The sequence below is a fragment of the Sesamum indicum genome, linkage group LG2 (genome assembly GCF_026168435.1).
Source record: "Sesamum indicum cultivar Baizhima isolate 11 linkage group LG2, ASM2616843v1, whole genome shotgun sequence".
Classification (NCBI taxonomy): Eukaryota; Viridiplantae; Streptophyta; class Magnoliopsida; order Lamiales; family Pedaliaceae; genus Sesamum; species Sesamum indicum.
Genome location: NC_142658.1, coordinates 16,764,822 through 16,820,144, shown reverse-complemented (window position 1 = coordinate 16,820,144; position 55,323 = coordinate 16,764,822). Strand labels below are relative to the sequence as shown.

The 55,323-nt window shown below is 32.4% G+C and overlaps 5 protein-coding genes and 1 long non-coding RNA gene across 13 annotated transcripts; 3 read left to right on the top strand and 3 right to left on the bottom strand.

Annotated features, from left to right (window-relative positions):
* The first annotated feature begins 10,649 nt into the window (after positions 1-10,649).
* Positions 10,650-12,449, top strand: LOC105155968 (protein RGF1 INDUCIBLE TRANSCRIPTION FACTOR 1). Of its 2 annotated transcripts, none has more exons than XM_088877969.1 (4): positions 10,650-10,791; positions 10,908-11,121; positions 11,442-11,657; positions 11,994-12,449. In XM_088877969.1, the coding sequence occupies exons 2-4, from the start codon at positions 11,044-11,046 to the stop codon at positions 12,240-12,242; spliced, it is 543 nt and encodes a 180-aa protein (XP_088734095.1). In that variant the 5' UTR covers positions 10,650-10,791; positions 10,908-11,043; the 3' UTR covers positions 12,243-12,449. The 2 variants fall into 2 exon arrangements, with proteins under 2 accessions (XP_088734095.1, XP_011070268.3); XM_011071966.3 differs by having other exon boundaries at positions 10,654-10,791; positions 10,933-11,121.
* A 7,339-nt stretch (positions 12,450-19,788) lies between these two features.
* LOC148789229 (uncharacterized) lies at positions 19,789-26,774 on the bottom strand. The gene is made up of 10 exons (XM_088877927.1): positions 26,757-26,774; positions 24,496-24,734; positions 24,361-24,440; positions 23,692-24,149; positions 22,890-23,591; positions 22,647-22,742; positions 21,031-21,723; positions 20,636-20,888; positions 20,045-20,536; positions 19,789-19,970 (listed from the first exon to the last, which is right to left on the bottom strand). Exons 1-10 carry the CDS (start codon positions 26,772-26,774, stop codon positions 19,789-19,791), a joined length of 3,213 nt encoding a protein of 1,070 aa, XP_088734053.1.
* A 345-nt stretch (positions 26,775-27,119) lies between these two features.
* LOC105156288 (Plant VAMP (vesicle-associated membrane protein) family protein) lies at positions 27,120-34,335 on the top strand. The gene is made up of 7 exons (XM_011072384.3): positions 27,120-27,331; positions 28,152-28,222; positions 28,746-28,827; positions 29,549-29,664; positions 29,944-30,063; positions 32,770-32,844; positions 34,085-34,335. The coding sequence occupies exons 1-7, from the start codon at positions 27,274-27,276 to the stop codon at positions 34,217-34,219; spliced, it is 657 nt and encodes a 218-aa protein (XP_011070686.1). The 5' UTR covers positions 27,120-27,273; the 3' UTR covers positions 34,220-34,335.
* Positions 34,336-39,266: 4,931 nt separating this feature from the next.
* LOC105155966 (Protein kinase superfamily protein) lies at positions 39,267-46,476 on the top strand. Its single transcript, XM_011071964.3, has 15 exons — positions 39,267-39,922; positions 40,057-40,118; positions 41,475-42,404; positions 42,503-42,569; positions 42,662-42,724; positions 42,924-42,987; positions 43,095-43,188; positions 43,285-43,368; positions 43,458-43,547; positions 43,677-43,704; positions 43,920-44,444; positions 44,545-44,606; positions 45,640-45,749; positions 45,821-45,908; positions 45,987-46,476. The coding sequence occupies exons 1-15, from the start codon at positions 39,472-39,474 to the stop codon at positions 46,242-46,244; spliced, it is 2,976 nt and encodes a 991-aa protein (XP_011070266.1). The 5' UTR covers positions 39,267-39,471; the 3' UTR covers positions 46,245-46,476.
* LOC105155965 (uncharacterized) lies at positions 42,044-46,637 on the bottom strand. 7 transcript variants are annotated; one of them, XR_016064056.1, is made up of 7 exons: positions 46,472-46,637; positions 46,078-46,187; positions 45,807-45,878; positions 45,570-45,727; positions 44,516-44,994; positions 44,238-44,392; positions 43,759-43,988 (listed from the first exon to the last, which is right to left on the bottom strand). It is a non-coding gene; the product is annotated as an uncharacterized LOC105155965 (long non-coding RNA). The 7 variants fall into 7 exon arrangements; XR_016064057.1 differs by having other exon boundaries at positions 46,351-46,473; XR_016064055.1 differs by lacking the exons at positions 46,078-46,187; positions 46,472-46,637 and adding an exon at positions 42,044-42,183 and having other exon boundaries at positions 43,875-43,988; positions 45,807-45,945.
* Positions 46,638-48,856: 2,219 nt separating this feature from the next.
* LOC105155964 (bax inhibitor 1) lies at positions 48,857-51,758 on the bottom strand. Its single transcript, XM_011071963.3, has 6 exons — positions 51,551-51,758; positions 50,688-50,831; positions 50,507-50,598; positions 49,470-49,656; positions 49,216-49,371; positions 48,857-49,111 (listed from the first exon to the last, which is right to left on the bottom strand). The coding sequence occupies exons 1-6, from the start codon at positions 51,665-51,667 to the stop codon at positions 49,061-49,063; spliced, it is 747 nt and encodes a 248-aa protein (XP_011070265.1). The 5' UTR covers positions 51,668-51,758; the 3' UTR covers positions 48,857-49,060.
* Between the last annotated feature and the right edge of the window lie 3,565 nt (positions 51,759-55,323).

Sequence of the window (55,323 nt, the reverse complement as noted above, 5' to 3'; positions counted from 1 at the left end):
ATCTGAAATGTTCCAAATGAAAAATCCTGAAACAAGACATCGGAGGTTCTATAAAGACTTGCACTAAGAAATGCATCAATTAGATGGGTGTTACGTTTATTAGCGACAGATATGGAATGTCTATACATTCTTAGTGGATGATTGACATGGATTGTCACATGACTGAACTGACTTGCGATGAATCGTCATATGAAAGCTCGTGGGGCTTGGTCAGTATGACTAGTACTCCTCGACTCTAACAGTACGGGATTTAGTCCTAAAACTTGAGGATGCAAGTCTGGCAAAAGATGACTGTGTTTTGATGTGGTCATTATAAGTCTTGTTCAGTGAAAGTAGTACATGCAGTGAGGAGAGAGAGTTCCAAGATAGAATCCATTGCCTATCGTGAAATTACAGCGAGATCTCCGATGCAGACGATCAAGTAGAAAAAGGTTTCCAGATCGATCAATAGAGTAACACGATTAGATTGACTAATATTAATTTTGAATTAATTTGGCTAGGCTTTTGATTATGGACTTGCATTAAATTAATGAGATTAATTATATATCCAAACTCAAGTTCATCATAAGCCAAACCCAAGCCCACCAAAGACTTAGTCAAGAGTGCAAGGACGAGTTACAACTGCTCCAACATAAAAAGGTTATTGACTTGCACAATGACTCTAAAAAAAATGATTTTTTTCAGCCAAGAAAGGGAAAAAAGTGGTTGAAAATTCATGACACATTTTCTCAAACTTTAAACTACATTTTAAGGCTTGAGAATTGAAAAAACCAAATTTAGAAAACAAGTTAAAATCAATTAATTTTGTAGATTTTTAAAAAATTGAGGTTATTTTGGATCAAAGTTTTTCGTATTTATGGACAAATGTGTAAAATTATATACGATCCCCCTCAAGCAGGTTTGGTAAGATAATAAATCCCACCAAAACATGGTGAAATTTAAATCATCTTTTTATCATTATCCATCACGCTCAGATCAGCCTAAATACAAGTAAACAAGATATTAAATTAGATATAGCAAAATATCCGGTCCAATCCCCACAAATAAACAAGACCTTATTATATGAAATTAAATAATTTAAATACCATCACTTAGTTGTTATCCCTCATATACTCATTTTTTTAAGTGGATACAAGAAAATTTGAGTTGTGATTAGGAAAAGATAGTAACCAACTAAGGTAATATCATAGAATTATGAATAAAACTCAAATTATATTAAAAAAAAACTTATGAATAAAAAGAAACCATTTAAAGATGTTCTTTGTTATCAACGAAATCAAAATCATCATAAATTAGTATGGGTTCAAAATTGACTCAATCATTTTTTAAATAAAAATGTGATATATAAAATAGGGGTGAATAAGAATTTATTCCTATGTGATATTTAAAATGAGCACATTACTCCCTTATAAAAAAAAAATATAGCAATTTACCTCCTTATACAGGGAGGTAAATTGTTTATTTTAAAAATTATAGGACGACAAATTGTTCTACTTTAAAAAATATAAGGAGGTAAATCGCTATTTATTTTTTCATAAGGGGACAACTTGCTCATTTGCGATATCACAAGAGGGTTGCTTGCATTTTTCCCTATAAAATAGTATAGGGATGATATAAATATTTGGATTTGACCCACTCCTACGATTAATCCTATTTTATGTTAAAATAGAATTAAAAATCATACATATAAATAATAGGTATGTAGACAGGAACTTCCACATAATTAAACACCATAAATGAAGACACATATCATTGAAGTGTGTGTGTGTGTGTGTTTTTGGATAACTTTGATGTCCATGTTATGTCCATCTACTATGTCGACACTTATGAATTTGGATAAGCCTCTAACATTATTAAATATAAATATTCTTTTGCCCAACAATTTTATATTTGACAGGAAAGATGCTCTTATTCTCTTTAAAGGGACATTATTGGATGCCTTTTAATCATTTCATTCACCTCTCTTTTACTTGCAATTCCTTAAGATTCATTGTTATTAAAAAAAAGATTAATTATATTTTGCCGTTCGAATTATGATCGGTTTTATATTTTGGTATTTAAATTCTTTTGTGTTAATTATTATCTCAATTTTATAGAATTTTGTCGAAAAAATTCGAATGCAGTGGACATGTGATATTTAAGGGTTATGCGATGTGATATTTTTCAAATGTACATAAAATTTTCCTGTAAAAATATCAACAAAAACTTATATATGGTAAAGTGAAAATTTCGCAAAGTTGATATGATAAGTTGACCAAAAAAAAAATCGATGGCAAAGTATAAAAAAAAATATAATTCAAATGGCACTTCGTAATTTACCCAAAAAAAAAAAGCTATGAAAAAAATAGCAATTACTCCCCTATATTTTGAAATTACGCCCCCCCCCCCTCCCAACTATGAGTGGTTTAGATAAAAGGGTAATTTGCTTCTACTTTTTTTTCACATAAATTTTTTTTGCTCAGGCGCAGAGGGGTAAATTGTATTTTTTAAAAAATTAATTTAATTAAATCATGTTTTAATATTTCAACTTGATTAAAATGTTGATTTTTCTTCTAAAAAAGAAAAGGGAGATATATGTGAACTCAAGTGACTTGAAATTGACATTTATTCATAACTACTTGTTGATTTTAGGTCTATCTGAGCTCTTATAAATAATAGAATTTTCGAAATATATTATTAAATGAGTCAAATTTAGGTGTGCTGATATGTAGAAGTAGTAATTTGTGATGATAATTAATAAAAGGTAACCCAATCAGCAAACTATTGGACTAATTAAATATTAGTGCATGATGGCTTAAAGTCAATGGCTTTCGCTGTTGTTTATCATAATCACATCATTGTGGAATATCACCATTGGTGGTTGATCCCACCTCCAGGTGGGTTGTTGGAGCACTTTCGATTTCGGGGTAAATAAGTATTTATTGTGAAAAGACTAAAATATCCTTTCATTAGGCGAAATTTACGAGGTAAGATAGAAGACCCACGTGCCTACCACCGGGTTGAGTTCGACCCGACCCAAGACCCGAAAGTAATGACCATCTGCCTTTGGCCACATGGCTGGCACATATCAGGATTTACCGAATTTTTTTTTGCCTTTCCATCATATTAATATTTTTTTTTTTTTTTTGCCATTCCATCATATTTTTTTTAATGGTGGGACTACTTTTACAAAAATATTAATAAAATGTCAGACTAAATTTGGCTATTAAAAAATTATAGAATTAAATTGCAAAATAACTTATATTGTGGGGCTAATTTTACAATTAAACTCTATGTTTTATGGCAGCGTCATGAGCCTGCAGCTCTGGAATTGCTCATACCCCTGCAACGTGAAAATCCACTTACTAGAAATTCCAGCTTCCGTGATGCTAAAGTAAATTTCGGCACGCAATATAATCTCTCTTTGCGAATTAAGATTTCTGTATCAAGAATGTTAAAGTATTAAATACTTTTTTTCTAATTGTTTTAAACTTTTAAATAAGATAATCTTTTAACCCCACACCGGCATTTTATCAAATAAGGTTTTCGTTCAAATCTCATTAGCAATTATATACAAAAGAAATATTTCACATGCAGGGCTTGCATATGGTGGGGCGTGTTAAGATATTAATTATTAAATGATTCTCCTCTCTAATAGTTTAAATTTTTAGATGAGACGGTCGTTTAACATTGTATCAAAGTCAGGCAAACAATAGGTTTTAGCTTGAATCTTATTATTACCAATTAAGGGAAAACAAAATTAGCATGATATCAGAGTCAAGTCAAACAAGAAGTCTCAAAAATATTAAATAATTTTTCTCTATAATAATTTGAATCTTCAGATAAGATGGTCGTTTAGCATGATGCCAGAGTCAAGCTAAACAAAGAGGCTCTAATTCGAATCTCATTGTCATCCATTAACAAAATAAATATTTCACATGCAAGACTTGCACATAAGGTGGCATGCTAATATATAGGTTTTAATGTATTTTTTGTCTTGTATCTTTAGGGGTTTGGCAAATCCATCTTTTATCTTTCTCAATCGACAAATTGGTCCTGTCTCTTTTTGAACGATCGCGATTTTGATTCTTTAGGCGAATTACGCTAAATTAATGTCAATTTTGCAATTCTATTGAAACTGCTCTTCTAAATCCATACACATGCTCTTAATATGGCCCAACATGCTTCCGCAATAAAATTAAGATTTCATAAATTCATACCTTATTTCGACCGTTTTGCTTTCGGGTATTCCAAGTCCTCGGTTTTACGGGCTTCCTCCAACAACACAACCGCAGCTAACGGTTCGCAAGCATTTGGCTCATTCAGTAACAAAACAACACAACCCTATTTCATTTTCTACCTTAGCCTGAAACGATATTCAGAAACAGAGTCTCAATAGAATTTTAGAAAAACAAGTGGAATAGAAGTCTTTCTTTATTGAAGAAAAATTTGAAATATTACATAGATACTTCTTCCTCTATAAGAATAGACAACTGTTTTGCTTCTCATATAGAGGACTATTTTTGCTAGGGAGATCCCCATAAAACTGAAAATTTAAAACTACAAAGATTAAAAAAACTCATAATATAATTCTTTCAAGAGTTGGAGAAATTATTGATGATCCCAATCTACTTCATTGCTTCCTTATTTATAGGTGTCTGCGGACTTCAAACCCGAACTCCAAACTTATTTTTTGATGACATCACTGGGTTCATCATTATCTTGTCTCTTTTGGATGACGCACTCGTTCATCATCACCGCGTCCTTTTCAGTTGTTGGTCATAATAGCTTGTCGGTTATGTGATTGCTAGCTGGTTTTTCGTCTTCGCCGCGTCCTTTTAAGCTGTTGGTCATAATAGTCTGTCGGTCATGTAATTACTAGCTGGCTTTCCTACTTTGCTGACTTTTGGTCTTTGTTGTTTTTTGTCGACAATCTTATTCTTGATTTTTTTTACATGCTCCAATTTTTACTTTATTTTGTAAAAATTATTTCGTTTTTCATTGTCCTTATTTTGGTTTGAGTTTCTTTTGGGTAACCCGAATTTTTGTCTCGAATGGGGGCTTCTCTTGTTTCTCGCACAAGGGCATACATGGTTATGCCCTTGCCCAACATGCAGCATGTTGCACGTCTTCATCCTTGTTGCTTCGGTTGCTGGTAGCTTATTTTCCCATATCAACATTCTCTCTTTTTCAAATAAGCTTTCTATGAAATCAGTACTTTTTCCTGTTATGGAGTTTAACAGGAATTATCCATTCACTTTGTTTGAGAAAATTTTGAATGGATACTTGACTTTGTCCATCTCAATGAGACACACCCATAATCTTCAAGCTCTTCTAGTAGAGATATCGTCTTCACTAATAGCTGATAACAAGGTAGCTTCTCCTGAGGTAGCTTTAATTTTGTTAAAAACTACCATATCTGGTCTCTGCAACTTGATCAAATGGAAGGCTGGATGAGACCCCTTTCCTGCTATTTCTGGAGCTGCTGATACGAATTTTAACTCCAAAATATTTCCTCTTTACAAATGGGGTTTTTTTTGCCAAGAGTTATAGACTGCCCCACTAATCCATTCCAGAAGCTTTGAAATTTTTGAAAAACTGGCTGACATAGTATAAACCAAAGCCAAGCTCTAAAATCATACCATTCTCAAACATCTTCTGATTTGGACCCCTGTAAAATCCAGACTCTATTATTTTTTTAGATGTTTCAATGGTGGTCTTGCTTGGGTTACTCTTTTGCAGAAAATTTATTTTTCCAAAATTAGCTGGTATACTTGTCGAGCAGAAGAAGAAGATATCAACTCATTATGATTAATCTTAGAGGTGTCTGTCATTGGCTTAAGGCTAATCTCTCCATCTTTGACCCTAAAGGTGCTGGTTTGACTTCAGTCATCATGAGTTTGCACTTCCTGTGACCCAATTGTTGCGTATATGTTTCCCATTGCATTTTCTGGTAGCACCTTCTAGATCTGGTGAATTCTCCATCATTCTTCTTGTTCCTCCTCAGTAAGAGGGAGGATCCGGCTTTGTGGCCTCTTTAGAATTCCTAGGATGAAATTCTTTCTCTATTTTTTCAAGATCTGAAAATACTCCTGGTTATCACTTGAACTCTCATTTGATGTTTGGAGATAATCTTCTCCATTTTCTAGAATTTCCATAAAAGAAATTCCATCTTCGATTCTTCAAAATCTAAAAGTATTTCCTGTTGTAACTCGAACTCTCTTTCGATTCCATTCTCTTAAAGAATCTCCTCCGTTAGTGGAAAAAATATCTAAATACAATATAAATAAATATTTTTTCAATAAATCTAGGTTCTAATACCATTCTAGGCGAATATGGATAAATATAGGCATAAATATGTGCAATTAGTGAAAATTTACTAAAATACGCATTTTAAAGTTATAGAGGTATAAAATCGTCCAGAATTTGTCCAGATCTGGCCAGAGGACTAAAATGATGACTTTTTGAAAAGTTAGGGACTATTTTGCCAGTGCTAAAATTAAAGGACTAAAACGTCATTGGCCATAAGTTATAGGACTATTTTTGCAATTAACCCTAATATATATATATATTGAATATTAAACACAAAATTATATTTTTGATCCTATAACTTTAGGTAGTTAGCACTTTAAATCCTATAACTTACTCTATTACACATTTAGTCCTTTTTTTTGACAAATTTAGTCCTGAATATCTCATAATTAATCATTTTTTGATAAATTTAGTCCTGTATTTATAATTTTGGTCCCCTTCATACTGTAATAGATATCATTTTTTTGTCCAATGACTATAAATCATTAGGACCAAAATTGTCAACATATTATTAAATTTATCAAAAAAAGTTGATCAAATGTGAGATGCTCAGGACCTAAATTCATCAAAATATAATTGTGAGATGAACTCATCATGTTTGGGTAGGAAGTGAAAGTGTTAAATCCTCAAAAATTAATTTTAGAATTCAACTCGTTTACAACTGAACGAACAACTTATCAATGTCAAAAGATGTCTTCAATGCATTTTTTTGATAAATTTAATTTGTTCATGTTACAGGTGATGTAACTGATCTTTTCTTCCCTAGAAAAAAGGGAAAGAAAAGAAAGGGCATTCATTAGAATAAACGAGCCTCAAATTTTACTTTAAAGTTTTGGAAAAAATGCAATTTAACCCCCCTCCCCCCCAACAAAAAGGAACGAAAGAGCCTCGATTAAAAATATAAACAATTTACCTCCTTATATTTTAAAAAATAGAGCAAAAATACCCATTGGTAGCGTGCATGTATGGATTTAAAAAAATAGAGAAAAAAAACACCTCTAATGACTGTCGTACTATGCAGGCGCTTGTGATGCAATTTGACTTCATTGTAATCATTAAAATATTAAGTTCATATATAAAATGTAATACACTAATATTTATATATAAATATTAAGTTATATACACACAATATATTTATATAAATATTAATATATAATAATAATAATAATTTTTTTTCCTTTTATCTTCCGCAATCCGCGCACCTCTGCCTCCCCCTCCCCCTCCCCCTTCTCCCTCAGCCAACGCCTCCTTCGCTCTCCAATTGATATTGCCGCCTCCCCTTCCCCATCACTCCCCATGGCGGCCTTGTCTTTATAGATATATATTTATATATATTATATTTTTAATTGTATATATAAATATGTATTATATATATTTTTAATTTAATTTTTATATTTGAAAATTTTAAACCGTTTATTTAAAATAAGTAAAATATGCAGCATTGATCAACTAACTGAATTTTGATTTTAGATTCAAATCAAATTCAATGGTTTAAATGAGGTTATATATATAATTTCATAATGAAAAAAATAAAAAAAAATAAGAAGAGGCGCATGAGACAACATAAACTCGCGTGAGGGAGTTTTTGCTTTATTTTAAAAAATACAGAGAGGTAAATTGCTATTTTTTTCAACAAATAATTTTTTTGCTCTTTTTTGATTAATATAGTAGAATAAATCGCATTTAACACTTTAAATTTTATTTTCGATGCAAAGGGTAAATTTGAACGACTCTTTTTCAAGTTGCGTTTTTTTAAGGACTGTATTTGTAAATTTTGCCCATGAATAGAGGTATATATTTATATTTACAATTAAGACCTCATGATTATCTTATAATTTTACCAAAAATAGCGTTTACGTAATTAAACATAATTTTAAAGATTGTTGATGTAATTTATTTAAAATCAAATTGACAGAGTTGTCAAAAACAAAAAGGGGGAAAAGGAGGAAAAAGAAAGAAGAATTATTTACTTTAGAATTACTCTTAAGAGATAACAGTTATGTCCTTAATTTGTGATTTTTATTATTTTATCTTTAATATTTTCATGGAAATAAATTTTCATAATTATTAATTAAATATGAAACAAGGAAACAAATCTATCTATGTGTAGAACTGTCATTAAGAATATTATTACAGTGATCAATAAAATTTAATTCAATTAGCAAAATTGAAATTCCATAATTCTAAAATAATACTTTCAAGTCCATTAACATGTGTTATTTTACTTAAATAGTACTATTTTTTTTACCATAACAGTAATTAAATATAAATATTTAATATTGATATTACGATTATCAATAATTGATATCGTGACGTGATTGTAATAATTATTTTTTTTCGAAAGAAGAATTTTCTGGCCGTCTTGATCTCAGAATTGATGCCATGGTTTTCAAGTACGTTGTACGGGTGCGATATAACACATATATAGTTAGAAATTAGATTAAAGAAAATGATAAACCCTCTGACAATGACATAAATATTATAAAATTGTAAAATTCATCTTCAAGTCCACAAAATTAATGATCTAATGTACTTAGCTAAGTTTGAAACATTGAAATGTGTTTGCAATGTAAAAGAATAGTAGTGTCACATTGATAACGGAAAAAATACGGGCAACCCCTTGTGATATCGTAAATGAGCAAATTACCCCCTTATGAAAAAATAAATAGCGATTTACCTCCCTGTATTTTTTAAAATATAGTAATTTCAAAAAGTATAGGGAAATAAATTGCTATATTTTTTTCTTGGGAAGTAAATTATTATTCATAGGCTTAGTTCAGTTGGTGATATTGAGACTCTATGATTTTAGAAGTTATGGGCTCAGATTCCGTTATTTGCGTGGAATGTTGTTATGTTGCATACCAGGTGTTATCTTCTGTAGAAATCATGATTCAAACTCCGCTATACGTGTGAAATGTTGTTATACTGCATAGCAGTTGTCGTCTAATGTAATAGTAGGATTGTTTGTATTTTATTTATTTGATATTGCTGATCAGGGTATGATACTGTAATTATCTTTTAATCGAATTATTTCAATTAATAATAATTTATCATTTCAAATAAGAGGGAAAAGAAAAGACAACAGAATTATAATAGGAGGAACGTCAAGGCTATAGAATGTGTTAAATGTTGTACATGGAGCGTATATGGTAAGTATTTATAATAATCTCGTGTAATAATGATTTACGTGAATCTTTTATTTATTAATGATCCGATAATCATTGTACGTCTGTGTATACACGAGTTTAAATTAGATGAGTTAGTACCATCGGAATATAAAAGACGTAAATCTTACCATATTTTGTGATTAATAAGAGAATCAAGAGTATTTATATAAATTTTTAAGATCTTGATATAACTCCGACCACAATATTGATCGTTTTCCCATTAAAGAAAATGCGACATTAAATGTCTTCAATATATTAAATTTTTTAATTATTTAATATTGCGAAGATAATCTTAATATAATTTTCGTTATCGTAGAAAATTATGTAATATATGCCAAGTGAAAAGGAAAGGCAACAACGAAACTGCTGTTATTATTAGGGATAGTTACACTCTCTTCTGTTGAAATTTGATGTAATTATACCTAAATTTTTTGTAGTTTAGAAATTTACATCTAGCATCCTTGAGATTTGCTTACGTATAGCTAATAAATTCCTACGTGAGTTAAAATTTGCCGAATTTGCTGATATCAATAAAGAAATTGAATAAGAATTGATATTTACCATCAATTGACTTATTGCAAGTCAAACACATTTTTTCAAACTAAACTATCCTTATAACAGTGAACATAACCTCATAACATGCATTAATGTGTGAAAATGTATAATGGTTAATTTTTCATAAAAAGATTTATTTGACATACAATAAATTATAAATAAGTCAATCGGAGGTAAATATGAATTTTTATTTTATTTTTTTGTTAAGTAAATTCGATGAATTTTAATTAATTGATGAATTTATTTATTGGATGAAAACAACTTTAAAAATCTTAAATATAATTTTTTTAAATTACAAAATATTTACATGAAATTACGCTAACTTTTAGGGAAAGTATTGTAATTATCATTTATTATTATTATTTTTATTATTATTAGAAGAAGAAGATAATCAAGAAAAGGAAGAAAGGGGAAGCAGGTCGGCTCTTCCTTGCACCTAACGTATCTTCTGGCTCAGCTTCGGAGCCAGGCTCGGACTTTGTTTACGCATGACTTTGAAAGAGATAAGAACAAGTCCTCCCTCCCTTTCCTTCCCCCACCCACTCTCGCTCTCTCTCTTTCTCACCGCCTCCATTTCCTCCCTCTTTCCCTCCCTTCTACCCCAATACTTTTTCGGAAATACGCACTACTGTCCACTTTCTTGATTCAGAGAAACTCGAGCGTTAGCAGCCACAGGCGATTGTTTCGTTTCATACGGAAGAGCATATCGTTGAAGCTGGCGATTGATAATAGAGATACCGCGGTTAATGAAATCAAGCCCAAGAACAGGGGAATCATGGTACTAGTTTTTTTGCGCTTTGTGTTCTTCATTTTTTCTTTTTGTGGGTTTCTGTTCAATGTTCATTCTTCAATGGCGAAGTTTTCTCTCTCCTTCGGTTTTTTTTGATTTTGTAGCCCTGTTCTTTTTTTTTTTAAATAGGGAGCTGATGAGGAGGAGAAGCGATGGCCGCCATGGCTGAAGCCATTGTTGAAGGAACACTTCTTTGTTCAGTGCAAACTTCATGCTGATTCTCACAAGAGCGAGTGCAATATGTACTGTTTGGATTGTATGAACGGCCCTCTGTGTTCGCTATGTTTGGCTCATCACAAGGACCACCGTGCAATTCAGGTCAGTTTTACTAGATAACAGTATTGATTCCTTTCTCCTCTCTCAGCTTCTTCATCCAATTTTTCTATTTCTGCCCTTTCTGGGTCAGATTTCAGCCTTTCCATCTCTCGCAAAATCCCCGGTTTGAGACCAGTTTTTGATCATCTGGGCCTTCACGAATTCGCAATCCGGCGACTTGTTTTTACTGTTTATGACCTCTGGGGATCTGTTTTCCCAGCGTTGACTTGGAAAATGCAATTTGGTTCCAACTTTTTACATCCCCTGTTTTCACAATCATTCATGTTAATGATTTGGTGCCTGATTCGGGTTCTGATTTGCAGATAAGGAGGTCATCATACCATGACGTTATCAGAGTTTCTGAAATCCAGAAGTATTTGGACATAAGCTCGGTCCAAACATACATTATCAACAGCGCTAAGGTCGTCTTCTTGAACGAGAGGCCACAACCGAGGCCCGGTAAAGGCGTCACCAACACATGCCAAGTATGCGACCGTAGCCTCCTCGATTCCTTCAGATTCTGCTCACTTGGCTGCAAGGTTTGTTCTTATTGCTTCAGATTTCCTCTGTTGTCTGGCCTAGTTGTGAAATCCTCCACATTTTGGATTTGAATAGTTCGAAGGGGTCAGTGTTTAAGATCATTCATTGCTAAATTTAGTATCATTCGGCGATTTTACAACTCTTTTGTAATAATGTTAATTGCCTTTTACCTGCGTGAAAAGTTTTAACTTTCTGAACTTTTTTAAAGCATCTCTTTATCTCGTGTGTCGCTGCCCTTTTTCTCTCTCTCTATTACAGAGAGAGAGAGAGAGAGAGAGATCATCGTACTCAATCCAATGTACAAGGGAGTTTGACTTTTGATTCTTGATCTTCAGATGGTTGGAACATCACCAAATTTCCAAAAGATGAAGAAGCAATCACCGGAGAAGAAGAGGGCGGCATCAGCATTGGAGTCAGAAGACTCGTACAGTAGCAGCAGCAGCAGCCATGGACGGAGTAGCACCAAGTTCCCCAGCTTCACCCCGTCGACTCCTCCTCGAACCGCCGTCAACCACCGCACTGCAAAACGAAGAAAGGGTATTCCCCATAGAGCACCCATGGGAGGGCTTACCTTAGAAATATAGAATTACCTTCATATTTGACTATAATTCCCTCTCTTTTCCATAGGGAGTTACTGCATTGTATATGTACATATAAAATATATAATATAAAGAAAGTGTAATATAGAATGTGAAATACAGGAGTGCAGAAATAAGACAATGTAGAAACAGTGAAGCTACTGAAGTTAGTGTGAACATATAAATAGTACAATAAAGCTTGTTTTTCCATCATTCTTCATTTCTTCTCATGCACAAACACATGACGGGGTGCTGAGTTTAAGTCGTTTTTCCAAGAAGAGTGTAGGTACTAGCTATGAATGAGATGACAAGGACTTAACCACCGACTTGGTGATTCTGATTCCGACAGTGGTTGATTCCGAATGCAACGGTTAATGCTAGATGGTGTAAAATAAAAATTACAAATATTCTCGTAAAATTATAAATATGTTTTTTTATCTGTCATAAGACTTGTTTAGAGAGTTATTTAAATAAAAATATATTTATAATGATAATAAGTATTGGGAAAGTGTATTGTAATTTAGCAAAATGAGAAAGAGGGGTGAAGGTCATAAAAGTTAGGCAAGAGTTTGTGGTACAGGTGGAAGCGTTTGTAGTGTAGGCGTACCGGCCTTGAATTGCTACATTTGGAATGTTGTGGTGAAGTGAGGTAAGAGGGAAATCCAATGGCGGGGTGTAAGGGTGGCGGGTGGTGATTGATTGGAGAAAAGCGGTGTGTATTGGGGGTTGGGTCAGCCCGCCCTTCCCTTATTCTATATATTAATTAGTTTGTGGGTGGAGAAGGAGTTGTAGTTGCTTTGGTGGGGACGCTTTGCTCTCTGCCCTTTCATTGTGGACACTTCTCATCATTTTCTTCATTATAGTATAGATAGTAATACGGGCATGCCCAATGTATATGTACAAAAAATAAATTGAATATATTACATTATATTTGGAATTATGCTGGTTTTTTTATTTTATTATTTAATTTTTTCCAACGTATCATATAAATTAGGGTTGATTATATTACACGTTTTTTAAAAATCTAAAATTATACTTTTCTCCCAAAATAATTTAAAATTATATTTACATTTTTCGAGATTTCACAGTTTGCATCTGACTTTCTTCTGTTAGGATTTTGAAAGGAAAATGCTATTGTTAGCAAAAAAGAAAAAAAAATTGCATAAAATTTTCCTTTTTATTTAACGTTTTCATATAATAATTTGTACTTGTAGAGTAAAAACGTAATGCTCTAATCTCACTTCTTATATATATATTATGTTTATTTCTTCATAAGTATAAAAATGCAATATTAAATGAGAGAAAATAGTAAAAACATACGTGTTTTTTTTTTTTTTTTTTCCGTACGGCAACATTTTCGTTCAAATCTTGATATAAGAAGGTTATCTGTAAAGTGAGAATTTTTGAAAGATGTGGAAGTATAATTTAAAAAAATATATATTATATAGTATTTTTGAAGGAAATTTAAGTGTAATTGAGCATATAAATTATGTGAATTCACAACTTACTATGTAACCTTTATTTTTGAGTGGAATCTTTAGTCAGCAAAACCTCACATGCACTCTATATGTAAAATTGAAGGCCAATTTCTTATGTTGCACTTTACTTTGTTGAAATATTGAAAATTATTTGCTAATAAATTTTAAATGGATAAATGGTGTCCATATAAAAATAAAATTTACACTCCCTTTTTATAAAAGAAATATTTTTTTAAAAAAAATAGTAATAAGACAGTATTTGTAATTATGATAAATTTTATAAAAAATTATTATAATTTGTCTTAAAAAATAAAACAACAGATCAAAAATTGGTGGGCACAGAAGGCCCCTTTTTTAGAAGTCTTGAATAGAAATGTAGTGATTGTTTGTGCTTTGTTTTTTGGACCCTAAGAAAATTTAGGACAATTTTCGAAATTCGAAGATGATAAGGAAGTTGATGTTTACATTGGCTTTGTTTTTTATTGGACATCGAATAAAAATAATATTTTGGTTAAACTATATATATATATATATATAAACAAACAGTCATACACGATATTATTTAATAATTAAAATTGATATCTTATGAATAATTTAAAAATTATGAATCTGCATTTAATTAACTGTGTGAGTATTTATATAACGTGAATTATTGATTAAATTGTTGTATATATCAATTTAATTATTATTGATGTAATATTTCGACTCGATCGATGACGACCATTATCGATCGACCTATGATTGGGATACTTAGAACTCTTTTATTTTTTTTTTTTAAATAGAATTTGATTAGAATTTATTTATTTTTACTTTTCACTTTTTGATTTATTTTATATATATATAATTTTTTTCACCCGTAAAAAAAAATCTCTTCATTGTCGGAGTGACCTATATTTTGAAGTATTATTGAATTGATCGAATTTTGTATTTATATTTTTATTGAAAAGAATATTTTTGTTCTAGCACTTGTCGCATCTAATAATAATTTTTTAGTTTAAATTTTTTTATTCTTAAATATGATGAATTTTATGTTGAAATAAATTTTAAAAGTATTAATTTTCAAAATTAAAAGAACATCTTCGAGTCATAATTTTTAATTAGAATACTAATAATTTAAAATTTTAATATAAGTTATATTTTAAGGATTAGTGGCAATTTAAACTGAATATAACTTACATAAATTGCTCAATAATTTAAAATTAAATTAGCTTTCTCAAATTAGAATTGAATATAAGTATATATGAACTAAATAAATAGAAATAAAAAATCACACGCTTAAATTTAAAGACACACTAAAAAAAAAAAACTCTCATTAAATAAATTCAAGTATTGAACCTTAAATTTTTTTAAATTTGATCGTATATTTGTTGAAGTTAACAATTATCGTACAATCTTTATAAATTAATAATATTGGGATCAGTTAAATTTTTTTAATTTAAAAAGGTATTAATTATTTCATAAAATAAAAATTTACTAATTTAAAGAGATATATTTTTTATTCAACGAACCTACATTATTTTTCATGCAGAAAGCACTTATATTCGTAATTTTTTGTTGTAGTATGAGAACCGAACACCGAAGCTTTTGTTTGCAGTAAGAAAAGTTAGAGATGAAATACAGTTAAATTTAAAATTTAAGAAAAAGTAAACAATAATATAATCATATTTTATTAAATTGTCCTGGTTATATTTATAATTTTGTAGAATTATCAATTTGTAATACTGAAGAGATTATAAATTTATATAAGGGTCTTTCGAAAAATTATAATTTTATTAATGTAAATATTGAATTCAAGTCGGGATAAAAAGAAATTATTATTTGTAAAAATTATTAATTTATCGAGCATTAATTTATGAAGGTTTTATAGTAATTAATAAAATAAAAAAAATGAGAAAAACATAAAAAATAAATTAGTGGACTCCAAGACCACATGTGAAACAGCCACCCAAGGTGGGTGGGCACCCAGCCAGGTGGCATCCACCCTTCCCACTTCTTGTTTTGCTAGCCTTCCAAATGGTTGGAGGAAGTTTAGAAACACGTTTTCAGTTTTCAGTCTAGAATATTCTGTAATTACGCGTGGTTCCACTCTTTTATTGTTTTCCTCCTTGGGAAAAGTAATACCCGCTTTCAACCAATTCCGGATGAGCTCAGACTCCACACACTTCGTCTATCTTTGTAAATTTACGTTACTTGACATTGACTCAACCAACACATTAATTTTAGGGCTTATTTATTTTATTAATATGAAAATAATTCAAAACTAATGCAAAATTATTTGTTGTAACAAATTTAATGCAAGTCGTCATTGCTTGGCTTTTTTCCTAATTTTTAGGTTGAAGTCGCCATCACCGTTATTGTTTTTTATTTTCAAATTTTTATATTTTATTTGTTAATTAATTAATTAATTATAAATATTTAATTAATTATAATCATCAATAAGTTTATAGAACTTTTATATATCAAAAAAATAAAATCAACTATTACAAAAATTACGATAATTACATATTTTAAAATGATGGCTCGTCCATAATTTCGCCGGTTGCAGTGGTGCCGAAATCTTCTTATTTTCCCACGCACATTCTGTTTTGGCTCGTATTATTCATGATCATAATCAACCACATTAATGTGCAATCAACTTGATGATGTGACTGAAACGACGGAAATGAGATTGGTGAAATGCTATATCCTAGTGCATATGTTTGATTAATGCTAAAATCAAGGTCAAGATCGACCTGTACAGAAAAAGCTTCTACATGGCTTGGCATGTATATAATTGATTGAAATCAATCAAATTGTTATGGTGGTTGAGATATGTAGCAATCTTGATATAGAGGTTGAGGTGTATGCTCTATAAAAGGATCAACTGTATCTACTCAAATATTATCACATTCAACTAAACCAGTGAAAATTCTGCTACGACTTCTTCTTTGTCTATGGGACATGGTTGGGGCATCCTTGTGTGGCGTTGCACTTTGACAGGCCATATTTCGTATTTGCTATGATTGTGTGACGAAATCATAAATATTTTTGGATATTACCTCGACTAGATCCAATAATTGATTGAATCCTTCGATATCGTGTGGTCTAGGATGATAACTTAATAGAAGAGATTGCATTTGGTCAGCCTGGATTACATAGAAATTAGTGAATTTTAATGCAAAAGAAAGCGTGTTTAAAATAAAGTATGTTTTATTATATAAAATATCACAATTTGCAATGTGGATGAATCTCCAGATTTGTATCCACTTTGCACACGTCTATTGATAGATAATGATACAAAATTGGGTGTTATGTTATTGTACCACTGGCAACATCCAGGTTCTGTATTTATCCCATTGGAAATGGGTAGTCGACGCCCAATCGTATCATAGCATCTCTACCATCCACAAACGTATTGTATGTATTGTAGGTGTCAGTCTGTGCTTGTACATACTTTATGACAGAATTGTTGTAGGCTCATCTTGTGATCGTAAGACATTTCTAGAATGATTTGCCTCATTCTGAATTGATAAGAACCTATTTGAGATGATTCATTTCCACGATGACATAGAAGATCATATGACATGGTGACTTTCACAATGGGTTACATTCAACTCCGTGGGCTATAATGCATTATAAGTCCATGTCATGCGGTTCACATCCGTAATAGTTGATTATATTCTTTTAGCATGTAAATTTTTAAATTTATTAATATTAATCATTCGTCAAATAATTAAAATTATAATTACTAGTTAATTAATTCAGTAAAGAATAAAACTTAACAATTTGAAAAAAAAAAAAAAGACTTGAAGTCGACAACCTAACTTTTTCTTTAAAACAATTTAGCAAGTCGTCTGCCAATGACGACTTGCGTTAAATTTATTACGCCACACAATTTTGCATTAGTTTTGAAGTTTTTGCATTAATAAAATAAATAAGCCTTAATTTTAGGGTGGATTTTTTCAATATTTTTTAAATTAAATTTAATTAAACAAATGTTTTTTATTTTTTTAAAAAAATAAAACTTACATCCTTGAGTTTGTACGTATAATTTACTTTAATACATATTTAGTGCAATGATTTATACAAACAAACCTTGATAAATCAACACCCCTTATAGGGTGTATTTATAATTTATAAAAGACAATAAAATAATCAAAATTAATATCAAGAATGTTTATAATTTACTCTTAAATTGAGGATAAATTTCAATTTTCACTATGACCCTACATTGTAGTTATGCTATATTTGGGCCTCTTAAACTATGAAAATAGGCATTTTTTTTTCTTTTTAGTTAAGATAATAGTTTTTTAATTATTCCAAACATTTTGAAATATATAACCAGTGATGAGTTGATTTTTTTAATTTTATTTAATAATCTAAATCAATTAAGTTTAAACTAAATTAGTTATAAAAAGGTAAATATTAAAAATGGTTCCTCATATTTGTATTTAAAATCATTTTTATTCCCTTGTCTTCATTCTCTGATCTATCTGTCTTAGGGTTTGTTTAGTTCAATGAGGAGAGAGGAAGTAAAAGGGGAAGGAGAAGTGAAAAGGAAAACGAACGGACTAAAAATAATAATTTTTATTTAAATTGTTTGGTATACTTAGAAAAATAAATTCTAAATAGTTTTTCTTATTTGATACCTGAAAAATAAATTAGGAAGTAAATGATGTCAATCAAAATGAATTAGCCCAAAGAGGTCTAAATAGTCCACAAAACAGAAAAAAATCGCTAGAGCCTAAATTCGCAGGTTCAGTTCGAGTAAGAGCCCAAGGTGGCCCAAGAAGCCCAATTTAGGTAGAACTCCCAAAGAATTTGGCTGGAGGCGTTCCAAAAAAATTAATTGGCCAAAAGAAGCTCAACTGACCAAATTCGAGATGACCCATATTCTAAAGGGGCCTCACTATTCAACAAGGAAACTCCAGAGGTCCTACGTGGCCACTGCTTAGGTTCTCCTTAGGTGCCATGTGGAGGACTTTGAGTTTAGTTGGGGGACTTCAAGTCCCTCAACCTCCTTATGGGCCTTTGAGACTTTTTTATATCAGAACCCTTCGGACTTAAGCTGGTTAGACTTCTATTTTTGGGGCACACTATGTATGTCCCCTTGGGCCGCTTGGGCTTTTTCGAATTGGGCCCCTTTGGGGACACCATAGGCCTTGCATTTTTTAATTCTTTTAGGCCACTTAAGTCTCTTTATGTCAACTCATTTTTATAAACATCATATTTATATATATTATATATGTGATACATAAATATAATATATATATTTAACATTCACTACTATAGATATAATATGCATAGTTTTAGATCTAAAAAAATTAATTTTGAATTAAAAAAAATCTGAATAGCAAATATATAGCAAATAAACTTCAACAATTTAAAAATTATGACATCAAAATCATTTTATACTTAAGAAAAATCAAGAAAAATGAAATTAGGAAGGCGGTATGCACACTCTCGAATTTCTAGAGACAACATAAATATAATTACGTACAGAGCTCTCATGTAGAGGAAAAGATGTCGCCACTCCATTTATATATGTAAAAGGATCATGTGAAGTAGAAGCGACTGGGAAGTGTGCATCGAAGGATGTCTGCCTCTCATCCCATCTTAATGTTAGCTTTGTCGCCTCGTTATCAGATTAAGACAAAAGATTGTAATATATTTCCCAATTAATTTCCGTTACTTCTTGGCCTAATTACACTTAAAACCCTTCTTGGGCTAATTCCTCCAAAAAAAAATTTAGAACCAAGGGACCACCTCGCATTGCCCCGTTCAGTCGCCCCTGCATAAGGGTGCTATTGTTGGAATACAAAATCAAATCGACAAATGAAAGAGGTAGCAATTGGGAGAAAAATGAGTTCTCCATTTTCTGTGGACAAAATTCTGTAGAATCTGTGTTACAAGGAAGAAGACGAAGATTGATACAAGATATATATGACACATCAGTTAACTACCTGATAACCAACTAACAGAAATAATAACGACTTGACCCAATAGGAACACGAATAAGAGACATAGCACTCCACATAAGCAACTAATCATCAGTACAACAGCAATACAAAAAAACGTGTTTCTATCACACGACTTCACCCTGTATCTAGAATTCCAACGTCTTCTTCAGCCTGTTGTTCCTTCATCAAGTGCTCAGACTTCAGTTGCTGCTGCTGCGGTTCATGCTGCTGCTGGTTACTAACTTCAACAGCCCCCCCACAAGTGGGACTGGGAGCAAAAGAGACGAGGCCAACTTGGAGGTCAGTGATAAAAATGACTGCAATGGCACAGATTTGGTAAAAACGTCCGCTAATTGTTGAAAGCCAGGAACAAAGGAAGGTGACACAAAACCATCCTTGTAAGCATCTCTAACAAGATGACAGTCCAATTCAATGTGTTTAGTACGCTTGTGGAAGACGGGATTCGCCATTATATGTAATGCGGCCTTATTATCACAATACAAGTCAATCGGAAGAGAGACAGGAACATCTAAATCAGACATTATATAGGAAATCCAACGAAGTTCACAAACCGTCGAAGCCAAGCTTCTGTATTCAGATTCTGCGGTGGACCTCGAAACAGTCGTTTGTTTCTTGGTCTTCCATGACACCAATGCATCGCCAAGGAAGATGCAATAGCCAGTGAGAGACCGCCTAGAATCTAGACATGATGCCCAGTCAGCATCACAGAACGCACGAATAGTGAAGGTATTGGTTGCTGGAAAATATAGTCCCTTTGAGGGACACCCCTTAAAGTATCGGACCACATGCAAAACAGCTTTCCAGTGCGAGTCACAAGGTTGATTAAGGTACTGGCTGAGCTGCTGTACCGGATAAGAAATGTCTGGTCGAGAGAACCCCAAATAAAGCAATCGCCCAACAAGTCTTCAATAAGAATCAGACCGAGAAAACAGAGGACCAGAGCCTGCAGCTAGCTTCAAACCTGAAGGAAAAGGGGTCGAGGCAGATTTTGCTTGAAGTAGACCAGTGTCCTTCATTATATCCAATATATACTTGGTTTGAGCAATGTAAAGACCTGAAGAACTCCTTGCTATTTCAAGTCCAAGGAAATACCTCGCATCCCCCAAATCTTTGATAGTGAATAACCTGTGAAGATAGTGCTTAACTTGAGCAATTTCAGCAATGGAAGGCCCCGTGATGAGAATATCGTCCACAAACGAGTAAAGCCATGAGACCTGAAGAAGAAGGTTTCATAAATAAACAGTGATCATGTACTGATTGAGTAAAACCATATGAAGTAAGCTTCAAAGTAAACTCGGCATTCCATTGGCGTGAGGCCTGTTTAAGGCCGTATAATGAGCATTGTAGCTTGCAGACCATATTGGAAGGAATTGTGTATCCTTCAGGGGGGAGCATGTATATGTTTTCCTCAATATAACCATGGAGGAACGCATTGTTTATATCCAGCTGTTGAATGGGCCATGCACGAGCAGCAACAATGGTGAGGAAAATTAGTACAGTTACAGATTTTGCAACCGGCGAAAAGCTATCTGTGTAATCAACGCCCTCTATTTGACTGAATCCCTTTGCTACCAAACGTGCCTTATGCCTCTCCACCGTACCATCCGCACGAAGTTTGGTCTTAAAGACCCATTTGCAAGCAATGACACGTTTACCTACTGGTAAAGAAGAAAGCTTCCAAGTATTGTTAGCTTCCAAGGCCTTCAACTCTGTATCCATGGCCTCTCTCGACTCCCTATGTTTCACAGCCTCAGAAAAGGATACGGGCTCCTGCAAAACAGACAAGGAGGCTACAAACGACATATATGCAGGAGTATGTGAATGCAGTGAAGAGGGATGACTGGAAGGACACACAAAATCATTTAACCAAGTAGGCGGATGGAAAATTCTGGTAGAACGTCTGAGTGATGGTGTAGGTGCAGGAATATTTTCAGAGGTTGAGGTAGATAATTCAGATGATAAGGGTATATTTTGAAGGTCATCTTGAATGGGAGCAGGGAGGTCAACAGATGGATGGATCACTAGGAGAGGACAAGATGAAGGCTGATCCTGCGAAACAGAAACAAAGTATGGGAATATGTTCACATAAAATTGGACGTCTCTTGAGACAATGACATGATTGTTGTCCATATCAAACAATTTATAGCCCTTTTGTGTCATCATATACCCCAAAAGAACACATTTACTGGCTCTAGGATGAAACTTAGACTTCTGGGGATCAACATTAGTTGCAAAATATAGGCTTCCAAAGGTACGAATATGATGATAGGTTGGGGGATTTCCAGTAAGTTTTTCGAAGGGTGTTTTCCATTGAAGGATTTTGGAAGGTGTCCTATTGATTAGGTAGGTTGCAGTGAGTATAGAGTCGGCCCAAAATTTAAGAGGCATTGACGCCTGAAAAAGCAAAGCTCGAGCCACATTCAAAAGTTGCCTATGCTTGCGTTCTATTCTCCCATTTTGTTGGGGTGTGTAGGCGCAAGATGTTTGGTGTACAATCCCGATCTCATTGCAAAAGGTTTGACATTCTTTGTTCAAGAATTCAGAGCCATTATCGGACCTAATCACCTTAATTTCTTTAGAATATTGGTTTCTAACCATGGAAATGAAGGACTTAAGGACATGAACTACTTGTGATTTTTGTTTTAAGAGGTAAGTCCAAAGGGAACATGAATGATCATCTAGGACAGTTAATATGTAGCTGCAGTTTGAAATGGTATACGTAGTGTAGGGTCCCCAAACGTCCAGGTGAACTAAATCAAAAGGAGCTTCAGTTTGAGATAAGCTCGAAGGAAAACAGGTTCTAACTTGCTTAGCTTTGTGACATGTCTCACAAAGTTTTCACAAAGCTCAATAGAGTCCACAGTAACAGAAGTGAGAAAAGGAATACATTTCATTATTGGCAGAGGAACATGACCCAACCTGTGATGCCAGGTTTGAAGATTACAATGTCAGTTTACAACATTACAAAGTACAGAGGAGTGGAAAGGATTTTGATGAGACAACTGCCTAACAACGTACAAATTTCTGTGTATATGTCCTTCAATTAAGATGGCTTTGCTAGCTTGGTCCTGCAATAAACACTTTGAATCAGTAAAGTGAAAGACATAAGAGGTATCACGACAGAGTTGGCTAACAAACAACAAGTTAATAGAGAAGGAGGGAAGGTATAGGACTTGAGTGAGGGTAATATAATGATTTAACTGAACTGTACCAACATATGCAGCTGTTTTATATGTTCCATCAGGGAGATGAACGTGTTTGGGTTGTGAAGGAATAGCAAGTGAATGGAATAGATGAAGATTAGTGCATATATGGTTTGTAGCTCTAGTGTCCAATATCCAACAACCCAAATCAATTCCTGAGGGTGTAGAAACATTACCAACAAACTCGATGTCTTCGCTGCAAGCAAAATTTGAATAGCTGGTGATAGGATCACTAGCTGCACTGCTTCTTTGCATCAGCTTGATCAGGTCCACCATTAAATCTGTCATCTGCTTAGCATGATTAGTTTCTGCAGAGGTATGTTGTTCATTGGTCGCTGCAGCTGCAAAGGACTTAACCCCCAAGACTTTCTTCTTCTTTTCATTCAAAGTTTTGTACCAATCTGGTACACCATGGACTTGAAAACAAGTGTCTAAAGTGTGACCGGTTTTATAGCAATGCGCACAAATCAAGTTTTTCTTCTCCATATATGATCTTCTCTTAGTCTGAAACCTCTCAGCACCCTCTTTCCTGACATCCTTTGAAGCAAATTGATAAGCCACATGTTGGGGTACGACAGCCATTTCAGTATGTACTTGCCTTTGCTTTTCAACTGTGAAAATCATAAAGAATGCCTGTTCCAGAGTAGGCAGAGGATCCTGCATTAGCAGCTGGCTTCTTTCGTTGTCGTATGTCTTATGTAGTCCCATAAGGAACTGCATCAATTGCACATGCTCATTCCGTTCTTCAATCACCTTATTCACTCCACAGGTGCAGCAACCACATGTACACTTTGGGTTGGGTGCCAAACTTAACAATTGATTCCAAGATGTCTTCAATTTTGTCACATAAGCAGTAAGAGACAGAAGAGATCTCGTGTTGAATCCGATAGATCATCGGTCCATTGCTTCTGCCATATCGACTCTGTATCTCCAACCAAAGTTCTCGAGATGAATTGACAAACATAAAGGATTCAACAATTTCTCTAGATATGGAATTCCATATCCAGGAAGTAACCAAATGATCAACACGACGCCACTGTTTGAATGATGTTGATCCTATCTCAGGGCTTGGAAATGAACCATCAATAAAGCGTAGTTTCATTTTCGTACCTAAGGCAACATAGATGGAACGACTCCACGGTAGAAAATTCGTGCTATCCAGGGGAGAGGTAGCCAGTGTCAGGCTGGAATTCTCCGAGGGATGAATGTAAAGTGCTTCTCGTTCCAACTGCTCTGCCGCAGCTCTGTTTGAGCTTGATTCTGCCATGTTTTCTGCAAGCTCAATTCAAAATATCCCAGAGACCTTCATATAGAAGGTTCTGATACCATGTTGGAATACAAAATCAAATCGACAAATGAAAGAGGTAGCAATTGGGAGAAAAATGAGTTCTCCATTTTCTATGGACAAAATTCTGTAGAATCTGTGTTACAAGGAAAAAGACGAAGACTGATACAAGATATATATGACACATCAGTTAACTACCTGATAACCAACTAACAGAAATAATAACGACTTGGCCCAATAGGAACACGAATAAGTGACGTAGCACTCCACATAAGCAACTAATCATCAGTACAATAGCAATACAAAAAAACGTGTTTCTGTCACACGACTCACCATATATCTAGAATTCCAACGCCTTCTTCAGCCTGTTGTTCCTTCATCAAGTGCTCAGACTTCAGTTGCTGCTGTTGCGATTCATGTTGCTGCTGGTTACTAACTTCAACAGCTATCTCGCTGTTGCCCTCTTCTGAAAGGGGCGGCAACTCAAATTTGAGAGCGGTTGCCCATGATCTGGGCAAGTGTTGTCGCCCAGATCCAGGGTGATATCGGCCCCATTGTCCAAAGAGGAAGCTCTACCTCTTAAATTCACATGTATTCATTGTGAAAGTTTAATGAGATATTGGCCGGTTTTTCACAGCAAGGGTTTTAAGGACTACTTTGGTCAATTTCTTGAAGTTTACGATTAAGGGGTCTCTAAGGTTTGTTTTAATTATAAATACTCTTTCGTTCCTTTGAAAATTATAATTATCTTTCGAAAATTACAAACTATCCAACAACTACTCCCTACAGTGAGCTGTGTATTAATTTGTTACGATATTTGTAATTTCAACGAGGGGTATATTTGTAATTTTTCAAATAATAAAAAGGTATTTATAGTTATAATAAATTTGAAGAGAGTTTACCCTTAAATTTAATTATAAAGAAATTATAATTTATGATATTAAAGAAAGAAGAGTGTGTTAGTAACAGACTATCAACATGTTTCTATAAAAATGTATTTTGAACATTTTAATGTAATGAATTAGTTATTGGAACAACTTTAATCAAAGTAACTCTAGTCTCTACCACTACCAATGAATGGCAGGTCAGATGGGCCTACGCCACAAGAAATGACTCAATAGTTATGAAAAAATTTAAGAATTGATTATATTTAAATTTTCTTTAAAAAATATGACATTATATTTTCACTCAAAAAAATTTGAAATTACACTTATATCTTTAAAAAATTTACTATTTACACCTAACTTTCGTTTGTTAGGATTTAGACGAAAAATATCGCAGTCAGTAAAAAAAATTGCATAATTTTTTAATTTTATCTCTCATTTAACGTTTTTATGTAATAAATTTGTACTTATGAAAGGAAAAAGTGAAATTTATTAACCTCACTCCATATATATATATATATATATATTATATTTATCCTTTTATAAGTAAAAATATATATATGAGAATGTTAAATGAAAATTTATGTATTTTTTATTTCATCAATATTTTTCATCCAAATCCTAAGTGAAGGGAGTCAGGTATAAATAAAAAAATTTCAAATGGAATGTAAGTGTAATTTTAAAACTTCTTTAGGGAGAAGTGTAATTTTGAATTCTCATAGGGGATTTAAGTGTAATCAACCCAAAAATTAATGGTAAAATCAGCGTCGAGCTAATTAACAAGTAAAACTTTCGTTGTTAATCTGTATTAATATATACTTTCAAGAATTCATTGTGAAATTCATTAACAAGTGAATTTTAGTTGTTAAATTTGTTATTAAGTAAATTTTTTGTATTAAATATATCGATTAACAAGGAGATTTTTTAATTGTTACTAAATTCGTTATTAAGTAGGACAACCAGAATCAATTGAGAACCTTTCAGTAGGCGGAGAAAGAAAGAGCATGGCTTGGTGGGCTCAGAAAAAGATGGTCGGCAAATTTGCCCCATAAAGAGTAGCAATGTTCCGAGGTCTCGTCCTAAGATGAGATTTCCCCCTATTCCACTTGATGTGGATTACCGATAAAAATTCTATTAGGAAAAAAGAATAGGCTATTGAGTAGGCACTCGTAAATTAGTTTTTTCGTTAGTCAAAATTCACCTAATTTATAAATATTAAAAAACTCACAGTTACAATTGCTTATTTGCGGGATTAAATTGCATTAAACCCTTTGCTACAAAGATTAGTTCATGGTTCTAATATATATGGGATAACTACACTCCTTACTGAGATTTTGTGTAATTACACGTAGAGACCCTCTGTGATTTTCGGCTATAACATAATGTATATATATAGTTTTGTAACTAAACATAGACCCCTGTGTTTTCAGTAAATTTTGACTAACGAAAGGACTTATTTGTTAGATGAAAACAAATATCAGGAACATTAAATATTATTTTTTAATAATAAGGGGTCTATGTGTAATTAAATTAAATTTCAGGAAGAGAGTGTAATTCTCCCAATATATATTTATTGAGTTATAGCCGAAAACAAAACTTTTTCCAAGAAACTTGGTCTCCAATCCTTTACACCATGTTAAAGTGTATAAGATTGCTTTGTCCTAAACATATGTTCAATGCTAGTAAGAAATTTCTTACTCCAACGCTTACCTTTTCAACAATTGACATTGTTTCCCAAAAATGTAATAAATATAAATATAAGAAAGTCTAAATCTCACATTTTTTCTAGCTTAAAAGTTTCAATGAAATAAAAGAAGGAGTTTGTGAAAATAAAAATAAAATAGTAAGAACATACAAAAAAAGACTTTCATAATTAATTAAATTCCACCATTTGGAGAAGTTGCGCAAATTTTGAGGATGAAGGGTTCGTTTTTAACCATGTAAAGAATACTCTAATTTCTTTCTTTTTTTTTTTTTTATAAGTCGTTCACTGTCTGATCCTCGTTTTTCGTGGAGCTCTTAATTCTCGCTTTCTCTGTGCCTGTCTTCTCTCTCTCCCCCCCTTCCCTTCCTTACTCTCTCTTATTATCTTTTAATATTTTTCTATCTGTATTTTCTAACGTCCATGGTGACATGTTATCGCTTCGAATTTTACTCGTAGTTGGAATTTAAAATTTCATTTTGCTCTATTCATATTGAGCTGCGATTTGGTGTGGTTGCTACTACCATGACTGTTGCCGCTAACCACTTGATCTCTGTACAGCCGGAGGACCTAAAATTCCAATGTATCTGCTTCTCTCTCTAGTTTTGCGTTCGTGTGCGTGTGCGTGCGCCCGTACTGTTCTTTCGCAAATATTTTATTTTTCTTTTTGTATTGGCATGCGAAGTTGTTAAATTATTTGCATATGAGATTTGTGAAGTTAGAAGCCCGAGTTTGGTAAAATTCTATAATTAATAGAGGAATAATTTAGATATTTCCTAAATATGAATGAAAATATTTCATTTGATGACTTACTTAAGATTAATTGTACATGTCTTGTGTTTAATTATATTATTCAATTCATGTACAGAACTTGATTCTTCATGGGAAAGGTAAGATCCTAAAGAAGGTTTCTTAAATTCAAACAAATAAGTTCACTGCTTTAAAAACATTACTGGCATTTATGCGACTACTTTGTATTAGAATGTTTCAAGAAAAAATGCAAGCAATCTCATTGTGATATTGTAAATGAGCAAGTTGTCACCCTCTGAAAAAAAAAAAAAAAAAAGCAATTTACGTTCCTATATTTTTCAAAATGTAGCAAATTTACCTCCCTATATCTTTTAAAAATGAAGCAGTCTACCTCCCTATCTAGGAAGGTAAATTGCTTCTTTTTAAAACATACAAAGAGGTAAATTGCTACTTATTTATTTATTTATTTTTTTATAGGGAGGTAATGATTTGCCTATTTACAATATCACAGGGAGTAAATTCCGTTAAACACGAATGTTTTATATGTTATTGCTAGTTTAAATATCTTCTTTGGTTTGGATATCAAAATGAAACTTTGTATATGTGAGTAACCATAATAATACTGTCTTTGATACCATTATTTCTTTTGTTAGTTGAGCTGGAGAAACAAAGTTATTGTGATCTCAAAATTACAAGCAACACAGAGAATCATGTTGCTTTCAAGGTACCACATGCCAAGTAGTTTTTTTGTCTTTTCAGCCTTCAGTGAACGCTAGAAAAAATATGATTTTTGGTTACGGAATTTTATTATAGCCAAAAGAAGAAAATTATGGCAAATGCAAATCAACCACGGCTTTGCAATGATCATTAGCCGTTGTTTTTTGCAAGTGTGGCCAAAACATTAATTAGCCATGGTTTTGTTTTGTCTATGGCTAAAGACCATAGTGAATGTTGCTTAATCATGGTAAAAATTTAATCCGTGGTCATTTATGGTGTAGCGAAAATTTATTTTTTTGTAGTGAAAAAATGTGCATTTTCAATTTTGTAATGATTTTCGTTTGCAATGAGAATAGGTTCGGATTCGTTAATGAAATTGTGTTTTATATTGAATTGTGATGTTAAATCAATATAATTCCAACGAAAATATGTATAAATAATGTATTCTTACTTTAATTACTATTTGAAAAACTGAAAATGATTTATGCAACTTTGTTTCTTATCATTTGGTTTTGTGTTGAATTTATTAGGTGAAAACAACCTCTCCTAAGAAGTATTTTGTGAGACCAAACACTGGTGTCCTGCATCCATGGGGTTCTTGTGTCATAAGAGGTACTTCTCTTTACCATTTTATGTTTCAATAAATAATAGAGTTGCTAAAACTTGTTTCATATCTAATTGCTTTCTTCATTTTTAAAATAACTCATATTTTGATTTTCATCGCACGATAAGATTATATTTCAGAAGTAAAGATTTCAGGGTTGAAGGCAATTTATTCCCTGTTGTATATAAAATAAAATAAAAAACTCTCTGAGAAAAAAGAATTAGCAAATTATCCCTTCTGTTTTGGAAGCAAATTACCCTTACCTGTACCTTTGTTTTCTAAAATACAGGAGATAATTTGCTCTTTTCTTTTTCTCAACAAAGGATTTTTGTTTATTTCATATCACAGAGGGGTAAATTGCATTTTTTCCAAAGATTCCAGCTTCACCTATATCAACCTCAAATTCAAATGAGATATTTTTAAAGAAACATTTAAAACATTAGTTTATAGAACGAAATATTTCAAAATTCAAGTTTTGACGTCTCTTGTTGTGCATGTACTATAGTCCCGTAACTATTGTGTAGACGCGTTTTGTTAGGGTATTTTTAATTTTAGAGGGGTATTTATATTTTTTTTAAACAATGAGAAAATATCTGTGATTAAGACAAACCTTACGACAGCCCCATATTTACATTGTCTTATTTCTAATTCATAGGTTTTCTTTTATCATTGATGTGAGAGCTCTTGAATCTCTTTCGATTGTAATCTTTGCTTCTCATGTATATTTAGTAACCCTTCAAGCTCAACGGGAGTACCCTCCTAATATGCAATGTAAAGATAAGTTTCTGTTGCAAAGTACAATTGTACCTCCAAATACTACAGTCGACGAGCTTCAACAAGACACTGTAAGAACTTTTTAGATTTAGTCGAATCAAACTAATCATAGAGTAAGTGTATCACACTTGCTATGTGATTAATCATTTTTTTAGAACTGTACATCAATCATACGACAAGTGTATTGCACTTGCCATACGATTGGGTCAAACTCGGCAGAACTGGGTTCGGATTAGAATTTCCCGAACATGAGTTCATGGGTCGATCTTTACTATGAATAACTTTATTGTACTAATAGGACACTAAAATTAGTTATGTGTTTCTTTGTTAAAATTGGTGGATACATACAGTTTAACAAGGAATGTAACAATACAATAGAAGAGTGTAAGCTTCGAGTGGTGTACATGGCTCCTCACTCAGCTCATGGAAGTTTTGAAGATGGCATTGGCCTAAATTTTGATTCCAATTCGGTAAGTTTTATATATAATTTATCTTTTTCTTGTGCTGCATATAAATTTTATCGAAATAATCCAAGTAAATTTAAGGACCCTTTGTGTTATATTATTTACGGTTAATTATACTTGAACCCTTCAAAAAATATAAAATTACACTTTTCCTCAAATAAATTTTGAAATTACACTTACACCCTGATCTGAAAATTCATTGTGTGCACTTGAACCCCTTTTGTTAGTATTTGGACGAAAAATGGCAACACTAAAACAATATAAATTTCAAATTTTACCCCTCATTTAATATTTTCATATAATAGTTTTGTACTTTTGAAGGAAAAAAAAATATAATGATGTTAACCTCACTCGACATATACGTATGCTATATTTATCCCTTTGTAAGTACAAAAATATACACAACAATATTAAATGAGGGATAAAATTCAAAACTTATATTTTTTTTGCTTATGTTAGCATTTTCTGTCCAAACCTAACAGAAGATGGTCGGGTCTAAATCGAAAATTTTCAAAGAGGGTATAAGTCTAATTTTAGAACTTTCTTGAGAGAAAGTGTAATTCAACATTTTCAACGAAATTATAAGTGTAATTAACTCTATTATTTATAGTGATAGTTTCAAATGAGCTTTATTTCTTCCAAGTAATAATCTACTTTATTTTTTTGGTTTTTTCTTTAAATATGATTCATCAATCTATCAACATTTATCATATCATGAGCTTGATTTGTGCTCTTGTTTCCCTTATTTCTTTTAGTGATTATATCATTTGCTCATTTTTCCCAAAAAAAGTGCACCTACTTAAATTAATCATATGCACGTCACGTGCACGTTTTTTACTTTAGCAAATTTCGACCATTTTTTAATTAAAATTTTAAAATCTTAAAATAAAATTATTAAAATAGATTCGTACAAACTTAAAACTGCAATTCCTATTTAGTAGATATAAGCCAATATGACAGGGGTTGGTTCTTGAACTCATGATATTTGACTACATTTGTTATAACATCTACACTTAAAATTTTGTAGAAAGATGTAGCCTCATAGGTCCATAATTGTTTATATTCCATGATACATTGTGATGAGATCAAAGAGGAGGGAAGGGTATAGTGATGAGAAATACATACAAAAACAAATTCTTAGCCTTTTGATTGTGTTTGTGAATTTTGTGAGATTTCACTCCTAATGGGAAGTGTATATTTGGCGCCTGTATGAACTTTTTTGGCTTTCATTTTCTTTTTTTACTTCTGTGCTCGAATAGTTTATTTGATACTTTTGATTTTCATCTATTTTTTCAACTATAACTTAATAACGTGGACCACATACCCATAATGTAGCTGTTAAGTACTTTTGGTTGGAGAAAAAATTGACCATTCTTTCCACAGTAGCATATGTATGATCCACTTGGCTTACTTGATTCACTTATGGGGGACACGATTCTTTATATTGCTTTTACTTGGTCTCAACTTACAGAAGTATGAAAATTGTGGGATTCAATTATTATGAGAGAAGAGAGAAGTTTCCCTTTCTTTGCCTAATTTTCTTCAATTTTTGGTCTTTTTCCCTCTAACGTATGTAGTTATATTTTTCCCTGGAGTAGTCCCAAGTTGAAAGACGCGTCAATTCTCCCCCCAACCAGAAACACTTAACGGGCACGTGGCCCACGTTGTTAAACTGTAGATGGAAAACTAGATGAGAAACCAAAATACTAACTTTATAAGTTACGGAAAAATATTAATTCCACAATAAATAGGACAAAAAATGAAATATACCTTATACATAGGACCAAAAATGTTGTTTCTCCAACTTATAAGATATGACTTAGCAACCATTTGAGGATTTCTTTATTTAGATACAAGTTAGAATTACTTATGATGGATATTGTTGCAACGCGTATAGACCTTTAAGAGGATATATTACTTTAGAAAAATTATACTTTTAGATATGTAATTATAAATATATATTCATCTAATCCTGTACTTTAGGAATTATAAATTTAGTTCTATAACTTATACCCTCACACATTTGATTTAATTTTGGCACATTTGGTCCGGGCCCTCATACATTTGGTCTTGAATTGATAAATTTGACCTTGGATTATTAAATTCGGCTCTCTATTTCCGACAAAAATATTTTGCTGTGAAAATATATGACAATTACAAGTCAACCCACATGGCATTCGACAATAATATATTGGCCGAAAAGTTTATGGAGGTACAAATTTTGACAATTCAGGACCAAATTTGCGATGCCTAAGACGAAATATGACAGATTTTAAACCAAAAACGGCAAAGTTATATAAGACCAAATATGTGAGGATGGTATAAATTATAAGACTAAATTTTGTAATTAGTAAACATACGTGACTAAATGTATCATACCTTTCATAGTTAGAGGACTAAAAATATAATTTTATTTTATTATTTTCTGAAACAAAAAGTTATACTAATTTAATTTTTAATCATTCATGGCATTAATTTTTTTCCTTGATCCTTTATTACCTTTTTGATTTCATTTCTTATAATTCTCCTCCAAATGAGCCTACCCGAATTAACCAAAACTTACATTTGACATTACAATATACAAGCCCTTGATGTTATATTCTTACGTTTTAGTATTTAATATAATAAAATCTAACACGAAAACCCAACCATGCATGGGACTTTATTAATTTGTACATAACTACTTAGTTTTTGTTAATTATAATGTTGCAGAATCAGGGTTTGCAACGCCTTAAAGATGAAAGGGATGAAGCTATAAGGCAAACAAAACAGCTACAACAAGATCTGGTTGGTATACTTTACAGGGTATATTACGATAAGTTCCTTTAAGATTTGTCATAATTATAAATACTTCCTTATTATTTGAAAAATTACAAGTACTCTAACAAATACCCCCTTATGACAGCTCATTGTAGGGGATATTTGTAATTTTATGGGGTATTTATAATTTTTCAAACAACGACACGATATTTATAATTATGATAAATTTCAAGAAAACACCCTGTAATTTACCCTACTTTATATACTTTCCTTTTCACTACCAAAAGGAAACATTATTGTTTTCCTTGCTCCATGCTCTTTTACTTGTTTTTCTTGTGTGGTATAGGCTACTCCACATAGCAATACCAATATTCAATTTGCAACTAAAAAGTTCATTATTGTCTCCTATGCTATTTTTGGACCTTGTATTCTAGTACAAGAAAGAGAAAAGGTATCAAAAGATGAAACATAATATGTTTTAATTTAAGAGTAAATTACAACCAGCTCCCATAAAATTCGTTATATTTGTAAATATCTCTTTATTATTTAAAAAAATTATAAATAACCCCTAAAATTATATGTACCCTAACAAATACCCCCTTGTAACGGCTCAGTGTATGAGGTATTTGTTAAATAATTTTGTAAGTTTAGGGGCTATTTATAATTTTTTGTGTAAGTAAGACAAACCTTAGAGGAACCCTTTGTAATTCACACTTAATTTATAGCTAAAAAAGCATTCCAAGTAGCATTTTTCTTACTGAGATCCAAGTACCAAATATACCATTAGTACTTGTAAGCATAAATTCTTTCATTCCGAATGTATGTAAAAAGTAAGAAGAAACTGCATTTTTCATTCTATATTTTAGTGGTCAGCACACTTTTTCATCCCATTAGTTACTACTTTTTTTATTAATAGTCCGATAAGCAACAAAACAATTCACTCTTGGTCCTTTCATCAAATTCTATTAGTATTTAGATAGAAAGAGCCGCATGCTTAGTACGTGGCCGTTATTTAGAAGGCCGAAGAGCTAGCGGTCTTTTTCTATCAAAATACCAACAGAATCTGACAATAAAACTAATAGTGAGAATTTTCATAACTTATAGGACATGAATCTTGCAACTAATGGGACGAAAAGTGCACTGTCCCTAAAAGATGGGACGAAAACTGCTACTTCCCCTAATAAGTAACAATACATGCAGCTCTCCATGTGTATCTTAGTCTTTTGTGATTGTTGATTCCATATCTTTTTCATACTTGTATTTTTAGGAAATTCTTAAAAGGCGAAAAAGTCGCAAAAACATGCCAGGGTTGTCCATCAAATTTTCACTTCTTGTGGGACTCATTGGAATCACAGTAGGTTTCCTGTTGAATTTATTGGTATCCTCACCTTCTGCACAATAAGTTGGTTGGAGGTGTTGAATGTTGTGGATCATAATTTTCATATGAAGATATGCGTTTTTTTTGTTTTCTTTTCCTTTTTTCTGTCTAACTCTGTATATTTTCTTGTTGGCATAAGTCTTTATTAATTAGTTGGTTTATTTAAGTTTCTTTAGCTATTGTAGTGTCTTTTGATGCTTTTCAAAACAAAAAAGCACTTTATCAGCTATGATTCTTGTTTTGTTGATCTTGATTGTACAAATAATACGTTGATTCTTGAAATGTTGTGAAACGTAAATGATGGGCGGTAATTGTGTATTAAAAAGTCGCGATATATAAGAGTTGGACTTTTTACTTTTAAGACAATGTTGGCCTGCACTGGTGGTAATGGTAATTTCTCTTTCAAAATTTTTTGAGGACCAACGAATCAAAATAATATTCTGAACCCTCTCAAATAAGAAACACTAGAATGTTTGCTATTACAATGAATGATTTGAATTTGATTTTATTAAAAAAAGATGGGGATAGGTGTGGCCTAATTTATAGAAATTGGAAAGGTGTCATTGATTGAATATGTCCAATTGAAAAAGATGCTTGTAAAAATTTGTGATTTTTCATTTGAATGGCACGTCATTTCACCCAAAGGACATGCAGTTTCACTATCAAGACACATTAATTCAAGGGAATTACACTCCCCTCCCTTGAGGTTTGGGGTAATTACTCGTAGACTCCCTGTTATTTGAAAAATTACATCTAGCACCCCTGAGGTTTACTTCCGTCTAACAAATAAGTCCCCTCCATTAGTCAAAGTCCACTGAATTTACTGATATTAACAAAAGAATTGAATGAAAATTGATGTTTACCATCGATTGACTTATTACTGACTTATTCCAAGTCAAATAATTTTTCTGGACTAAAATATTCTTATAATGGTGAACCTTCTCACATGCATTAATGCGTGAAGATGTATGAGAGTAATTTGGTCATAAAAAAAAACTTATTTGATCTGCAGTAAGTCAATAATAAGTCAACAGGAGGTAAATATAGATTTTTTTTCTTATTCTTTTTTGTTAATATCAGCAATTCGGTAAATCTTGACTAACGGATGATTTATTTGTTAGATGGAAGCTAATTTCAAGGATGTTAAATATAATTTTCCAAACCATAGGAGGTCCACGTATAATTATACCAAGCCTCAAAGAAGGAGAGTATAATTACCCCTTAATTCAATCGAACGACATACTACTTTAGTGGTTGACATATGCTCAGCGACACGATTGCATAATGACTAGGCATCATCAATCATTATTTAAATATCACGAGCTTGTCAAATATCGTACATTATAACCAATTACTTACTTATTCCGACTTAATCTAATTGAAATAAATTTATTAAGTAATGTATTCTTTGCTTTGCCATTCACCGTTTTCTAGTTCACTAAATCGGATTGACAATATGATAACTTAGTTAAAAAATACAAGAACAATCGTCCATTGTTTGAAGCAAACCGACAAAGGGTTCGACGTGTACGTGGAGTGGATCATTACAACAACTATTTTCACTTTCTATATTCGTAGGACGATGTGTCGTCATATGCAAGAAATGTGTAGTAGCCAACATAGAATTATCCCAACTTTTGTATTTATTTGAAGGAATTTTATGTATTTCAGTAAATTAGAAGACTCTTTTACGTATCGTACTTTGTCATTTTTAGAATTAAACGGTGCTAACGACTAATACTAAAAATTACTAATACGTGTGAAGTTTATTGAAATATATAAATTCTCAAGTTTTTGGACTTCAAAGTGGTACAAATTAATAAAAAGAGAAAAATGCAAGTAATCCCCTTGTGATATCGTAAATGAACAAATTACCCCCTTATGAAAAAAGAAATAGCGACTTACCCCTCTATGATTTTTAAAATAAAGCAATTTACCTTCCTGTATAAGGAGGTAAATTGTTTTATTTTAAAAAGTATACGAGGGGTAAATTACTATAATTTTTTCATAAAGGAGTAATGTGCTTATTTTCAACATCACATGGGTGAATTGCTGTTCACCCCTAATTACAAGGCCATGTGTCTTACCCCAATTCATTGTGAATATGTGGTTTTGTTGAAGATAAATTATTGAATTCATTCTAAATACTTATGTACTTAGTGTAAATTCTTTACCAGGCCATAATACAGTCTTCTCTCTTGTCAGTCAAACAGATGAAATATTAGAAATTTATTTTCACAATTTATATGTTTCTATTAAATAAAATTATCCGTGATTACACTAAGGGTTCGTTTGGTTCAAAAGAGGAAAAAATGAAGTAAAAGGGGGAAGAAAAGAATAATAGCTTTTCTTGAAATGATTTGGTATGATTGGAAGGGAAGTAAATCTTAAATACTTCTCCTTGTTTGGTATAAAGAAAAACTGATTGAGAAGAAAATACTAATTTTTGTAATTTTACTGAATAACTTTTTTCTTCATTTTTTGTACTAATAAATAAATTAATTAATATTATACTAATATAATTTTAATATATCAAAAATTTAAAAACCTTATTAATAAAATATTTATCAAATAAGAATATAAATATTTTTATTAATAAAAATATTAATCAGAAGTAATATTGTTTATTTATTCTAAACCGGTTAGTTTAAATAAAATAAAAATTACAAACAATATTTCCAACTAACGAATTCGAGTTCAAATATCAATGCCTTTGTTTGTATCAAAAACAACTTTGGAGAAAAATTATATATATATAATATAGTAAAGTAAATAAACATAAAACTGTACTTTTTTTGTCCTTCTGGCTTTATACTTCCACTTTTCAACCCAATTTTGGACGAAAACAAAAATGGACTATGGGGGGATTTTATATAAATCGAGTTTTACTTCACCTCCATCTTTTCCACATAACCAAATACCAAATTATCTCTTATACATTCATTTTTACTCCCACTTCTCTTATACTCCCACATTTCCCCCAGTCAAACACGCTCTAAATAAATGTGTTGTAATTTACACCTTCTTGAGGGCATATATACATGGGATTCTCTCTTCAATTCCCTCCAACATCCCAACCAGTGTTAGGATATATTTTCATCTTTTTATTTTTCTCATCCCAAAATATATCCTTCAAAAAATGTATCCTCCTCACAATTCTTTTTATTGCAAATATTTTAGAAAAACTATAGTAATGCATAAAACCTGTGGCACACTCAATTAAGTATGCAAAAATAAAAAATAAAAAAAAAATAAATAAATAAAACAAGAAAGTTATAAAAAATTAAAAAATTAGTGGAAGTTGAGAACGACACTTGTGAAAAGAAAGAGAGCATTAAGAAACTGATAAAAGAATATTAAAAATACAAAAAAAATAAAAAAATATCAAAATAGTGTTATTACTTAATAATAAGAACACTCATATGAGTGTGCCAAAATTTTAAAGATTATTTTTTATTTTTAAAATTGTATTTTAATTAAAGGAATTAGAAATATTACAAAAATAAGAAATTATAAGAAGTTAAAATTAGTGGGAGTTGAGAAAAATAGACAATTTGAATGTCAAGAAAAGAGGGAGAAAACTTAAAAACAATTGATGAAATAATGCTAAAAATAAAAATAAAAAATAGACAAAGAATTATGAGATAAAAGAGTGCTATCACTTAACAATAAAATATATATCGATATGAAAATAAATATATTAAATAGATAACTATTATTTTCATATTTATTACATACGTTGAGTCTGTTTACGGATGGCAAGTTCCATTTAGGGTGAATTTGGTATTGATATTAAGAGGTTTGGAGTCAAATTTATCGGACCAAGTGGGTTTTGGGCCGGGTTAGGGGTTTTCTACCGGACTTGCCCCAGTTTTTTTAATAAATATTATTTATTATTTATATATTTGTATGTAATGCATTATTAATAGAAATTATGATATTATATGTAAATTTTTAAATAATTTTATATATTTCCAACTCTATATAAGAAATATAAAAAAATAAAAATTATTTAAATTTATTATTTATATTATATAATTCATTTCAGATAAAAAAAATAACTATGTTAAATTACCTACATTATTAACCGACAATAAAAAAAATAGTTGAGTGTATTATGTAATTCATTTTAGATAAAAAAGTTATGTTAATTTAAATTATAGCCTTATTTAGAAATTAAAAAACTAAATGAATGTTTCTTTATATCATATATAAAAAATATCATGTCCAGTTCTACACATGTAATTATTAGTCTACTTTTATAGTAGTATGTATATGTTGTTTCTTTGTTCCATTTAAAGTCGCTGACTGATTTAAAAATATTATTATACTTCGTATCGAATATTGTGCTTTAGAGACATCGGTCTAATAAAAAAAAAAATCAATTTAAAAAAATTATATTATCTTACAAATTAATTATATTCATTTTGTTTCTTATAAAGATACGAAACAAAATTCAAAAAAAAAATGGCTAGTAGGACAGGGTGGGGTTTGGCAAAGTGGGCGAAATCTCGGATCCAACCAAACCCGTATTCGCCCCGTTTGCCTTTTCTAAATCTGCTCGACTGCCCCTAATAATAAAAAAAAAGGAGATGTGGAAAATGCTCGACATTGTTTGGATTTATGTTTTCGCATTTACCAAGATAAGATAAAACACACTTAATGTTTATTTTTGTGTTTTTACACCTTATCCGTGTGTTCTTTTATTTTTTAATTTTCTATATATAATATATATATATATATAATATAAAACAGACATGATTTGATAATAAACAGTGATTTTTGTGTTTCAAATCCTAGCATAAAACCTATACCATTTATTTTAAAATATTTTAAATGATCCCAAAACACAAATCGAAACATATTATTTATTTTCAATACACACTTACTCATTTCTATTTTTCTCTAACTATTTTCAAAATACAAAACAAAATATTTAAAATACAAATCCAAACATGTGGCTCAGTTTTAACATATGCACTTAAAAAAAAGCGAATACACACACTAAGGGAGTGTTAGTATGTGAAAACTGGGGATGGAGAAGTATACAAAGTACAAACCGTGGGCCATAGCCCAAAAACACAAACAAGCCGTTTTGGTTTCTGAAATTTGTTGGCGGGAACTCTTTCCATTTTATCTCAAAGACCTACTCAATCATTCGTTTCCCGCCTCTCTCTCAACCCAACTTTTACTCGTTTTCTCGATCTCTGGATCACGATAAGAAGTATTAGAATAGTTGATGTGTTTATTTAATTAAATATTTGCCGATCTGAGTAATGGAGATTCTGCCGGCGAATTCGGAGGTCGCGCTCCAACTCCGAACGAGTCAAATCAGCACCACCACCGCAGCCGCCGCCTGGCATGTTCTCGGTCTTTTGCTCAGCCATGGGCGCCCTGCCCGGTTGTCCGAGCTGGTGTCGAGTATTGAGTTCTTTTATCCTACTCCGGATTTTATACGCTTCCTCTGCTCAATCCCCGATTCGCCTCTCCGATTCACACAAAATCACTTTGTCACATTGTCGCAAATAGGACTAGCTGCTGTCGCCCAATTCTTTGCAAATTCTGATGTCACGAGATACCTGGATTTTCCCAAGGTTATGCCGCGGTTTTTGGCAAATGATAGGTCCAATGGTATAGTGAGGACATACTGTAGGAAAAGGAAGAGGGGGACCTCGGAGATTGAGGACTTGACGCTAAAGAAAAAGAGTTATTTCCAGGATTTTGATGGTAAAAGGAAATTTTTTTATGCTTGGTGTTTCCTTTCCTTTCCAGTGGTTTTTAACTTCATTGTTCAGGTTTTCTTTCCTGTTCTTTTCTTTTCTTTTATTTTTTGGCGATCTGACCCTTTGTATGAATGGCAGAGGAGAAGACAAATGAGATGTTGATGAGGATGCATGATGGCTTTTGGGGTGTATATAATCAAGTAATGTTAACGCTTTATTTTTATGATGTTTGAATTTATTTATTTAGTCTGATCTCTGTGATACAGCTTAATTTAATTTCTCTCTACAAAAATAGGTGAAATAAGCAATAGAATAGCTTTATTGATGAATAATTGCCTAACATTGTACGATTTTGTAACACTTATGTAAAAGTGGAGTGTAGGTAGGTGGTATGATCTTGTACATAATGCACTTGCAACAGCAAACATAGAGATCAAATTTGGTGTGCCACGTTTCTATTAACATAAATTAGTGATTCCCATGTCTGGAGATTTTATAGGATACCAGTTGATAGCAAGATGTCAATTTTTTAGCAAACCTCGTTTGAGCTGAAGAGAGCCTAATTCACAAGTAAGCCGGTTTTAAGAACCTTAACAATATTAAGGTGTATAGCCAGGGATAATGCTACTGATTGAGTTCTTAATGCTAGTCCGATCCCAACAAAGCAGTTGAAGATGCATCTATAACTCAATCGGTGTAAGTCTGGCGAACAATGAACTGACAGTGACCTAGGGTGAACGACCCCTAGCTTTTTTGGAATATTAGTTATATAACATTTTGAAGTAAAGTTTTTAGCAATCGTTGGCTACCCTCCTTTCTTTAGCTTTTGCAAACTGTTGATTATTTTATTTGGAGAACTCAAAAGTGATTCTAGCTTGGTTGCTGAATGTTCCTACAAATCGTGGAAGATCAACAGTAATTTGTGTTTAGGCTGTCAAACACCTGCACATATCATAAAGTAGGTCCCATCTGATTTTGGGAGCCTCAACAATCGGACTATATTGACCCTAAATCTTTATGAGATATCAAATTATGTTGCATGAACTTGATTTGGCTGGTGGACCTGTCGAGCAAGCCATTTGACTTATGATTTACTGAATTCTAACTCAGCTGTCTTATACATTCGAGGTCCAAGCCAGACATGAGGACTGGGCTAAGGAGGTTTAGGATAAGGATTTACTTATGTTCTAGGCTTTTTTTTTTCTGAGACTGAATAGACCACTGGAAACTCAAGCAATTTTTTCCACTTCAATCCATTTTAATTTCTATTTTATTAAAACAGAGCTATTCTAGCTCATTTACTTACCATACTAGAGTGATGCGACTTTTTTTTCTTTTTCTTTTAGGCATGTCTTCTCTTGCATGTTTGCAAATGCACAGCTGCATCTTTGCATTTTCTCACCTTGTGAGTCTGTCATATTTCATATATTATTTTTCTATGTTGGAACTTTCAGTCTTTACAGCACATTTCCAGTACTCCTATGATCCTTTATTCTCATTTTCTAACCATAATTCTACATTGACATTCAATGACATTCAAACCCAAAATGTTGCAGGGTATTGAGACTCTCTCACCGCTCTTGGCATATGATTGTCAGAGACTAGAGAAGATTATGTTTAAACCTGCCACGATAACAAAGCACAGTTCTGGACAATTAGGTTTTGAAACAGAGAATGTTGGACATGGATATACTAAGATGGGAGTTATAGTTTTAAACAAGGAAGAGCTTGGTTATTTACATCGGAAAAGATCTAAATCCGACTCTCTATTTCGAGGCAGATTTCCACATATAGACAAACAAATGGTGGCAGAACATCCTTTACATTCTGTCCCACATCCAGCTCTCTCACTTTATCCTTGTGTGATGGGTAACTCAGAAGGGAGCAGAATCAGTGATATTGATATTGTAAATATTAATGATATAAATGTTTGTACCTCATCTAAGTTAGAAGTATATGAACAGATTGCTGTTTCACAAGTAGAGAATGATGTTGTTGATCAAGTGTACGAGTCATTAACTGAAGATGTGAATTGGAAGAGGAAGGAAGTTTCAATACATGAATTTGGTAGAAGCAGAGGGCATAAGGAAAATCAGCAAATGCACACCACATATACTGATAGATATCACATAGATAACCCTGAGAAGACTCTGGATAAAGCCAATAATGTGGCACTACTTCATGTTGGACCAAGAACAGATGATCACCTGCAGAGCCAGGGACACATGCCGAATCACCTTCTGAAATACTCCTCAATGCCCAAACCTGACCAGAAGGATGAACCAAATGACAGGGATAAGACACTTTGCTTGACCATGAAGAGTAGCAACCACCTTCCTGATGGAGGACCAGAGCAATTTAAAGCAGATAAGAAGCCGGACTTGGACAAGCAGAAAACAAAGTGCAACGGTGACCAGTACATGAATACTAAAGAAAAGAGGGCAGCATCCACGGAGATCAGGAAACGAGCTTCCTCCGTCTCCAAGGTAAGCTCGATCTGAAATTCTGGTCTGCTAGAATATAGGTATTTTTGCTTCAATAAGTATATACCTTGTAGCTAAGATGATCAATACTTTGTTTGCAGAATCACAATGAGCAAAAACCTTTTCCTGACTTTGAATCGTTTACAGTAGAAGAAGAAGAGGGTTCAGGTATCATTTTGTTGAGCATTAGAGGTTAATAAATTCTGGGAAAGTTGTTTCTCATGTGTTGCTGATCCAAGTTTTGCTCTTACCTACTGCAGGAGGTTACGGTACAGTTTACCGGGCAAGAAGAAAAGCTGATGGAGTCACATTTGCCATCAAATGTAGGAGCTTAGTATGCTATTATAGCCTTCTCTTTTGATTGACATTTGCCATCTTTTAGTTATGCAAATTTCCTATGACTTAACACTCAATATGATATCAAGAAATAAAATAAAGCATACGGGGATGCCGTAACGTTTTGTAGAAACCTAAATATAATGCTTAACCACTTTTTAAGTTTCCTTCTTCATGGTTTTCCAGGTCCTCATGTCAATGCCAATAGAAACTATGTCCACAATGAGTTGAAAATGCTGGAGCGACTGGGGTAAATCATACCATAAAAGATACTTAATTCGTAACATTTTATCAATGCTTATGAAATTTTATTTTGGTACTTGCTACCATCCTACAATTTGTTGTACTTCATGACAGGGGCAAAAACTTTGTGATAAAATATGAAGGTTCATTTAAGAGTGGGCATGCTGACTGTCTTGTTTTGGAGCATGTTGAGCATGACAGACCTGAGGTAGTTACATTCATTTTAATCTTTCTTTTAGTTGACATAGTCAATATTCACCATAAATACTGTTCCTCAGCCTTGGTAATTTTATATAACATGCAGATTTTGAAGAGAGAAATAAACATTATTCAGTTACAATGGTATGGCTATTGTCTTTTTAAAGCCCTTGCTGGTCTGCATAAGCAGGTGATGATAACAGATTCATTTATCATAAAATAAATAGGATACTTTATAGAAGAAGAACAAACGAATTATTGTCCTTCTTATGCTTACAGGATATTGTCCACAGAGATGTTAAACCTGGCAATTTTCTTTACTCCCGCAAGGTCAATAAAGGTTACCTGATTGATTTCAATCTTGCATTCGTGAGTGACTTGCTTGTGATCTATTACATTTTCTTTTCAACTTTTACAAGTTCTGGTGTACTTCCTTTTCAATTTGTATGTGGTCAACCTGGTATTTATTTTGGTATTCTCGGTTTTCATTTTCAACAGGATATGCGCAAAAAATATGGGACCGTTGGTGAGTGTTTGTTATTATATTTCTTGTTACCTTCTCCAACATTCTAGGTGGGACTTGCAAGCAACATGTGTTGTTATTCTGACCAAACAACATATATTACGATCAAGATTCTTAAATATGACTTTCGGTTGCGGATTAGCTAGTGGGCATTGTAAGAGACTTGAATTTACCATCCCAACCATATTCACTTATTGGCCTTCCTTTCTGTGCTACAGATAGTTCCAAAGCGGGGCATAATTTGAACTTTGATCAAGCTCCTACTGCCCTGACCAAATATCTACCATCTGCAAAAAGTAGGAAGTTATCAAATACAAGATTTCCAGAAGCAGTCAATAAAACTGCAGGAAAAGTCTCCAAGTCCCTATTACCACCTGGGAACCTGAAAAATAAGGTTGACAAAGCAAAGGTTTTAACTGACACTAGCAGTAGGAATATCATCAAAAGCCAGGGTGCTGATGTGTCTGGGGTAACTTCTGCCAAGGATGCAACAAGCACTAGAACACCATCCGCAGAAAGGTTGAGAGAACCCTTACCGAGCCAAGGTAGAAAGGAGCTGATAAGCCTGGTGCAGGAAGCCCTGCAGGGTGGAAATCATGTATCTGTAAAGGCTCCCATGTCTAAGCGGAAAAGAGTTGCTGCACATCCTGGAGATACTGATAGCAAATTTTTGTATCCAACTCCAATGCCACTGCATGCAAATGGTATTGCTATTGGTGGTGCTGGATTAGTGAAAAACAAAGGTTTCTGTTCTTTTCTTCCTTGTTGGACAGTGTAAATTAGACAATATGGACTTGGAGTGAAAGTGATAGACCTTAAGTTGCTATATCATGTTGTTTGTAGGTGATGGGAAGCACAGGCGAGAAGGTCCATGTGTTGGAACTAAAGGCTTTAAAGCTCCAGAGGTACGACGCTTCGACCTTTCTTTTCTTTGCATGGGTTGGGGGGAGCAGGTGGTTAGTAAGGCTTGCATCTTCATGTGAATATTTGGTGCTCAGTAACTCTTTTCAGGACAAAAAGTTCTTAGAAATTTGTTATTATCCTCGAAATAGGATTAAAGAAGAGAAAATGTTACCTTTACATTGAAAGGGATTTGTTGTCTATCCAAGTTCTGATTCTGGGAGTCAAAACTGTCGTTACTGAGGTCTGCATAGTATGGATATTAGCAGTTCTCTTTCTTTTAGCTCTTAACGTGTAGGCAAAATAAATTATCGTAGTTACCCGTCCAGCATTGCATTTACAAAATGCTCTTATTTTTTTCCCTTCTCCCCTCTTTTGCTGTCCAGTAGTATCCTATCAAAGTTCCCAAGGCCAATACTTCAAACCAACCAGTCTCTTTCTTCTATTATTTTATGAATTAGGCAAAATAAAGCAATCTTAGACTAAGAAATAAATCATTTGCCATGCAAATAGTGACTTCTGTTTAAATAATGGGATCCAATCTTTCTTTAAATGTATAGTAGCCTTTAACAATATCTTAAGAAATATGTTTTTATAAGGAGGGGTCGTGCAACTATTCAGAAGTAGATTTTCTTAGTGAATGTTATTGTTATGGAGACAAACCTGATCATAGATTCTTCTGGGAAAGATGTTCTGTTTGACCTGTGGATTAACTGAGCTAAAACGCACAGCCTCATGGTCTTATGTTCCAGTTTGCCCATTGAATGATTTTTAACTATACACCATGCCAATACATGCCAACCAAATTTGAGCATCTTACTTGTTATAACATTTTCCGTGGAGCACCATAAATATGGTTCTAAAATTTCCTTAATTTTGTACCAGAAAACGCAATATTAGGAAGAAATAGAACATTTAAAACACAAAAAAGTGAGACCTTGGCTAATAGTTGTGAAAGAAAGATTTACCAATATATCAGGAAAGAACTTAATTCTCCCAATCACTGAAAGAGAACTGAATGCTGAGTGCTTTTTTCAGGTGCTGTTCAGATCTCTACACCAAGGCCCTAAGGCTGATATTTGGTCTGCTGGAGTGACCTTACTGTACCTGATGATTGGTCGCGCACCTTTCATTGGCGACACTGATCAGTAAGAACTACAGAGGCTTATAACTTAAGCTTCATTGTTTTGAAACAATACACTCACCGTTGCATGTGCAGGAACATAAAAGAGATTGCAACATTGAGGGGCAGTGAAGATTTGTGGGAAGTTGCCAAGCTACACAACCATGAATCATTATTCCCAACGGTACAACTATATTAAAATTTTATTTCGTACTCTAATTTTGCCTCAGGACTTCCTCTGAGACTATCGTTTCTTGAACAGGAACTACTTGATGTAAAATACTTGTCACCTGTTAAACTGCAAGACTGGTGTGCACGAAATACACGAAGACCAGATTTCGTCAAGAACATACCTGCATCACTATTTGATCTTGTGGATAAGTGTTTAACGGTGAATCCACGACAGAGAATCAGTGCGGAGGAAGCTCTCAGGCATCAATTTTTCGCACCATGCCATGAGGCTCTGAGAAAGCATAGGCCAGAAAGAGGGGTCAATAGAGAATCTGGGAGTATTCAATGAAGAGTCGCAGCTGTATGAAGTAGTTTTAGCGACTTCACCAAACATTTTTTTATCATATTGCAGCTGTAATGATACAGAAATAGGCAGTTTGTCCATTCAAACCTACCTTCAATACTGTTTCTCCTATCTGTGTAAAGCAGTTTTGTACTATTCCTTCTTGCTGTATTTTAGGCAATTATTTGATATTTTCAATTCTAATTTTACTATGAAAATAAGATAATACTTACAGTTCTTTGTACTGTTTGTGTATTAGTTGAATTGGGAGGAGGCAATTGTTTGTTGAAATAAATAATGAAGAGGCCAGACTTTGCAATCGTCCTAAAACGGATGTTGATGCTTATCAAATTTGCAGCACTATAAAGTTTATGCTTGTAACAAAAAGAATGTTGCAAAAATAAAGAGGAATCTGCAAAATGATGTGTAAATTAGTACGAGCTTTTCTATATCTATTTCCATCTATATTGATCCTATTATAAAAGTATGAATAGATTTAGAGACTTTTTTTTTTATTTGAACAAAATATCTTTGTAATTATGCTAGTTGAGTGGTATTTATGTAAATTAATATTATAATTATATAAAACTAAATTAAAAAACACATTGAATTAATCCAAAATGACTAGCCCAGAAAGGAACAAAGAACCCAACACTCCCTATATCAGCCCACGAAGGAGGTAGGAGTCCAAGATGTTCAAGACTTAGCCTAAAGATATGGCCAAACAATGTTATTGGCTCGAGGCCCATGCTTAGACATTTTTCAACATGGCATATTTCTAGTTTGCAAGTCTACCTCTTAGCCAACATGGAAGGCACGAGCTCAAGGGGATCCCCTAAACCCTGGACTCCTCAGCTAGGAAGACTCTTTGTGGTTAGAAGTCTTCAGCAATGAAGGATTCCCCTCAACCTAGAGATATACTTTCAATAGCAAAAATAATAGAGGATAATAACAGATTATGTCTTCTTAAAACAACTTTTATCCACTCTTTCAGAAAATGGAAGAAACGTGGAAAGCCCTATCGGAAGAGGATATTCCCCTATAAATACAGGTCTAGTCTTTAGGCGGGGGACACTTCTGAAACCTATTGAATATTGCTATCAACTCTCATCTAGCTATTTCACTCCGATCCTACCATCATACCTCAATTTTCAGTTCATTTGTTTTTTTTATTGATTATTCTCTCTTGAATCCAACACTAATTTAGAGGTGGGGTGCTTAACGTATTGTTTCGTAGGTTCTTTTCCTCAAATCCTTTCACTAATTTATCCCCATCTAAAGTAAAAGTCCAAATTTATTGGAATCATGCTATTTTAGCATGTATTAATATTAGTTGGAAACGTTCAATGTAAATAGATTTTCTAAGGTTCATTGAATTGTTAATATTCATTTCTACAATTATGAAATTTCTATCTTCCTAAGTACATCTCTTGCTATCTACTTATTTTTGTTTCTTTTAAGAATCTAAATCTCTATTATATATGAATTATATATATGTACATATATATATATACAACAACAAAAATATGAGTGTTACTTTGCTTATATTTTATGTTTTTTTCTTGAAGACAAAAATATGTCAGCCCTTAAGATATTAAATTAGTATACAATTAAGTAATCTGATTTTTGCAACACTAAGAGGGTATTTGACTAAATTTTTTTAAAACATTTTATAAGATGTTATAAGAGCTTTTAAAATGTTGAATTTTATTTTAAGATATGCTTTTAAAGTGTTTGAATAAAATAAAATGTTAAAACTTATAAAATGTTAGGGTGTTTGGCATAATAAGGTTTTCAATTGGTTAAAATGACTAAAATAAACATGAAGCCATTAGAATTGAATAAGTTGTTATTTCTTAAGATATTTTATTTAAAAAAAATTAAAACACTTTTATAAATAATACACACATTAAGTTAATTTCAAAAAAAATTTAATCGATAATCTTTTTACATAAAAAAGAAAATGATGGATTATTACCTAATTTGGATAAAAACATACATATATACACTTATCCTAGTCGAATATTAGTGTAAATATATAATTGAAATTTTCTTTATTAATGCAATAATTATTTCTAACAGTGTAATTCGTAATGTCTATATTTATATTTTTCAGTAAATATAATATCAATATCAATCTTATTTTATTTAACTATATAGTTCATTATTGAATCGTAAAGTATTTTTTTGGATATTAAAAAATTAAACAACAAAAAAAAAAAAAAAAATTCAATAAATCCTAGAAAGAGTGTGCTTGTGTGTATGTGTGGGAAAGAGACAGAGAGGACAGTGTGTGTGTGGCTGTGCAACAGATTGCGCACGAGAATGAATATTAAGTTATATTGCATATAAAATTTTATAAAAAAAATTAGAGAAGTTAATTTTTTTCTTTTTCAAAGAGTTTATAAGATCTAAAACATCTTATTTTCTCTTTAAAAAAAATAGACAAAGAAATATTTAGAACTTATAAGATTTTGTTGAAATTCCTTCTACAGACAATATGGCGCGCTCGGGTGTATGAAGTAGAGCCTCTTTTCTCTAAGCCAATTCAGAACTTCTTTAAGAATCGTAGGAGCACAGAAATGCAAAACGAGTAAAAATGAAGTAGAGACAGAATGTAGAGGAAATGTTTCGTTATTGACATCAACTTCACTTAAATCTTCATAAAGCTATTACAATATGTACCATCATCCCACGCAGAAGAAAACCATATTTAACAACATTCCACGAGTCAGAATGAGAAGGAAATTAAGTTGATAGACGAGGATTATTTTCCAAAATGCACTCTAGTTAGCTCTCAACTCCAATTGCCAAGACCCAATCTAGTTCCTCCTCTTCTTCTTCTTCTCTTCCTTCTCAGAAGCGTTCTTCAACTGCAATGTTTCCAAGTTCACAATGAGCAAAACATAATAAGAAACTGTTAACATACTAATGCAACTGTAGATGTTTCCATCTTCAAAAGAAGCATATAACTCACCATGATGATGAGAATCCGGACAAAGACGGCAACGAAATCAGTGAATAGGGTGAGAGCATGCTTCACATAGTCCAGATCCCCAAAATGTGCCTTCTCAATAATATCCTGAGTATCTACTACTATGTAGCCCACAAACACCAAGAGTCCAAAATACAACTGTGCAAGACAAAGGATGAAGTAAAAGTTGTCAGAACGTTTGTGTTCAATTCAGTTATCAGATTGTGCATAACCAAGTTCACAACCACGTCTTATACCTCAAATTTGAAAAGGGCCATGGAACCACCAAAAATTGAGGAAGCAAAGTGCAGCCAGAAAAGGATGGAGAGACCAGAAGAAAGCAGAGCTCCGAGGTACAAGTACTCTCGACGTCTCGCAATCATGGCAGCCGCAGAGAAACAACCAAAAGCCACGGCACAACCGACAAAAGCACTAACAAGAATGCTACAACAGGGAAAATTCATGACATCAGAGCTAGTACCAAACCATAAACCATATTATCTACGAATATTTAGGATAAATTGAGTGCCTACGCAACCAAAAGCCACAGCAAAACCAACAAAAGCACTTACAAGAACGCGACAACAGGGATATCCAAACCATAAACCAAATATCTTTGAGTACTTGGGATAAAGTGAATTCCTAAACAAGATCCTTGACAGCTAAATATTTTAAGGTACCACATAATATATGAAAAGGCACCACATAATATCTGAAAAGGTCCCACATATTCCAACTGACTCCCAGCCGATAGCGACATATAAGAGACAGGTGTTACCATGTAAATACTTAAAATTTCAGCTATCCAAACAGTAGATTATATAACATATTCAGGGTGACAGAAAGATGATACTGCAGAAAGCTTAGCTTTTTCTTTACACGTTCAATATAATGAGGACATCCAGTGGTACCATGTATGCTCATAATGGATTATTTTTCTGATAGTGTTTGCATTCCATACAATGGGTGCTCAAAGATAGTAGTTCAAAAGTTTTTCACATAAAAATGCAATGTTTCAGTGGAGCCAAAGCACGGGAAATTGATAAAACAAATCTGAATAACACACATCCCTATACTGCAGCAACAGAGGCAACAAATAAAGACACTTCCTAAAAGGATCCTAAAGGACATAAAACCATTTTGGCTGTCAACAATAATAAAAACATTCAAAGGACAAAAATTCAAGCACTACCAGAGGAAAAGGAGATACAATCCATATGTTTTGAAATGGAAAATAGGCTCAAAAATTCAAACTAACTTTCAAAAATCTCATGTACTCTAAAGAGACATGTACCTTGAATCAAAGTCAACAGCTAACTCAATCAGAGGACCAATGGAGGCTCCTTCAAAGAGTGCTGCAGCCATAAGAAGCGACACCCTCTTTTGCTGTTGGTTATCAAAGACAAGCATCAGTAAAACAGAAACAATAAATAATAGAGCTACAAGAAGTAATGGATATAAGATTAAAGAAATACCTCTTCATAAGGAGGCGTAGAGAGAAGCCAAATGATGCTACCCATGCACCCAAGAGTGGTCAGAAATCCCCCAATATTCCAAAGAATGTGAAGGTAAGCTCCAACTGCAGATGCTACCAGCGCACAACATAGCGAGAGATAAACCTGAGATCAAGCAACCAAAGGCATCAGCCTCTCTCTGTACTCTCATCTTTATAATTGTAAATGGAAAGATACAGTAAACTGAAAATAAGGAAATACTTCTTCTACAGATTAACAACCTTACAATAAAACAAATCAGCTGAAAAAAATTAGAAACTCAAACATGCCCTCAATATTAGGAATCAATAAAATAAGACAACATATTTAAAAAAAAAAAAAAAAGAACAAACTCAGAAGATGTAATAAGCATAAGATATAAACACCAGTATTAATTCTCGGCCCTATCTTTATCAAGCAAATCAAATACTACCCGGAAAACGTCAGACGATATTACGGAAAGCGTACATGAATTTGTCCGTTAACAGCTAAAGCCCACATTGTTATCAACCACCGACGTAAAAGGGTCCGGGAAGAAAGGAAGTCAGACAATCTAAACCCGTCGGCCCTCTTCTAACCTAATCAAAATGAATTTTCAAAACAACACGATACAATACACATCTTCTCAGCCACAAAAGGCAGAGCCAATTAACCTAATAACTTAACGATCTCTCATAAATCCACCGCGGTACTAACTCCCTCGTTTTTTTCTTAATTCCAACACGCACATCAACACACACAAAATCTGATTAATCCTTCGAGAAAAAAGCTCAGACCAAAACAGAACCTGAAAAGAAAAAAAAATCCACAAACTCAAACAGAAAAAAAAAGTAAAAGAAAAACACCTGCTTGAGATGAGTTTGCACAACTGGAGAAATCTGTCGGAAATTCTTGAGCGAATCATAACTCCAGCTATTCCGAGATGACGATTGCGCATCGAAGAAAGACGTGAAAGAATCCATGGTTCTCCCTTTGAAAGCTTCGCACCCAGTCGTCGATTCAATATATTTAATGATCAAGATCAATATCCATCCAACATACAACACGCCCCCCTATATATATAGAATTCAAGACTGAAGAGGTAACTTCCTCGAAACCACTCTTCCCTTCTATTTTACTTTAATTTTGTTGACATCATTAATTATAGAATAAAGATTTTAAATATATAAATTTCTATCAAATTGTTACTTTAAAAAAAAAATAATAATTAATTAATTTCAAACGCAAGGTCTCGTCAACAACTTCAAAATCATGAATTTGAATCTCATCAAAATTGTGATTGGCTATCTCCATATATAAAGGTATTTGTCACATCTCATGTGATTTTATTATAATGTATTTCATAATTTATTTATATTATAAAAGAAAATCTTGTGCCGTACCAACTTTTAAAACCCAAATTTACCCTTTATTTATTTTTTTTCTCTTTAAAAAAAATTGGTCAAACGCAATTATATTTTCTTTTTCTCTTAACTGCTCAATACTCCATATTTTTTTCCCACTTCTTCATATTTATTGTAATTTATAATTATAATTTATTAATATCACAAATTTCTTTTTTCTTATCATCTCACCGAAGATTTTTTTTATATGATGGTAGAAACCGCGTGCAACGGTTCGTACCAACTTTTAAACATTCAAGTTTACCCCTTGACTCATTTCTTTCATTCAAAAAGATTTGATCATAATAGTAATTTTAGTATTTTTTTAATAAATTTATTAAAATATATATTAAATTTCCTCATACTACTATCCCGTGATCGTTAACTAACTAATCAATAAGAATATTAATTATTTATAAGTTTTAAATATTTTGAACATACATTGAGTGTGCGGTGTACCGCTGGTTTTTAATAACTATTTATATATTAATTGAATTGATCTACGATTTAATTATTTAATTTATTAAAATATTAATATAATATATAATTACCGATTCGATATAAAAAATTAATATTTTAATTTTTTCCTCAACAATTTGTTTGTAATTCTTGAAGTATTTTTATAAATAATAACCAACATTTGCGAGATTTTAATTTTAAATTTGACTGATCTGATGCATATTGTTATTTCTCGCAGCAAAAATCACTTGATATATTCGTGTCTTAATTTTTTATAACATAAAAGGAGCAAATTTTTTTAATAGTAATTAACATGTGATTTTAAATTTAAAAAAATTAAGTACATGTAATTAATTGTTAATTATTTATTATTTAATGTCAAAATAAATACTTAATACTTATTTTTGTAAATTCTCTAAATATAAATATTTATTACTATTATTATAATATGAATTAATTGGTGAGATGGTGCAGTGTGAGACATTTGTTGTGCAGTGGAAGTTGCTAGCAGGTTCTAGCAAAGTGTAAATTTCCCTGGAGATCTCCAGCAACTCCAAACACCGCCCTCCTCTGGAGACACGCAACACCACCAATCAAAACAAGCCATGTCATCAATTTGTTGTCTCTCAACTTATCAAGCATCGCTTTCATGCATGCAATTGGCTATTGTTCTCAAGATAATTGTTTCACTCTTTACAAACTATTCTAGATGATCTTTTCAATGAAATGTTAATTTAGAATTGTTCTCCGGCCATTTTAATCATATTCTTTTTACAATATATATATATATATATATATATGCATTTGGTTGAAGTCCTAAGATCATGATGTTATGAGGTTGGTAGCGCATATAATGGCGACCATGAAACCACCCCCTATGGTTTGATTTAAAATGATACAAGTCGATGAATCGCTCAAGACTGGCATCAGCCATGATTCCTTAGAAACTTGCACTATATGATGCGTGTACAAGATAATTGTCGAGTTTTATAAACAAAGACATAATGTCTGTGCACTTTAGTAGGTGTTTGATGAGGAGTTATCAAATTCACTAAGCTGACCCATAATAGATGTCATATGGAAGTCCTACAGGATATCATCGGTATAACCTGATTGTCATTAAGTGATCTTTTGACTAGAGGTCCCACGGTAGCTTTGTTCATAGGATACATATGACTTGATCATGGTTAACATAGTTATGGTTCCTTCTATAGTTGTAAGGGCTATGTTTCAGACACAGTCAAAGGATACATGGAGGTTGGTGAGTTTCAAGATAGGATTTGCCGCTCATCATGTGATGATGAAGAATCTTCTGCATTTTCTACGTTGTGTGTTCTCCAAAACCCATGGCCATGATAGTTGATCAAATAGGAAAAAGGTTTTCCTTTGTCGATAAATGAGAAACATAGAGTATAGAGAAATTACGTAGATATTGACATTCTAGATGGGACCAAATGCAACTCTGTGCCCTAAAACTTTGATTGGGGTATTGGCATGATGGAAGGACAATATTTGCATAGAACTAGTAATTTACATATTCATATCACCTATTCTCTAATACTGTGGATGATTACTAGATGGTCACCCCGTGCAATAGGTACCCTTGGATTGAAGATACTCAAGAGTGATTATGAGATATGATTTAATTCATTTGTGCATGATAGTTGTCAATTAAATTGAATTTGGTACAAATTTAAGTCTAATTGGGTAGTGAACCTAAAGATTATACACAAATCCATGATGGAATTATTAAAATTAATTAATTGAATTAATTATGGAAAAGAAATCACTTAATTTAAGGACTTAAAATAATTGATTGGATGGTTATTTAATTTGTAGCCCATTTGATAGGAATTCACAAGCATTAATTTGATAATTAAGACTTATGACAACTTAATTAAAATTAACTTATTTGGGCTTAAAAATCAATAAATTAGATTAATTTATTTGGCTTATATTTAATCAAAGAATTGAATATCATGAGCTCAAGAATTGAACTTAATTAATTGAGAATTAATTAAAGGGATAATTATATTTACATCCTCTGACCTATGGTCTATTTACACAAAGCATCCCTTCTTTTGTATAATTATAGAAACTACCCCTAATAACTAAAAAATAGAGATAGTTTGTATAATGATGCTAACATCACTATACAAAAATGTGGAAATTGGCTGGTTTTAGAAACGTTTTATTTAAAATTTGGCATGGTTCGAAAACCAAAAAATAATTTGAACTGGTATTAGGAACGATTTGTGTTCCGTCGTTGATTTTATCAAAAATCGTGCCAAAATAGGCACGGATATTGTACCACATTGAGCGTGATTATTCTTGATAATGCATTTGAATATAAAAAGTTAATTTGTTTGATTGAAACACATGGAATAAATTTAGAAAATGATTTTATGGAATAATTTGGTATGTATTTGGGACGTTCAGAGTAATACTATCAACAAAATTTTGGAACTCTTGGTATTTATGATGGTGATATATTTAGGAACGGTCTTAATAATATTATTAACAGAATTTTGAAACTCTTGGAATTTATAATGGTGAAGATTTAGAATCGGTATTTGGAATTATATGTTTATCAAATTTAGAAATTGTATTGGGGACGATTTGGTATTATTTTGGAACAGTTTCTTGTAACTATTTTAGGATTATGTTTTGGAACTCATTGTGCTTATGCGTATTTATTGTTTGACATACCTTCAGGAATGATCATTGTAATTTAGGAATACTTTTGTGGAACATTGTTAGTAATTGTACTTGAAACG

Coding starts and splice junctions, on each gene's coding strand:
- LOC105155968 (XM_011071966.3), top strand. Junction 11,122..11,441: donor AGGACCACCGTGCAATTCAG/GTCAGTTTTACT, acceptor TCTGATTTGCAG/ATAAGGAGGTCATCATACCA. Junction 11,658..11,993: donor TCTGCTCACTTGGCTGCAAG/GTTTGTTCTTAT, acceptor CTTGATCTTCAG/ATGGTTGGAACATCACCAAA.
- LOC148789229 (XM_088877927.1), bottom strand. Junction 24,150..24,360: donor TTCTGTTAGTTGGTTATCAG/GTAGTTAACTGA, acceptor TTGAGCTTGCAG/AAAACATGGCAGAATCAAGC. Junction 22,743..22,889: donor CATATAAAACAGCTGCATAT/GTTGGTACAGTT, acceptor TGTTTATTGCAG/GACCAAGCTAGCAAAGCCAT.
- LOC105156288 (XM_011072384.3), top strand. CDS start 27,274: ATGACTGTTGCCGCTAACCACTTGATCTCTGTACAGCCGGAGGACCTA. Junction 28,828..29,548: donor GGGTTCTTGTGTCATAAGAG/GTACTTCTCTTT, acceptor ATGTATATTTAG/TAACCCTTCAAGCTCAACGG. Junction 29,665..29,943: donor ACGAGCTTCAACAAGACACT/GTAAGAACTTTT, acceptor GGATACATACAG/TTTAACAAGGAATGTAACAA.
- LOC105155966 (XM_011071964.3), top strand. CDS start 39,472: ATGGAGATTCTGCCGGCGAATTCGGAGGTCGCGCTCCAACTCCGAACG. Junction 42,405..42,502: donor GAGCTTCCTCCGTCTCCAAG/GTAAGCTCGATC, acceptor CTTTGTTTGCAG/AATCACAATGAGCAAAAACC. Junction 42,988..43,094: donor AAAATGCTGGAGCGACTGGG/GTAAATCATACC, acceptor ACTTCATGACAG/GGGCAAAAACTTTGTGATAA.
- LOC105155964 (XM_011071963.3), bottom strand. CDS start 51,667: ATGGATTCTTTCACGTCTTTCTTCGATGCGCAATCGTCATCTCGGAAT. Junction 50,599..50,687: donor CTACGCCTCCTTATGAAGAG/GTATTTCTTTAA, acceptor GATAACCAACAG/CAAAAGAGGGTGTCGCTTCT. Junction 49,112..49,215: donor TCCGGATTCTCATCATCATG/GTGAGTTATATG, acceptor GAAACATTGCAG/TTGAAGAACGCTTCTGAGAA.